The sequence below is a fragment of the Schistocerca piceifrons genome, chromosome 8 (assembly GCF_021461385.2).
Source record: "Schistocerca piceifrons isolate TAMUIC-IGC-003096 chromosome 8, iqSchPice1.1, whole genome shotgun sequence".
Lineage (NCBI taxonomy): Eukaryota > Metazoa > Arthropoda > Insecta > Orthoptera > Acrididae > Schistocerca > Schistocerca piceifrons.
The window spans coordinates 256274222-256346310 of NC_060145.1; the positions used below are offsets into that span (position 1 = coordinate 256274222).

General features: G+C 43.3%; 1 protein-coding gene across 1 annotated transcript; it reads right to left on the minus strand.

Moving 5' to 3' along the window:
- Window positions 1–47586: 47586 nt before the first annotated feature.
- Window positions 47587–48558, minus strand: LOC124712252 (glycine-rich cell wall structural protein 1.8-like). The gene has a single exon (XM_047242547.1). The coding sequence runs from the start codon at window positions 48556–48558 to the stop codon at window positions 47587–47589; it is 972 nt and encodes a 323-aa protein (XP_047098503.1).
- Window positions 48559–72089: the final 23531 nt, after the last annotated feature.

The window sequence follows — 72089 nt, forward strand, 5'->3', positions numbered from 1 at the left end:
AATCTGACTTTCAAAAATCCCTACAAAAGAATGGCCCTGACTAACATTAACCTATACGTTTCACAAATCACTTACCTCACAAAAATCTTCGTTACTCGAACTACTGCAATACAGTGAGCGCCACTACTGCCAGCTAAATAAAAGATTCAAACTACTGAAGGCACTAACTACTGATAGGCATAGTCAGCAAATGAAAGATTTTGATAGAGAACAAACAATGTATTTACCTTAATAGTGTTCAAAAGTCACAATATATATAGCAATTCATGACATCCATTCTTACAAATGTACTGTTTCTGATGGACACACGTCCAGATCATCCGCTTTCAAAAATCCGCCATCTCACTTCCCCACATCCACCACTGCTGGCGGCTCACCTCCAACTGCGCAACGCTACGCGCTGTTAACATCCAGCTGCCTAACACTACAATGGAAGACAACAATGCAAACTAGCCACAGACTGCACACAGCACAGCCAGTGATTTTCATACAGAGCGCTACGTGGCGTTACCAATAAGAAAACCTAAACAGCCTACTTACAGAACTACGCTGCAAATTTACTGCTCTGCGAAACTTAAAGACGAGATAGATAATGTAACGTTACTCATTAACAATTCGGTAGGTTTGAAAGTAAGTATGGGAGCATATTGTGGGACGTCTACCAGTCATGGTCAGATAACTGGACGTCACACTACGTGAGGTCAGCGTGACTGTAACGCCAAATAGGACTGGCTCCACAGTAGAAGGCAGTTTGCTGGAATGGAAAAAGGCGGCGTGTATCAATCAGCGAGGAGTTTGTCGTGGTTATTCTTCATTACAACGAGGTCCAGAGTCAACAGGATGACTTCACCTGGGCAAGAATCATCGACAAACTGGAAAAAGGACGAAGTGTGAACAGTGTAGCCCAGGATTTTGGTATTGCTCACAGCATTGTTCCACGTGCATGGGGAGTGTTTCGAACCACAGATAGTGCTGCCATAAAGGAGAGGAGGTGGCCGACTATCATGAACTGCAGCAGCAGATGGCTGCTGTATTGTGCGACAGCCAAGAGGGGACCAACATCAAACAAAGAGAGGAATTACATTCGCGTTTAACATGACTACAAGGCCCGCAAGCTCACGCTCCACAGCAACTGCAAGGAGGTGCTGTTTTTGCCGGGTGACCAGTACGTTGTGTTCCGTTGACACACACATAGCGCCATTGTTCGTGATGGTGCCAAGGGCATAGGGACTGGAGCAACAAGAAGTGTGGTCACGCGCTCTTCTCGGATGAGAGGCAGGAACACATAATGAACCGAGGAACATTGCGGAACAGTATCTTTATGGAAGTCAAATTTTCCGGTGTGGAGAGGCATTTTGTTGCATCGGCGTACACTCACTGGTCAGCGTTGTCGTGACATTTTACCCCTCCACAACGGTAATTCTGCCTTGACATGGTTTATATGAACGACAATGCGTATCGGACAGAGCAGGTAGAGGAGCTCTTGAATCGAGAGTATATTCGGGGCATGGACTGGCCTGTCCGTTCCTCCAACTTAAATCTAATTGGGCACATACGGGATGAGTTGGAGAGACGTATTGCAGCACGTCCAGATGTATCAACGACAATCCAGCAACCATCAACCGCTCTTGTGGAGGAATGGAACGTTCCAGTACAAGAACTCCTTACCTACATTGTGGCCAGCAAGAGGGGAGTTGCAGAGCATCCATTGCTGTCCGTAGTGGTCACATACCGGATTAGGAACCCTGTCTGGCCTTTTCTAATGCGCAGGGGACCACCATAAATAGTGATGACTTCAGTGTTTATTGCCTCTCAATGAAACTGTCATTTCTATTCGTCCCATTGCTCATTCCTTTCAATCAGCTTCTGCACTACACTGCAGCAGTTTTTTCTATATTCGCTTCTAGTTTCATCGAGCTACGTTACTTGGCAGTCATAAATCATGGTAGAGTTACTTTGGTCCTAAAGTTCGCACACAAGTGTACATCACCGCCAAATACGTGTTGAAGCTTTTCCACTTCTTACATAAAGTGCATCTGCAGGTGATTAATCAAGGGGGCGCAGTCGAGCTCCCTGAAGTACGATCTTTACTGCAGAACCTACAGTAATTTACAACTCAAATATGCAAAAGAATTTTATCAGATTCATGTTTAACATTGGTGCTGTAAAAATGCTATGACACCAAAAATTTTCTGGAATACAACATTATAGAATCATTTCGAGGGCGTCAACAGGACTAAATGGTTCAAATGGCTCTGAGCACTGTGGGACTTAACATCTGAGGTCATCAGTCCCCTAGAACTTAGAACTACTTAAACCTAACTAACCTCAGGAAATCACACACATCCATGCCCGAGGCAGGATTCGAATCTGCGACCGTAACGGGCGCGCGGTTCCAGACTGAAGCACCTAGAACCGCTCGGCCACAACGGCCGGCCGTTACATTAACAGACAGGCTCTTGTTTCTAAGCGCAAGCCCAATGGACTGAAGTCTGTCCTGGACAATGCACTGAACAATTTAATTTTATTAAGACCTGCACTACAAATTCTCCACATCTCTACAATGCTTTGTAACGAAATGCAAAGCATTGATAAGTATTTATTGTCTCACACTGATGTGAAGTGGCAATATGGAGGTGGAACTATTTCTAGACTATATGAGCTTAAAGACGAACTTGGTTTTTCTCACCAGCCATGCCTTTCACAGAGGAAAGTGCGTGGAAGGTGAAACTGGCTTCAGACTTTAGCTTATTTGCATGACATTTTCTCAAAAATTAACAGTTTGAACTTACCTCTGCAGGGATCAAATATAAACGTTTGTAATGCGCAAGACCGTATCGAATGATTGATTAAAAAACTTAATTTTTGGGAAACGTGTTTCAACAGGAATCAAACCGAGTGCTCCGATACCCTTCAGGACTACTTGGTGGCAAACCATCTTTCTTTGGATGAAAATTACAAGAGCATGGTTAAAGAACATTTCAAGGGAATTAGAAAAACCAGAGAATATTTCTCTAGAGCATACGTTCAGCAATAAAATTGGATTCGCACTGTCTTCAAAGAGTCAACTACTTCAGAATTCACATTAATCGTAAATGAAAAGGAGCTGCTTCTTGAAATTTCCACTGATTTTCAGCTACAGAAAAATTATAATTCCTTCTCATTAGTTGGTTTTTGGCTAAGTTTAAAGGAGTTCTCATTATTAACGAAGAAAGCCATAACGGCTTTATTACCCTCTTCATCCACATATTTGTGCTAAAAGTCTTTCTTCATATGCCTGTTTAAAAAATAATTACAGAAATAGGTTTTGTGCTCTAAGTGATTTGAGATTTCATTTAAATTCTGTGATTCTTACTTCAAAGCTGTGTGCGATGGGAAACAGGCGCTATCTTCTCACTGCATTCCATGCAGTGTCCAGCGTTCCAAATGTCACAAGGAGCAGAATCCGGGCCCGATGGAACGAAAATCTCCATCGTACTTAAGAAATTAAATGGAAGTACTGAGCCGCAGTTGAAACTATCGTGTCTTTGCTACCAAAAACTGCAGACGCAGCTCAGAAGGGAAAAATGAAAGATTTTTTAATTATTCCTGTATTTGTAAGGTAGAATGCAGTAAATGAATAAGTATGATTTCTGTTATCAACTCTCCCTTCATACCGTATTAAGAAATGTATTTTTATTTTCTTAGGTGTTTGACCTGATCACTGACAGGTTCAATAAATAAAACTTACAACTGAGGCCGAGAAAATTACTGTTTTCCCTCTTTGTACAACGAATTGATTTTCGTTGTGAAAAGAGGCGAAGCAGTAATTTTCTCGGCATCTTGCACATGTTATAAACGCCACAGTTTTACAATTACGTGATAGTTTTAACGTTTCGACAGAAAAACAAATGCGACTGACATTCATAAAGGGTGACAATTCCTGAACAATATGAAATAAAATCGTCTTAGCTTCTGAACGGTTTGAGTTAGGACGTTCAAACTGCACGGTTGCTCACGGGGCGTTATGGAAAATAGTATGGGCATGCGTACGCAGCTTTTTGTCGGCCCAATTCGTTTGGATGGGTTTGTCAATCAACAAAACTGGCGCATTTGGGGGACTGGGAACCCGCATTTCGCGATGGAGCAGTCTTTTCACCCTCAACGGGTGACCATGTGGTTTGCAATGTCCAGTCATGGAATAATCGGTGCTATATTCCTTAATCGTACGGTGACTAACGAACGGTACGTCAAGTACTTGAAAATGATTTCAGCCCCGTTATCCAAAGTGAGCCTGATTTCGATGTGGTTGATGAAAGACTGAGCTCGACCCCATCGACGCAAGAGAGTGTTTAAAGTCCTGGAGGAGCACTTGGGAGAACGCATTCTGCTATTGGGGCACCCAGAGGCCACTGGCGTGGGCCTCAATTGACCGTCGTATTCTCCGGTTCTGAACACATTAGACTCATTTTAAAGAAAAGTTCTACAGCTGAAAACAGCCATTCAGGAGGTCATCGACAGCATCGGCGTTCCGACACTTCATCGGGTCATGCAGAATTCCGCTATTCGTCTGCGCCACATCATTGCCAAAGATGGCAGGCATAGCGAACATATTATAACCAGATCCGAATATCTGTAGTGACGTTTACATTTGGAATAAATCGTGTCCACACCGTATTTTGTAACTAATTTACGTTTGTTTCCATGTAGTTCAAAAATTGTCACCCTGCAAAAGGTTCTCCCTCAGGCGTCAGTTTGGCAACAAACCACGGTACAAATTATCAATTCGAAAATAATACGAAACATCTAATAACACGAAAGCATCTAATTTTAATGTTCGCGGTTGCAGTGCAAGACATAAAATTCCTTCTTGGAAATTTATATGCAATCCCAAATTTTGCTACAGTTTTCCTTTTCACGTCTTTCAAGAAAATACTAATAAATACGATATATTGAGCAGTATTTCGGTTTATCTGCAGTGTGACAATATGAGAATTTTTTTTAAAAATGTTTCTGCATAACTATCGGTCCCACAACGTGACGTTCACCGTTTTATGCTCTTTCGGCTGCACCAACCGCCGCCTCGAAAGCAGCTAACATAAATGGCTCATGTCTCGCCTGACCCAACCCTAAAATGCTATTTTTTCTGAACGCTTGACCAGATGGAGATTTCTCACTTCTCACTTTCGTTACTGCCCCAGCTGTTCGTCATCATAATCTCTTTGCAAGAATTAAGTGTTGTAATTATCTGTTCCGGTCTCTACCGTTCATCCATTCCTCAAGAGGTCTACAGAGTTCCCTCCTTCCAGTCGGCTGATAATTCATTATCTTTTTTGGCTATCTGTTTTCTGACATTCTATCAACATTATCTTTTTATTACATTCTATTCTCTTGTATTTTGTTGTTAACTGAGAAGATTTTTAAATCTGATCTTATTGTTTCAATTTTAATGCAGGTTCTTACATACCTTATTAATTTCGTCACTGCTGCTTGTATACGCGATTTTTTTTTCTTTTTTTGTTACTGTCCGCGATTTGGAACCATGTAGAGTGGGTACGGCCATAGCTTCAGAGAATCTCGTTTATATCTCTTTCCTTGTTTTTCCTTCCAAAGTTCTTCCAATTTTTCCTCAGATTGCAAGATAATTTGTCAATCTTCTTCCCAATGTCTTCGTCATAGTTAAAACTAGTATCATATCCTAGATAACTGAGGTGGAATACTTATTCTAAACTGTTTTCATTTGTTATTATTTCCTGTCTGACTGGAGTCTTTTCTTTGAAAGCCATTATATTTATCTGACTTGCATATATAGCTAAGCTGTAATATACCGCGTTTTGGCTAGATCTATATACTGCTCTCTATAAATTATCTTCTATTTCCTGTCTAATCATACGATCATCAGCATGTAACAGAGTATTGAGTGGAACACTGGCTTTTATTTGAATTCGTAATTGTATTTCATCTTTCCATTTCGTAACTAAGTCGTCAATACATAAATTAAATAAAATTGGTGATAGATTGCACCCTTGTCGAATACAATGATTTACTGAAATTTCATCTGACATTTTCGAACCTGAATTTGTAACTATACCTGTATTTACATACAGACAATTGATTGTTACCAAGATGTTAAGAAAAACGTTTTATTTCCAATATTTTCCTTGTCGAAGGATTTCTCAAAATCAATAAATGCTCAATGGGTTTCTAAGCCAAATTTCCGATGTTTTTCAATAATACGCATTATTGTAAATATACACTACTGGGCATTAAAATTGCTACACCACGAAGATGACGTGCCATAGACACGAAATTTAACCGACAGGAAGAAGATGCTGTGATATGCAAATCATTAGCTTTTCAGAGCATTCACACGAAGTTGGCGCTGGTGGCGACACCTACAACGTGCTGAAATGAGGAAAGTTTCCAACCGATTTCTCATACACAAACAGCAGTTGACCGGCGTTGCCTGGTGAAACGTTGTTGTGATGCCTCGTGTAAGGAGGAGAAATGCATACCATCACGTTTCCGACTTTGATAAAGGTCGGATTGTAGCCTATCGTGATTGCGGTTTATCGTATCGCGACATAGCTCCTCGCGTTGCTCGATATCCAATGACTGTTAGCAGAATATGGAATCGGTGGGTTCAGGACGGTAATACGGAACGCCGTGCTGGATCACAAAAGCCTCGTATCACTAGCAGCCCAGATGACACGCATCTTATCCGCATGGCTGTAACGGATCGTGCAGCCACGTCTCGATCCCTGAGTCAACAGATGGGGACGTTTGCAAGACAACAACCATCTGCACGATCAGTTCGACGACGTTTGCAGCAGCATGGACTATCAGCTCAGAGACCATGGCTGCGGTTACCCTTGACGCTGCATCACAGACAGGAGCGCGTGCGATGGTGTACTCAACGACGAAGCTGGGTGCACGAATGGCAAAACGTCATTTTTTAGGATGAATACAGGTTCTGCTTACATCATCATGATGGTCGCATCCGTGTTTGGCGACATCGCCGTGAACCCACACTGGAAGTGTGTATTCGTCTTCGCCATACTGGCGTATCACCCGGCGTGATGGTATGGAGTGCCATTGGTTACACGTCTCTGTCACCTCTTGTTCGCATTGACGGCACTTTGAACAGTGGACGTTACATTTCAGATGTGTTACGACCCGTGGCTCTACCCTTGATTCGATCCCTGCGAAATCCTTCATTTGAGCAGGATAACGCACGACCGCATGTTGCAGGTCCTGTACGGGCATTTCTGCATACAGAGACTGTTCGACTGCTGCCCTGGCCAGCACATTCTCCAGATCTCTCACTAATTGAAAACGTCTGGTCAATGGTGGCCGAGCAACTGGCTGGTCACGGTACGCCAGTCACTACTCTTGATGAACTGTGGTACCGTGTTGAAGCAGCATGGGCAGCTGTACCTGTACATGCCATCCAAGCTCTGTTTGGTTCAATGCCCAGGCGTATCAAGGCCGTTATTACGGCCAGAGGTGGTTGTTCTGGGGACTGATTTAACAGGATCTAAGCACCCAAATCGCGTGAAAATGTAATCACATGTCAGTTGTAGTATAATATATTTGTCCGATGAATACCCGTTTATCATCTGCCTTTCTTCTTGCTGTAGGAATTTTAATGGCCAGTAGTGTATTATCATTACATGAACTTCCTTTCCCTAAATCTGATTCATCTTAGTTTGTTGTCTTTGATTATGAATTTTCCCATAAATTTTATATCCCACATTTAGTAAACTTACTTCTCTAAAAGTTCCTGTGTCTTTCCTATTGCCTTCTTCAAACATAGAAGTTAATTAAGCTGTGTTCTATTCTTTAGGTACAGAACAATTCTTACGACACATTTAAAAAATGGACGAAGCGAAATCCTAAAATGGTTCCTCCATACTTGATTATTTCAACGTTAAGGTCATCTAGGCCTGCAGCTTTTCTGCTTTTTGAAACATTTAAAAAAATGGTTCAAATGGCTCTGAGCACTATGGGACTCAACTGCTGTGGTCATAAGTCCCCTAGAACTTAGAACTACTTAAACCTAACTAACCTAAGGACATCACACACATCCATGCCCGAGGCAGGATTCGAACCTGCGACCGTAGCGGTCGTGCGGTTCCAGACTGTAGCGCCTTTAACCGCTCGGCCACTCCGGCCGGCAGAAACATTTAAGTCTGCTTTGAATTCCTTTGTCTGTTTGATCCACAGAGTTATTATTTTTATACCACAATTTTGAGCGAAATGGTTGATGACTAGTGGGAGCGGTCCCCTTGTGAGTTAATTGTTGGCCACATTACCACGTATATAGTTACTTCACTCCCGTAAATATAAGACGATATTGTTCGCTCGTAAAAAGCGAAGCGTTTCCCTCGACACTCGAAGGAATAAAAGGACACGCATTCTCACGACCTGCCTTGCAGAACGCTGGCAATGGAACGCCCGACGCCGTCGGAGTCCGGCGTGTAGGCGCGGACTGTGGTCTCCCTTCCGGGACTTTGCCCCTCTCCCTCCCTCCCTCCCCGTGTGTGTGTGTGTGTGTGTGTGTGTGTGTGTGTGTGTGTGTGTGTTGGGAGCGACGGCGGGCTGGGAGAGGCGGCCGTATCGATTGGCATCGCGGGGCGTCACGCGGGAATCGGCAGGAAAAACAGGGGCGCCTGGAGGCCTGAGTGCGCGGAGGGCGTGTGCGTGCGTGTGTGCGTGTACGTGCGTGTGCGTGTCTCAGGGTGCGTGGGTGGGGTCTGTAGGCGGCCTCCGGGAGGCGGGGTGCAGGCAGAGCACCACAGCTGGCAAAAGCGGCCGGTGCGCTGTTCCGGCGCCACCGACCACGACAGCGGTAGCGAGGTTGTCGTCTCAGGCATAGAGGTTACGGCGAGGCAATTGCGACAGACATCACTGAACCTCTATATACACTATCTCCTCGAAAAATCCGGACACAACTATCTAATGCGGATTTGAACAGTAGGTGTCACGGCGGAGCTCCCGCCAGAATAAAAGAGGTGGATGGAGTATGGCGTTTTCACTAGAGAAGCACTAACAGCAGGATAGACCGGTCTAACGTGGACTAGTCATTGGATGATACCTGAATCACAAAACGAGCAACGCTTTTTTTGCTCACCTTAAGCTGGTAAAGTCAACTGTTGGTGATATGATTGTGAAGTTGACATGCGGAAGGTGGTTGTAAAAAATCGTAGTAAATCACCGGAAGAAATCATTCGTCAGTTACGAAGTACTACGAACAGTCCAGGTAGGATGACTGCGTGCGGGAGTTAAAATGAGCCGAGAACAATGGTCGAGCAGCTTGTCTTACCTCCCACATTTCTGCAGTCAGTGGTAAGCGACTCTTGAGGTGGTGCAAAGAGCGATGACATTGGTCTGTGAATGAACTGTAAAGTATTGATAGAGAGTGACGAACCGCGCTATAACCTACTGCAGTCCGATGGAGGAGTTTGGGTTTGGCGAATGGAGAAGAATGGTACCTCTCATCGCGTGTGGTGTCAACAGCGAAGCGTAGAGAAGGTGTGGTTACCGCAAGGGTTTTTCGTGGTTAGGGCGTGGCCCCCTTATTACGCTTAAGAAGACGCTAATTCAGGCGGATATGAACATAATTTGCGGTATTGCATACTCCCTAAAACAGAGTAGCGTTTTGATTATATCAACATAACAGTATACTCTGTCATACAGCAGCTGGATTGTAGACAGCAACATTCCGGAAGTACATTGAACTGCCCATGGTCCTGATACGAACCCAGTGTAACGTCTTGGGGAAGAGTTTCACTGAAGCGCCAAAAAAACTAGTATAAACATGCGTATTCAAATACGAGATACGTAAATAGGCAGAATACGGCACTGCGGTCGGCAACCCCTACGTAAAATAACAAGTGTCTGGAGCAGTTGTTAGATCTGTTACTGCTGCTACAATGGCAGGTTATCAACATTTAAGCGAGTTTGAACGTCGTGGTAAAGTCGGAGCATGAACGATGGGACACAGCATCTCCGAGGTAGCGATGAAGTACGGATTTTCCCGTACGACCATTTCACGAGTGTACCGTTGCGAGGTGCCGGGGCTAGCAGTGTATTTAACTCTAAATTCTTCTCGAATCTTCATATGGAAATGATGCTCTAAGCCCCCCCCCCCCTTTTCTGACTCCTACTTTTGCTGTTGCACATGGATTAAGAAGAAACGCGAACTGACTGTAATCGACCCTGCAAGTGGAGTAGAAAAGAGTTTGGCACCTGCAATAATTTAATTTGATAGACATTAATTAAATAAAGGAAAGTTCCAGTAACGTAGTGAGAAATGAAAGGGTTGCTCTACCGATTAACAGAATGAAAGTTCTGTCCAAAATAACAATTTGATTTATTATGACTAAACTCAAAATCATAAACAAAACACATGAAACATTTACAATACATCAAAATGGATCAAATTGGATACTCAAATAAATGCTGTGAAGGTGAAGTTGTCCATAAACTAGAGTGTGACATTTATGACGAAGTGGTATGTGGAGCCAATTCCTTGCAACTCAAATCTTAAGAGAAACACCCAGCCAACTCCACATTAATTGCTGCTACGGTAGTGAGAACTCAGACAATGAACACCCAAGACAGAACCACGTAACAAAAGACGGGAACAGGCGAACTCTGCTGAGCTCTGATTATCTCGTAGCAAAATTACCTAATCTGCCAGTGCTGCGGACATACATTACCAAGCTGTCTTCTTAACTGCAAGGACACGATCTGGCATACCGGAAGCGATGGCTGGTTGCTTCGACGTACCGTCGCGGTGATGATAATGCCGTGAGTATAGCCCGAAACAAATTGTCCTGGTCTGATTGTTCCAGACTAAAGACTTCCTATCAATACAAATGCGCCTCTGAGGGAGACGAAGAAGGCTCGCCAAACAATCACTGACGGTACAGTGATTGATTTTAACAAGCGAAGTCACACAGTAACTCCGATACAGTCAACTTCAGCCAAAACTGCCCAAGACAGACAACACAGGCCGCTTGTACGCAGAACGCTCAATTGCCAACTGTACTCGGAAAGTTACGTTGAAGTCGAAACTTCAGCAACATCGTTAAACAGTTTCAATCAAATAAATGTATATTAGACAGCCAACGGAAGACAGGCTGTCCAGAGCAGCGAGAGCTCAGTCTTGTAACTTACTCCGACCGAAAGGCGAGAGCCGACTACCACAAGAGCACCCATACAAACCGAACACTGAACATTCCCGCCCCCACGACAGTGGCCGTGGTTAAATGTTCCAATCAGCAACTCGAAAACTGGTGGAAAATTCCACTCTATTGCCGAACCACTACCATTCGACCAATGGAGATTCTTGGCGCCAATTTCTGCGCCGATTTTGCTATGTCACTGAGCTATGCCATGAACAAGCCAATCACAGTTACCATTTTGCATAAAACGCGGCAATTTGCCCGCCAAGACTGCCTGGGTACACAAGTCATTCCCACGCCTCGCTTGTAGCGCGCCAGAAAGTGTTTTCGCTAAGTTTCTGCGAAGTAACGGAATCTCTAGCCCAGCCGCTCCTTGAGGCCCCTGCGGGCGTGTCTCCGCCGCTATTATGACAATGTCGGTGTCTGGAAAGCATTCACTCGACTCCCTCACACCCGTCGGCTTAACCCTTTCAAGATCACCCGGGTAACGAGAGACGCTGCATGGGAAGTCCACGTGTGAAGGAATAGCAACTTTTCACCACATGCAATTAGAGAGGATAATCGAATTACTCAGAGTAAGATAGAAATATGAGAGGGGGGCTTCTGCCACCTCTCACCGTGAATATCAGGAATCTGGTAAAACATCAAATCTCCGACTTCGTCGCGGCCGGCAAACGATCCTGAAAGAACAGGACCAATGACGACTGAAGAGAACGTGACGGAAGTGCCACCCTTCCATAATTTGCTGTAGATATCAATGCTGAGCCATCACGAAGTCTCAGCGTGGGAACCATTCAACGAAACATCATCGATACGCGTTTTCGGAGCTGAACCCCGTCTCGTGTACGGTTGATGACTGTACGACATAGAGCTTTACGCCTTGCCTGGGCACGTCAACACCGACATTCAACTATTGATGGCGGGAAACATGTTGCCTGGTCGGACGAGTCTCGTTTCGAATTCCATCGAGTGGATGGGTGTGTACGGGTATGGAAACATCCTCATGAATCCACGGAATGCTCATGCTGGTGGAGGCTCTGTAACACTATGAGGCGCATGCAGTCCGAGCGACATGGGACCCATGATACGTCTAGATACGACTCTGACAGGTGACACGTACGTAAGAATCGTGTCTAATAACCTGCATCCATTCACGTCCATTGTACATTCCGATAGTGGGCAATTCCAACAGGACAGTGCGACACCCCACACGTCTAGAATTGCTACAAAGTGGCTCCAGGAACGCTCTTCTGAGTTTAAACGCTTCCGCTGGCCACCAAATTCCCCAGACATAACAATGTTGAGCATATCTGGGGTGCCTAGCAACGTGCTGTTCGGAAGAGATCTCCACCTCCTCGTGATCTTAAGGATTTATGGACAGCCCTACAGGATTCATGGTGTCAATTCCGTCCAGCACTACTTCAGACATTATACAAGTCCATGACACATAATGTTGCGGCACTTCTGCGCGCTCGTGGGGGCCCTACAAGATATTAGGCAGGTGTAGCAGTTTCTTTGGCTCTTTAGTGTATAATGCTGTCCCACTCCAGACGCTTGCATCCAACATGGCTAGCTCCTGCACCTTCGGCTCTTGAGGAAGAATGGGCTGCCATTCCTCCACTGACATTCAGACGCGTCATTGACGCGTCAGCGAAGTTCAAGCCATCGCAAAGGCGAAAGGTGAACACAGCCCGTATTAATATCCGCTTATAGGTGACCGGATCAGAAAGTTCAACTGTCCTATGTTTATGTTTCTGCTATGTGGTGTAGAAGTACGAGTACATTCACAGTCCCAGAGCCACCGTACGGTGATAGGTGATGCGTGTCACTCTTACAACTATTTTCTCCACCCCCATCCTCTCCCTTTTCTCTGTTCCATTCACGACTGGCGCGTGGGAAAAATTGCTGTCTGTAAACTTCGATATGGTCTCTAACTTATCTGTTTCTTTCGTCGTCGTCATTAGGGGAAACGAGGGAGGGAGTAACATTGAATGTACGCTTCCTAGAATTCAACGTAAAATTCTTCGCGATATACAACGCTTCTCTTGTAAAGACCTCTCACTGGAGTTAGTTGAGCATGTCCATAACCACTAGCGCTTAGTAAACGATCCTGAGACGAAACGCGCCGCCCATTTATTGGATCTGGTCTCTCTTCTGTTAATTCTTCTTGGTAAGGGTTTCAGAATGATGAACTCAAGAATCGGTCGAAATGTTTTGTACTGCTTTAGAGGCTGAGTTACATTTCCTTAACATCCTTCCAATTAATCTCAGCCTCGCTCTTCCTTTCCCTACAGTTAACTTTGATTTCACTTCAGGTCGCTACGGACCATTACTTTTAGGTAATGTACCACTGTTACTATTTCAGTGGCTTCTCACCAGTAGCATAGTTTAAAATTAATGGATATCTTCACTTATTTACGCGCACTACGCTACATTTATTTGCGTTTTTAGTGAACTGCTGATTCTACACCGATCATAGATCGTCTGCAGGTCACTTTGGATTTCGCTATAGTCTTCTGGGGTTGCAACCTTCCTATAAAAAACATCATTACCTGCAAAGTGACTCATCCTCTAGATGATTTAAACAAGCTGGGCTAGAAGTCACGAAGGTTTTATAACGGTACATAACTCTTGTATCTTCCTTTCCTTTGGTTTCAAATACTGGCAGAGGAAGGACGGAGAATCTCTAATTCTTAGTATGTAACTATGTGAAATATCAGTGTAAACTAATGATAAATAAAAAGTTATCCATTGTTTTAGCTCCTTCGTGAGTTCTCGCTCATCTTGTATATGACCACGAAATTCTACAGGATGGTCAGAAAATGTCTGAAACGCTTGTCGTGATGATGTAGGGCAGATTGTACTGAGACATAAATGTTAAGAAAAAATGCGATACGTTGCGTCGTTTCCGAGTTATTTAGCATAGAATTTAGCCAATCGGGTCGTCGCGCGCTCACATTCAAGCGGCCTGCCAGGGGCGGTGTTGCCCAACGAGTGCTTTGTCTCGTTAGCTGAAACTTGAATTTACGCGCGTGACGATCTGATTGGCTAACTTCAATGCTAAATAACTCGGAAACGGCGCAACGTATCGAATTTTTTTCTTAACATTTATGTCTCAGTACAACTTTCCCTACAGCATTACGACAAGCGTTTCAGACACTTTCTGACCACCCTGTATGTTGGGGTACCCCATAAATGACTTTCACATTCATTGATTTCAATCGTTAGTTATGATGTATTGGATTCTCTGTCTTAGGAATTCAAGAATCCAATTACATATCTTGTCGGGAACTAAACACACATTTTTTACTAAAAGACTATGACAGAATCTATCGCGTGCATTCCAGAAGCGGTTCATGTTCTTAATCGTGACTGTGTGCGCTTCTTATAATAGTAGTGGTGCTCGTTACAATTATGATAGTCCCTCATCTATTAGACATTTATCGGGGCATCAGAGTGCATAGTGAGGTTATTTAGTTAGACACATATCCAAGTTCAAAGTACCACACACGCCTACAGTTTGAATAGCGACAGTAAAACGTGTCAATTGTTGCAGTCTAATGATAGGAAATTAACTACAGTAAAATATATTCAATGTTTTTTTATCATCATACAAACCATTTAGGATCATATAACAACTTTATTTCCCATTCTTCCCTTGTTGATTCCTATTTTCCAGTTGTCCATATTTTTTTCCATATTACATTTTCAATTAATGTTCACTTGGTGCTTCCTGTTTCCTATTTCGTTCCCCTTGAAATCCTTCTAAAATTAATATTTTGTTCTTAAAAATTTTCTTTCTCTTATTTCCAATTCTTGGATGTTATTTTTTTCTTCTTCTCGTATTCCTGCAATTCATGGTTTTTTCGATTTTTTGAAGAAATACAGGAATATTTGTTTCGTTAGCCAGTTTTCGTTCATTTGGTTAAGGCGTCCAAGAAAGATTAACCTCCGTACGCCGTCCAATCTGCAATCTCCCGCCTATTTTGCGTTACCGAGTGGGAAAGCCTCTGACCTTCACGTTTTGTGATGAGGTGCAGACTTGCACCGCCTTGCCGGCTGCTTCCGCGTTCACTGTCCTTCAACCACTTCCCACAGATGCTCATGATAGCACCACGCGAACGGACACCTAACCTCGCCGTTTCCGAAATGCTCGTCCCCAGGCGACGATCCATAACAATCTGCTCTTTATCTCAGCCTACCTCGTCATCTACATCTACTTATACAATCCGTAAGGTGCGTGACGGAGAGTACCCTGTACCACTACTAGTCATTTCCTTTCGTGTTTCACTCGCAAATAGAGCGATGGAACGACGATTGTCTATATGCCTCTGTATGAGCCCTAATTTCTCGTATCTTCTTTGTCTTTACACGAAATGTATGTTGGTGGCAGCAGGATCGTTTTGGAATTCGTTTCAAATACCGATTCTCTAAATTTTCTTAATATTGTTCGTCGAAAACAACTCGCCCTCCCTCCAGGGATTCGCATTTGAGTTCCCAAAGTATCTCCGTGACTCTTGGGTGTTGTTCGAACCTACCAGTAACAAATATAGCAGCCCGCCTCTGAATTGCTTCGATGTCTTAATTTAATGCGACCTGGTGCGGATCCCAAACACCCGTGCAGCACTCAAGAAGAGGTTGCAATATCGTACTATATGCGGCCTTCTTTACAGATCAACCACACTTTCCTAAAGTCGTCCCGATAAACTGAAGTCAACCATTCCCCTTCCGCACCACAGTTCTCAAATGCTCGTTCCATTTCATATCGGTAAAAATTTGGAAATTTATGGCAAGGACTTAGGGGGGAAATCTGCTGATGTCATCGGTCCCTAAGCTTACGCACTACTTACTAACTTACGCTAAGGACAACACATACACCCACGCCCGAGCGAGGACTCGAACCTCCAACGGAGGAGCCGCCCAGACCGGGACAAGACACCCCCCTGCCCACGCGGCCCTTTCATATCGCTTTGCAAAGTTACGCCCAGATGTTTAAATGCCATGAATATGCAAACAGGACACTTATATCTGAACATTACTTGTTTGTTTTTCCTACTCATCCGCATGAACTTATGTTTTACTACTTTTTGAACTAGCTGCCTTTCATAACACAAAGACCGAGAGAGGTGGCGCAGTGGTTAGCACACTGGAATCGCATTCGGAAGCATGACGGTTCAAACCCCAGTCTGGCTATCCTGATTTAGGTTTTCCGTGATTTCCTAAATCGCTTCATGCAAATATCGGGATGGTTTCTTTGAAGGGGCACGGCCGACTTCCTTCCGTAATCCGATGGGACCGATGACCTCGGTGTTTGGTCCCCTCCCCCAAAAAAACCAGCCAACCAGCCAACCAACCAACCAACCAACCAACCAACCAACCATAACACCAAGTTGAAATTTTGTCTAAGTCAAACTTTGCCATCCTACAGCCACTCATCTTCGACACCTTATAGGCTGTTATGTCATTGGGTTTCCCTATGGCGGTGGATTACTGTACAACTTCTATCATGGTATTTAGCTAGAGTATGCCTCTCATTCCTATGGTCGTCAAAACCATTACGTGCGAGCTAATTTTGTCATACAATGAAAACCGATGTTCCGTGGCAAGTCCACTAACGAATTATAAAGGAAATCTAGTGACGTTTCTTAAGAGTGGCGTGAGGCACCGTCTATCAGCAGTAATTTGTCCGAGCGAGATTTGCATGGCGATAGCTGCTGTGACTAAGTACAAGAAGGCGCAACTAGGCTAGTGCATGAATCATATCGCGGCAGAAAGCCAGCGCAGCACAAGATACTGCGGCCGATTCGGAGCACGCCACGGTTCTGTTGCACAAATGCGGGAGTGGATGCACGAGTATAAATAGAGAGCACTGGAACTACGAACAACTTCAGTTGAACGTAACAGAAAGAAAAATGATACTGGTCCACAGCTGTTAAATGATTCGGAGAAGACATCCTAAAATGTCCAAGAGCTATTGGGTTGAAGGTTTTTATGATTGTCGTTAATCTAAAATTTAAATCGTCATCAGGTCGACAAAAACTACCGAGAAATCTGATTAATCACGATAGCGGGTACCGGTTCGACAACTTTCACTATTTGCACCTAAACGAGCGGCAACCCTGAGAACAGCAGAGTTGCGCAATTCATTAAACTAGAAGGCTGCCCGCAGGTCTGATCAGTGTATCACTAAAATGTTAAAGCATATGCAGAGTCTTCACACAGAAATGATTAATTGTGGAATGGTGGAAGTCTTCGTCGGTCTTCCATGGCTCACTGTAGTGAACCAGCAGATGCCTAGTCCAAATATTGTGAAATACCGTAAACGACAGCTGGCTGCAACCCCTAAACTTCTCTGAACAAATGTTATCGACATAACACGGTAGAATGGATCGCTGTCATCAAAAGTAAATGAACTTCAATCGTTGAGAGTACTTTTCTTCTGGAGTTGCAACTACGAAAATGAATGGTTTTTTCACCAGACGCGTTTCGCTTTATTGAGTGAAGCATCGTCAGTGTGCGTAATTAAGTTGCTTACATTTTGATTTGCTTTAAGACCGAAAACAATTCGTTAGCAAAATGTTGGTTTGTATTTGGGGTGTATTTCGCTTGATTTCTCGCTTACATCGGGAAATGTCTGCTGTCACATCGTTCATGTTTTTCTGCTTTAGACACTGATCGTTGTGGTCCAATTCTTAGTTCCTCTGCAGAACTATTTATTTCTGCTGTTGAAAACGTAATAAATGCAAAGTGCTGCAGAACAACTAAAAATTAGACCACAACTATCATTGTCTAAAGCAGAAAAACATGAACGATGTGCCAGCAGACGACATTTCCCGATGTAAGCGAGAAATCAAGAGAAAAACACCGTAAGTGCAAAGCAACATTTTGCTACCGAACTGTTTTCGAATTTCAGCAAGTCAAAATGTAATAACTTAATTAAGGACCACTGATGGTGCTTTACCTCAATAAGGCAAACTCGTCTGGTGAAAAAGCACGCATTTTTGTAATTGCAACGAAAGAACAAAAATACCATCAAGATTTGTAAAGCAACTGCGGACAATATGGCCACACGGATGAAGGACTTCAATGATGATGATGGGCAAATAATCTGGAAACGAATAAAGCCAAAATAATTAGGATTTTGCGTCTTCAGCCATAAAAGTTTTACGTACATGAAGTCAGACACTTGACACATTAACTCGTTTGTAAAGTAATCAGACGTCTGATGCTACTTTATACAATGAAGATGGATCCTTAAGAGAGGACTTTACGAAAAACACTCGCTGTTTTAAAGATGCACCAAACCCACAATTTCGAAGATACAGTAATGAAATTCTGTACCATGTTTTACATGAAATCAACACATTTACTGCTCAGTTCCTGGGTTATATATGGAATTCAGAAATTTTTTTTCAAAAAATAATGTATGTACCTTTTTCTCAGAAACTGCGCAAGAGATGCGGATTTTGACTTTCTCGCGTTATTAGCCAAATCAAGGCGTCGTTCTGTGGCAACGTTTCAACAAGTTTCCTACTTGTCATGTTCAGGCGATGTGTTTGGTTCATGTCCTATCTGGTTCTGCCTTCTCTGCCTCAGCAGCGCCCATCGCGAGCCTCCGGCAGAGGTATCGCGCCCATTGTGGTGGCGTCGCGTCATGGTGGGGCCGGCCCATTCCATCCTCTGCCTCCGCTGGTTTCGCATCGGAGCGTTCCCGTCGTAATTTGCTTACTGCTGCATCCAATGCGGTGCGAAGTTGGAAACCATGATCTCGGTCTTCAATGTTATCATCCACACATACCTCCACCGCCTGCAGTGTGAGAGGGTTCTAGGATTCGATCTTAAAAGAGGCTGTGGGGATACGAGTCCATGATAACCTTGTCAGATAAGATAGCGGATGCCAACGCAGCACCGAATGTGATGCAGCAATAACAAAATGAAGGCAGGAATGCTCCGATGCGAAACCAGCGAACGCAGAGGATAGAATGGACGGGCCCCACCAGAATGCGACGCCTGCACCCACCAGCACGCATGCAGCCCCCACCATTACTGGCCGCAACTGCTCCCCACCGCGGGGAGCGACACCCCTTCCAGAGGAGCATGATTGGCGCTTCCAATGCAGATGAGGCAGTGGAGCCTGCCGTCCGGAGACTATAAAGAACCGGACAGCACATGAGCCAAACACTCCGCATGAAGATAAGTAGGAAACTTGTTGAAACGTTGTCGGAGAACGACGCCCTGATTCTGCTAATTACGTGAGAAGACTTCATCACTTATGCAAGAGATTTCTACAGACTTTGCTTTGTTTCATCTCTTTACATATGGTAAGCTTCTCTCGTGAGGGTTTTTGAATACATCGAATAGGAGCATTTCAATAATTTCAAAATAGTGACTCTGTAACAACAATATAAAGTACGTGTAAAGTTCAAAGCCCTTTGCCACGTATCTCCGCCTACATTCAGAATATAAAAATTTATTCTTCAGATAAAATTTACTGGTTTTATGGAAATAAGTGCACAAAATTTCTTAATTCTAGCCTTCATAGATTCTAAGAAAAAGGAACATAAACTTTCAAAAAATTATTTTCGGGAAATGCAATTGTAAGTCCAACGTAAAGTTCTTTCTTCTGTCATCTTTTAAGAAGGCCCTAGATTTGTACTCAGGATCATCTTTCCCTTAAAGACTTCTCGTCGGACTTCTTGTTTTCCGTCTTCGTTCCTTCGCCAGCTACAAAGAAGCGCTGTAAATCTATTTTTCTTAAGCTGTCTTGAGAGAAATTTCCTACCTTAAAGCCCATTCTCTCTAATGTCCTCATCCTCCACACGTTCCCATCATTAAAGCATCTTGAGTTGTAATTCTCCCAACTGTACCAGATGTAAGTATGGTTACAGGCCGGTTCCATATGAATGAATTTAGAGACCATTTGGATTCTAGGTTTCGCTATGAGCATACTTTCTTAGAAATTCAGGTGTGTCCATAAACCTGTAAGTTGGCTTGACAGCTTCCAGGACGCAATTTGGAAACCTCTCCTGGTAAATGTAGGGGTTGTTATTGCTCTGAACCTCCAGATACTGACACCAGCTACCGTGGCACAGATGATGAATGAGACGTTCATCTGTTGACACTACGTGGAAATATTTAGACCGCACTACACTTTTCATGTCACTTACGCTGGATAGGTTCTTTCTAATAGCCTTGCCCTCTCTGTCAACAGCAAAAGGCAAAACAAGAATTACTTTTCGATAAACGAATCAGATAGTTTGTTATTGTATCTTGACACGTTCTTCAGCATAACGGTTACCGTGAGATTGATCAGTGGAACACTTAACTAACTCTAAGATACGTGACACACTCACAAACAATCTGTTAAGGGGGGTAGGACGTCAAACGGGCCGGCGGTAGAGGCACCACAGGACATTTTAATTTCTACTGTCTATAATTTCACAAAATTCGTCGAAGAATCTCTCTTACTTAGGAAGAAAAGTGCACCTATAGCAACAAATGCAGCCGGTAGTAAGTGAAAAAATGATGAAATTTCACAAGTAAAAAAAATGTTTTTTGTTACGTTTTTGAGCTTCCACTACTATTCGTATGAATCCTGAATCCTTCCTGATCATGCTTTCAAAGTTTTATGAATTTATTTGTAAAAGTGTAGACAGTGGAAATTAAAATGTCCTGTGGTGCCTCTCCTGCTCCAAGTCGGCCCGTTTGACGTCCTACCCCCCTTTAAACCAAACAGTACAAATCCCAGACCTCTAGATGCATCCCGTGCAAATCTGCTGGAAAGTACTACACAGAATCATTGTTCACCGAGCTACTATTGAAGTGTTGCTTCAAAAAGTTGGCATGACACTGAGGTCCCGTGACATCTTTAATTACTTTTCATGCATAAAACTTTGAACATAGCTGCTAAGGTTCAGTGACAGTGTCAGAAATATATTAGAACAAATAAGCCCTCGGTCACAAATATTAAGTCAAAATTAATATTTGTGACCGAGGGTTTATTTGTTCTAATACTTTTCAGGCATTCCGGATGCGATTCCATCATTCAAACTTAGTGGCCTTATTGTTCTCGAGTTCTGCTAATAAACAAAGAATAAATTGAAAATCGATATTTTCGGCGAGTTGCACGAACGTCTCCCCGTAAACAACCTCGGGTGGGGCGGTTTAACTACTTAAAATTGTCTGAGAAAGGTAGTAGCGCCGATAACTGATCCGGGTCGACGGCCTATCCTTCTTGCTGATCAGCGGCACACTACGTTTCTGATTATGTCTGATGCGCCTTACTTCGCAAGCAGCGCGAGAGTTCTGGTCACAGATTCGCATGACGATTGGGGAGGAATTGAGGAGTTTTTCAAAAGGAATGTTGTGCTTCCGCCATCGTAGTCTCGTACACCCCTACACAGAACCTTGACTGTAACGCCGAATGCTGTATCCGCTACTCTGCTGTAATTTCGACCTCGAACATATTCCCCTGTAATTCTCACTTCGCCATCACATTTTACCAGGGGTATGTCGCGCATATGTAACTTCTGAACCGGAGTCTAGTAACTCCTTTCCGTCAAGACTTCCGCAGTTTTACACGTGAACTGAACCGTTTTGTCCTCGTCCCTGACACACTCGACATTTGTCTGCGTTTCGATACATCCATCAGAGCAGCGCAGTTCCTCAGCGGTCTGTCGGTGCTGACGATATCACTCGCGTTTGGTATCCTCTGTCAGCACAGCACATAACTGTGGCATTTGCTACATGTTATTGGATGTCTAAGGGTAATGGTGCACGGGTTGGGAAAAATAAGAAAACACAGCGAGAAATGCATTCTTGAACATAAATGCAGATGCTAGCCCAGCCTACAGGTTGTGCTGTTGAACTAGACCACGAACGATATACGTAGGGTAGTTGTGAGTGCATTACGTCGGAGCTAAGTGAGTGCAAATGTGGGCGTATTGTTTGTGCTCGTACTGTGGGTGCTTCCGTAAACAAGGTAGCCGACGAGTTTGGTATTTAAGGACGCTGTATATCGAAGATTCGTATGGTGTACAGAGAAAGCGGAAAAGCATCATCTTTCATGTCACAAAGTTGTCGAAACAGTGTGTTGAAAGATCGTGACGAACTGTAATCGAAGTAAATAAGAAAACGACATCCGCAAAAGCCGCTGTAGAGCTGAATGTCGCACTATAGAACACTGTCAGTGCAAAAACAACACGAAGGGAGCTCCATAAACAGAAAATCTGAGGGCTAGCTGGCATTCAAAAATCAAAAACCACTCATCAGTGATTAAAATGCTCGTAACAGGGAAACGCGGCTCTGAAGCCATGATATTTGCGCTGTGGAGCGACTGAAGAGGATCCTATTGTCGGACGAGTCTTATTCCACACTGTTTCCCAAGTTCTGCCCGAGCTTACGTCTTCAGAGTGAAACATGGCAAGGGTTAGTCGATGATTTGGGCAACCATATCGTGGTATTTCATGGGCTCCATAGTTTCTCATTTAGGTCACATTACTGCCAAGGACTTTGTGACCCCCCCTCTTGGCCCCGTTTGGACTTCGACGGGGCTTGGTGGTTCACCCTCGCCCACTGCCTTCCTACTCATTTCTTTATGGGGTCTCTTTTATCTCTAGTGTCTATCTTGTCTACCTGTGCCTCTTCTTTTATGCCCCTATCATTAGTCACTTTCTTTCCCTCCTCTCTTCTTCCGCCCTTCTCTGTCAATAATTTGTAATTTTATGGCCACTGTAGTTCACTCTTATAGTGTGATGTTTTATCGGTTATAGTTATTCCAAGGTCGGAGGGACTGATGACCGCGTAGTTTGGTCCCTACTCCAATCCAGTCAACCAGCCAACCAACCAATTGTGTGATCCTTCGACTCAACAGGTCCGTACCATGATACAGTGTTTGTTCCCCAGTGGTGATGGTTTGTTCTAAGACGACAGTGCCCCCTACTCACGCAGCTTGCATCGTCCAGGAGTGCTTTTGTGAACATAAGGATAACTTGTGTCATCTTCCCTGGCGACTATAGTCACCATATTTCAATATTATTGATGATTTGTGGTCTAGTTTGGAGAGAATGGCGCCTGGTCGCTTTACATCTCCATCGCCGTTACCTCAACTTGCCACTGTTTCGATGGAAGACTGGCATAAGATTCCCTTGAAAGCCATACAGGGCCTGTCTTTATACATTCTGAGGCGACTGGGAGCTGTTTTGAGTATCAAGGTTTTTCTTACAACGCGTCAGGAATGGTAATGTGTTAAGTTTTTGGTGCTTCCACATTTTTGTCAATGCTCTATATGTAATCGAATTAAATCAGGCGTTACGGAGGACTTACATTAGGAAACTATGTACTGAAAAGCTAAACAGGTTCTGATATTTCGGCAGAATAAACCTGACGATGGCTAAAGGGAAGAGGATATAAAATGAAACCTGATATGAGCGTAAGCAGCTTTTCTGAAAGAGAGAAATTTGTAAATCTCTAATACAAATTGAAATGTTAGGAAGTATACTCTGAAAGAATTTATCTACATTGTAGCCTTCTGTCGGAGTAAAATGTGAACAAAAGGCGTACAGACAGAATGGAAAAGAAGCCTGTTAAATGCGGTACTAGAAAAGAATATTGAATACACGCTAGCTAGACCGAGCAAGTAATGAAGAGGTATTGAATAGACCCTGCGAGAGAAGACCTTTATGACACAACTTTACTAAAAGAATGGATAGATTGGTAGGGCACGCACTGACGTATCAAGTAGCAGTTTATTTGATAATGAAGGGAAGTGTCGAGGGTAAAAATTCCGGAGGGAGACCAAGGCAGCGACAATCATTTCAAGTGAATGTAATTTGCAGTCGTTCTCCTTAAATACGGAGAACTGCAAAGAGTAGACTATCGTGGACAGATCCACCAAATCGGTTTTCAGACTGGAGCCGGGATCGGTACAATAATACTCTCTTGGTAAAAAACAATTCCATTGCGGGAATGGTGCTCACGTAGGCCGTCACGGCATGTCTAAGATATTTAACAATCTATTGCGATGTTGCTAAAAACAGACTGCTGTTACAGGAAGCCAGGAATAGGTAAGGATTTAGGTGGGCACTCTTGAAACGTTCCTTCCGTCTATTCCCCGGAGCTTCGGTGGCGTCTCGCGAAATCGCGACCTCAGCGAAAATTCATGCCATCTTGGCGATGTGAAGCGCGCCGGACAAATTAAGCGACGTACTACTCCGCAGGTCAAATCGGAAAAGTTTATTCGCGGACGTGGAATAATTATGTGCACCGCTCCACATGTATAATCACTCTCAATAAGGGTACCTCATTTACGACGCTAGGTGGAGTTAAATTTCTCACTACCCATACGTTAATAATTATGAAAGCCATATAGCTATGCAGTTACCTTCAAATGATTCCGGGGTCCTACCACTGGAATGGATTATGTCGCCACTAACAGTGCCTACAACTTAGGCCTATAATCTTGGCAACAAAAAAACAAAACTACTACCCGACCACGATGTTATTGCCGTTATCAGAAACACGCTATGACGGTAACGTGACAGTAAACAAGAACAGTGGTAACTAAGAAAAGAGCATCACGCTGTCAATGCTTCCAGGTTAGTTATGTATATCTGTCAAGTTGTTCAGCTTGCCGTCATGAAATCTCATTAGTAGTGCAGTGCGGTGTTATCGACAATCATGAATACCCCTGAGATTGGAAAAGAGAGGAATATGGCGCGAAAGTAAAAACATTCAGGTAAAAAGAGTTTGTATTCAGAGTTGTACAATTTTGCCCTGAAAAAAAGAAACAGAATCAGGTAATGATACCACTACGTAAATCGATCTTGCAGAAGGGAAAAGTAGTAGGGAGCCCAGAAAGAACAGTAAAATAGACTTTGAAAGACTTCAAGAAAGTGCAAGAAACGGGTGAAAATTTTAAAAATAATAGAAAATAAAAGCGTTCTACAAAAGTTTCCCTAGATGACTCTGATACTACACTTACTGAAAGAATTTTTTTTTCAGTATTATGAGCAGAAGGATATCCCAACGCTGAGAAAGCTGCTTATATTTTCAAAAACTGAGGTAAATTTTCATGGAGGAATGGAAACTCTTCGGAATGTTTTGAAAGAGATAGGATTTCGGCTCAAAAGAGTAAGTATAACTCCCCAACATTGTTACAAAACGTGCGGAATACGTGAGAGTAATCAGAAATAATAAAAACTGGCCAAATAAACTAATGGTATTCAAGGACGAAAAGCGTTATCCCACGAAAAAATGCTGGCAGCATGAAGTAGTACGGCGTGTGATGACAAATAGCAGTGCAAACCAAAGACGCATTGTTGTCTAAGCTCGAGGAGCAATGGGTTTCATGGAGGGAACGGAACTAATTTATGAATCGAAACCTAATTCCCAAGAATATCACTGTGACATGAATGGTGGTAATTACAATATTCCTGACTTCCCAGTTGGTAGTATTGTTGCTCTTGATAACACACTGAATCGTACTGTTCAGTCAGTCACCGCTACTGCTACCCTCAAAAGAGGGCATAACTGAGTGGCTTCTACAGAACAAAATCAGTTTCTAAATGAGCTCACGAAAAAAGCATTTACAAATTGTGCTCTGTAATAAACCAGAGCCGTTTTTAAAGCAGGTGAATTTAAAGCGTAAGGGATATTCTGTCCTGAGAGTTATACCGTATAGTTGTGATTTGAAAGCTATAGAGCTAATATGGAATAAAATGAAACAAAGCATTAAAAAATTCTTCCATTAATTTAACCATCCTAAAGCAAATAAAAGGTTTTTATCTAAGGCTGCCCTATATGAAACGATTAAAAGGTTGTGAACCTGTAAAAAAATTGAAAATGATTACTGGGGTCAGTGGAAGGATTAGAGAACATAATAATCATTGTTGATCTGGAGAGTGAAGACGCAGTACCTGACGTCGAAAGTGATATAGAGACAGACACGGCGGATGAAATTGGAACGGATTCCACTGAGACATATACGGCAGTTGAAGGACTTGACGTCTACCCCTTGTGTGATGGACCACCCACCTCACGCTTCTAATCACCAGTGTTAGTGCATAACTGTAGTTGTACCATCCTTCCTTCCTTCCTTCCTTCCCTCCGCAATCTTGACTATGTGCTGATTCCCCGCCCCCCCCCCCCAACAAAAAAAAAAAAAAAACGCTCTGCCCTGCAGTATGTGCTACAGACTCGTGACTGCACATCAGTTTCACCAATCAGGCCCTCTCAAGCAGTGGCTATCCTCGCATCACAGGCCCTGGGGAAACTAATAATACTGTGCTCCAGGCTACGGCCAACTCCGCAGTGTTTTCTGAACTTCTAGTATATCAGAGCCACCTTATCCTGTTCTCCTTTTTTTTCGCTCCCGGGAAGCCAAGAGTTGTTCATCATCTGAAAACTCTTTTCTTAAAAAGTTGTAAACGCTTGCTTACCTCGTGCCAGCTGAGTTTCGTTGTCTGAACAAATGCTTTCAACTCAACCATGCAAATCAGACACGTGCAATAAACAGAACGATAAACCAGGCGCCGGGATGACCGCCAAGGCGACTTTCCCAATGCAAGATGAAGGCAGCTATACCTGTCACTCACCCATTTACAGTTCTGCAAGAACCGTTTTCCCTCGTCTCATGTGGGGCAGCTTTTGCCAAGCCATCTGCAACTCCTCTTTCATACCCATAGCACTCTTCAATTCTAAAATTTGTCCAGCAAAACAATGATACAGCCAGAGTCATGTTAGATTAAATAATAATGTTCAGGTTAAATCAAATACTGCTAAGCAAGAGGTAATGGAGTAATTGTATTCACTGTAATCACATTAATCCGTCTAAAATTTCTATTAACAGAGTCTAACTCAAATCCCATCCAGTCGAATTATACATCATGAGTGAATGAAAAGTGACGAGCCTAACGGGTTGCCGCTTTCTGTTCTCCCTCGACTTCTGAAGTACTGAATATAATCATCACTTCTGCCTCAGAGGAGCATAAGACTTCTACTCCCTACGTCCACTGCCAGCTGACCTTCTGTGTCACAAGCTCCTAAAACGAAAGGAGGAGAGGAAGGAAGGTAAGAGTCTGATGTCCCATTGACGTCAGCGTCATTAGAGATCGAGTAAAAGCTTACAATTTTTCTAGGTTGGAAATCGACAATGCTCTTTCAAAGCCATTTGCATGGTGCAGTTTAGGGAAATCACTGAAAAACTTAATCTAAATTGTCATCAGTGGGTTTGAACCGGCAGCCATGTGATTGCGAGCTCAGTCTGCTAACCACTACACCACTTTGTTTGGTGTACCCAAAACACTCCATGACATTACATAACAATCAGACCTTTTGAAGATCAGATTCAGTAGCCGCAGGTATGCAGTTTCATAGGCCGTTCCCGTCTTATTCTAATCTATCCACTTCCTGTTGCAAGGGCTTTTCATATGCTTATTTCGCAGCACATGCATTGAAACAAATGTCATTCTGGGATAATGACTCACCCATGAGCTAACCACTAGGGCTCCCCCACAATCCATTTAGGAGCAATATCGTTCCATATCTCTGACCTGGGAAGACATCCTTTAACTGCATTCTGGCTCTGGGTACACAGCAGTCATAGGAAGAACATACAGGCATGGGCCGGAAGTGAAATTAACTGACTGACCGGAAAAGTGAAGCTCCAAGACGACTTGGTCAAAAAGTCAACGTAAGATCGTGCTTGCACATGTCATGTGACAGGCAGAACGACCACTAGAGTACATTAGTACTGTTCATGTTTTGTTGTTAGCAGGCGTGGTAAGGCATATAACGTCCATCTAGACTGTCAGATGCTGAGTAATCGATAGGACGGTATTGATGATGGCAATTACTCGCATTGGACAGCGGATCTGCCGGAGTTTGAAAGGGACCTCGTCCTAGGATTCCATTTGACCCATTGATCGAAATGTGCACTATTCAGATTTGTGGAAGCATTTTGATGCCACAATGGGCTGATGTTGGACTGCATGGAAACGTCAGGGGAGATGTTGTCATTGTCGAGGTACCAGTTGGCTAGGCCTGACCAACACAACGGAGGATTGCCTTTATGTGCACCAAGCTCATTGTAGTTTCTTCACATCTACTTCTGCCATCCAAAGACAAGTAATGGACTCCCCGTAACATTCTGTGTCATCCCACACCAGTGGTCAGGTGGCAGCAGGAACCAGGCTTGCAAAATGCTGTCCCAAATGTAAGTTGTCCTTAACACCACATGTGGAATTGGTGTCGTGACCGCACAACATGGACTGCTGATGAATGGCGTCGCATTTGTACTCAGTGATGAAATGCGGTTCTGCACTACCCCAGGTGACCATTGTTGGTGAATATGATGGCGCTCAAGGGAGAGGTGCTGTTCTTCCAATGTTGGGGAGAGAGACAGCAGTGTGTTAATATTGGCATCATAATGTGGAGAGCCATCGGGTATCACTTCAGGTCACGACTGCTAGTGAGTATGAGAACTCAAAATGTCTCTGAGCACTATGAGACTTAACTGCTGAGGTCATCAGTCCCCTAGATGTTAGAACTACTTAAACCTAACTAACCTAACTAAGAACATCAGCTACATCCATGCCCGAGGCAGGATTCGAACCTGCGACCGTAACGGTCGCGCGGTTCCAGACTGTAGTGCCTAGAACCGCTCGGCCACAAGTATGAGAACTCTGATGACACAACGGCACTACACGGGCATCTTGCGTCGTCATGCGTTACCTTTCAAGCTACAATATCCTCGTGCCATTTTTCAATAAGAAAAAGCTCGTTCACACATATTATGTATTTCCATGTGCTGTCTACGTTATGTTGATATATTACTGTGGTCAAGAAGATACCAAAATGTGTTCCTAATACAACATAGGTCGGACCAGCTCGTACCAGCTCGGACAATTCCTTCCCAGTAGCTGTATCCAGGATATCCAGGACCAATTGCCAAAGCTGTGGGACAGCCTGCATCAGAAGTGGGTATTACGGATTTTGGACAACACCCTTCCCAACCGAATCAGTGCGTAAAACCAGACCAGAGGGGGTGCTTCATTATACTGATAAGTGAGCTCATACTGCCAGTTATTTGCAAATTTGATTCTACTTTGTACTCACTGAAATAATGTCAAATAGCTTTTCAACCCGTGAAGTTTCATTTATTTCCTCCTCCTCCCCTGGATGTTTCACTGTCTTGTCACGCAGTGTGTGTTAAGCACTCTTTAGTCGCAATGGCGCACTGAGTAATTCTACTCTACCCTGTCAGCACTGCTGAAATGGCGTTTTACGTCATGTTTGTAGAGTTGTACCCTTTCTATTAGGCTTTCGTATTTCAATTGATGAAAACCGAACCGTTATAGGATGACTCAGTTCGCTGTGTCTGTCTGTCTGTATGTCCGTCTGTCAGTCCAGCTGTCAAGACCCCTTTTGCTCACGAACGAGTAGATGTATCAAGTCAGAATTTGGGTCACATACCAAGGTCTTTGGTTACTTGACGGTATTGTAAATATAAGCTTTTAAGTCAATACAGCCAAAAGATACGGTCATTTGTCAGATGTTGCGATTCTCACAGTCTCACTCATCAAAACATTCTGGGTACTTCCCATTAGTGTATAGTCATGAAATTTCCCAAGAAGCAGGGTTTCATGGTAAAAGTAAGGGAAAAATAAACAAAATTGTTAATCTGTAACTGTACTAGGTAGGTTCCAGAAGTTTCCGGCCCGACCTTGAATTATCCGTCCAGGCCTGTCCTTGTACACAAGCGCGAAGGTTGAAATTCCTTGGACGGGAGCTAGCGACATCTCTCAGCAGATGCGCACACGAATTGCAGTCTGCTACTAGCCGCAGTGAAATGCTGACGCTCCTTTGATTAGGACGTTTTCGTGCCGCGCACCGTGAATAAAATCGAGCAACCTTCAGCGATGAAGCCCCTGACAAAAGAATGGCTTGCACCATCTAAAATCAAAGTTGGCTTGGATGGTGTTCGTAATGATGCTTCCCCTTCATTCTCCACAGTGAAGGAATGGTCTAAACAGTTACATTTAGGCGGAGAGAGCATTGCTCATGATACACGTGTTGGTCGACCTGTTGAGGTGCTGACTGAGGAAACCACTGCTATTGTTGAAAATGAAGTTCGGAGTGAAAGGTAGTTAAAACCCGAGGAAACTGTAGCAAGATAAGGTTTATCTAAAACAACCGTTTTGCGCATTATGCATGATCATTCGGGCATGAAAAAGGCCAGAGCATAATGGGTGCCCAGACCTCTCTCTGCAGTGTACAAAGAGCACCATATGACTTGTTGCACCAAGTTCTTGGAGCTGTGCCATGGCAACCAGAAAGAAGTATTGGAATCCACTGAAACATGGGATGAAACTATGGTTCTGTGTAGCGATCATCTGTCCCAAGAAAGAATTTCTTGAATGGCGTAAAACTGGTGAAGCTCCACCAAGAAAGGCAAAGGTCACTGGGTCCACAAAGGAGGGCACAGCAGCAGTCTTCTGGGATGCCAGAGGACTTCCCTTCACTTCGGCACAAATTTTGCGGCCCTATCAAACTAAAGAGGCGAGGAAGGTTGTCACATGGTGTTAGTCTCCTCCACGACAATGCGCCAGTGCACACGGTGGCAATTTAAAAGTCACCAGTAAAGGAATGTGGCTCCCAGATTGACCGCCCACCCTATAGTCCAGATGTGACCCCCCATGTGACTGCTCTCTCTTCTCCAAACTGAAGAAAGACCATCCAGGAAGTAAAACTGATGATGACGAAATGAAAGTTGCTGTAATAGAACATTTTGCCGATAAAGGAACAGATTCTTTTTTATCATCATCATCATTTAACACTGATTATGCCTTTCAGCGTTCAGTCTGGAGCGTAGTCCCCCTTATAAAATTCCTCCATGATCCCCTATTCAGTGCTAACATTGGTGCCTCTTCTAATGTTAAGCCTATTACTTCCAACTCATTCTTAACCGAATCCAGGTACCTTCTCCTTGGTCTACCCCGACTCCTCCTACCCTCTACTGCTGAACCTATGAGTCTCTTGGGTAACCTTTCTTCTCCCATGCGTGTAACATGACCCCACCATCTAAGCCTGTTCGCCCTGACTGCTACATCTATAGAGTTCATTCCCAGTTTTTCTTTGATTTCCTCGTTGTGGACACCCTCCTGCCATTGTTCCCATCTACTAGTACCTGCAATCATCCTAACTACTTTCATATCAATAACCTCAACCTTATTGATAAGGTAACCTGAATCCACCCAGCTTTCGCTCCCATACAACAAAGTTGGTCGAAAGATCGAACGGTGCACAGATAACTTAGTCTTGGTACTGACTTCCTTCTTGCAGAAGAGAGTAGATCGTAGCTGAGCGCTCACTGCATTAGCTTTGCTACACCTCGCTTCCAGTTCTTTCACTATGTTGCCATCCTGTGAGAATATGCATCCTAAGTACTTGAAACCGTCCACCTGTTCTAACTTTGTTCCTCCTATTTGGCACTCAATCCGTTTATCTCTCTTTCCCACTGACATTAATTTCGTTTTAGAGATGCTGATCTTCATACCACAGTCATTACATTCCTGATCTAGCTCTGAAATATTACTTTGCAAACTTTCAATCGAATCTGCCAACACAACTAAGTAATCCGCATATGCGAGACTGCTTATTTTGTGTTCACATATATTAATTTCACCCAGCCAGTTCATTGTTTTCAACATATGATCCATAAATAATATGAACAACAGTGGAGACAGGCTGCAGCCTTGTCTTACCCCTGAAACTATTGGCTTTTTTCATGCCCAAATGTCCGCAGCTCGTGGTCGTGCGGTAGCATTCTCGCTTCCCGGCACGGGTTCCCGGGTTCGATTCCCGGCGGGGTCAGGGATTTTCTCTGCTTCGTGATGACTGGGTGTTGTGTGCTGTCCTTAGGTTAGTTAGGTTTAAGTAGTTCTAAGTTCTAGGGGACTGATGACCATAGATGTTAAGTCCCATAGTGCTCAGAGCCATTTGAACCATGCCCAAATGATCATGCATGATGCGCAAAACGGTTGTTTTAGATAAACCTTACCTTGCTACAGTTTCCTCGTTTTAACTACCTTTCACTCCGAACTTTATTTTCAACCATTTTTTTAGGAAATTGGGGTTTTGTGGTAGGGTCTTACGCGACGAAACTGCTGAGGTCGTTGGTGCCTAAGCTTACACACTACTTAATCTAACTTAAACTAATTTATGCGAAGGACGACACACACATCCATGACCGAGGGAGGACTCAAACCTCCGGCGGCGGGAGCCACGCGGACCGTGACAAGATACACTAGACTGCGCGGCTACCCCGCGTGGCTCTTTCTAAGGCAAAGGGTTGTTAGATCACAGGTGTAAAAAACATAATGAAGTAAAGTGTGATTAAAAGTGTTGTTAGGCTGGAAACTTACGCATCTCCCCCCCCCTTTCTGCCTTGTTATTGCGTTATGCGACGCTCGCACTCCTTCACTTCTCCCCCCCCCCCCTCCCACCCCCACACCGACACCAACCCACCCACCTTGACTGTCTCGTGAACCACGCGCGTGCGCTCCCGGCTCTAAACCTTTTCCGATACGCGACTCGGCCACACGCGATAAGCCGTTTACAAGCTCTGCCGCCGCACGGCACGCCCTCGCAGAGTTTTTGCCGCCACAGGTCATTACGACCGGCACCTCGCCCGACCGCCTCTTACACCTAAAGCGCTCGTTCGCCGCTTTATCTGGCTGACCACGACACATCGATCTGTCGCCCCGCAAACTATAAAGTACGAGGGACCCACCCATTTCCAGACACGGCCCGTACACTATGACATTTGCCAGTGTTAACATCTGCAAGCGCTCGTGGTTGCCACGTAGTTCTTGTCACCAAGTATCTGCGATTAAAGCCCTGGCCACGTAAAAGAAGATACGCGAGGGATGGAAACCAACTTGCCATGACGGCGTTATACAGAGTGCCTCAAGTAACAGCCTGCTTAAGTATAAAAAAAAATCCAGTGAAATTACAATGAAAAATGCATTTTTGGAAGATGTTGAAAGTGACCCCATACAACATCAATATACAGCTGTGCATATCTAAGAATATTCAGATACATTCGGCGTGAAGTTCGGATATGAATGGTGGCAAATTCACGGCTGATGTTGTTTTTCAGTTCGTGTATCGTGTGTGTATATATATATATATATATATATATATATATATATATATATATATATATATATAATGTGTGTGTGTGTGTGTGTGTATTTGTATTTGTCGCATAGACCTTGCCCTTCAAGTGTGCACTCAGGAAAAGGTCACATATTATTAGATCTGGCGAACGTTGTGGCCATAAACGTTTGCTGACATTTCGTCCCTCAGTGAAGACGTCATCGACTCGTTCCATGGATACCTTAGACATGTGACATATTGCCCCATCTTGCTAGAAGTAGTGCTATTGTCTTTCATATTCAGTGAGTTGAGCACAAAATGTATCAAAAATTATCGTATACACAACTGCAGTGCCAAAAAAATATGGGTCCAATGATGTGCGTTCTTGTTACAGTGCGCCAAACGCCAAATTTTTCATCACTGAGTGCTTGATGGCGCACAATGTTAGGGTTCTCCGTTGCCGTGTACCATGTGCTCCTCTGCTCCTCCTGGTTACATTCCCCCGTTGGGCGAATTTACGAGTAGAATTTTTTGAACTCAGAATAATTCTCTGTCGAAGATGTACAATAACTTGGGGCGTGCGAACTGTAAGAATTTTTCCTCGTCTTATATATTGCACAGATCCGTATCTGCGCCAATTTTTATACAGACTCAGTATTGATCTATGGGCTGGTAGTCGTTCATCCGGATCCTTAACCCATAAACTTTCCCCCGTTTCCTTCATCGAACCTGTCTTCGCATGTGATTCCACAATTTCTTCTTCTAGCAAGAATGTCACTTTCCACATTGCAAAGAGCAACGTCTAACTCCACTGATGAAATTAGCGGAAATTCTGACTGAAGAATGCTAGTAATAGATTATTGCATAAAACTGCCCATTGTTATAGTGGTATAGTTTTTCAGAAGTAGGTAAATTGCATTTGCTTTCAAAGAGGAGGCGGGCTACTTTTAACTGCGTCACCCTGTAGTTCAACAAATATTATTCCAGGCTTCATAAAACTGCCCATTGTTATAGTGGTATAGTTTTTCAGAAGTAGGTAAATTGCATTTGCTTTCAAAGAGGAGGCGGGCTACTTTTAACTGCGTCACCCTGTAGTTCAACAAATATTATTCCAGGCTTCTAGACGTGTGCTTGAAAAATAATGGTAATGTTGTAATTTCAGTTTGCCCGATCTTTTCGTTATGTTAATTCTGTTAGCCACATCAGATACATGATCAGTATCCGGACGCCTATTAGCATAGGTTAATATCGGCTGTTTCCTTCCTTCACCCTTATGGCGCTGCACCTATGGAGGGGACCGTTCAGTGATATTTCTGAATGTCTGTGGAGGAATACCAGCTCATCGTTTATCCAGAACCAAAACCAGAGAAATGATGATGGACACAAGGGTCCGCACGAAGTCGACGTTCTAGCTCATCCCATTGGTGTTCCATAGCGTTGCGGTCACAAATTTTGGTAAGCTAATCTATTTCACGAACCATTGCCTCAGACATCCTCCTTTGTAGCAGGGTGAATTGTCATGTCAATAGAAACAGTCGTCTCGGAACGGTTCTTCTACTGTACACGGAACACACTCCTGTAAAATGTTTTCATATCATTCTGAGTTTAAAATTTCCTTAAGCGCAATATGGGGATCGACCCCTAAGCACAAAAAATACCCCACCCTCCCCCCACACCGCAACAAGACCTCCTTCATACTTAACAGTAGGCTCTACACATGACGGCAGGTAACGTTCCCCAGGCATTCGCAAAACCCAAACACTTCCATCGGATTGCTGCAGAGTACAGCGTCATTCCTCACTCCAGATCATTTGCTTCCAGTCATCAATTGCTCAGTGACGTCCCTCTTATTACCACCTCAAGCACTGCTTAATGTCGTTGCATAAACAAAACGTTTTACTTTTGACTTCAGTTACACCTTACTTCGTGAACCTCTGCTTGCAGTTACTGACTGTAACGAAAACAATTATTTGGATGTTTCAGAGTATAAATTTTTTTACGACGCTGTGCAGGCATTTTGTTTCAAAGGCTGTCACAGATAGCATGGCCGTACACAACAGATTTTACCTGAATATGTCCGCCTCGATAGCTGAGTGGTCATCGTGACGAATTGCTGTCCTATGGGCTCGGGTTCGATTCCCGGCTGAGTCAGAGATTTTCTCCGCTCAGGGACTGGGTGTTGTGTTGTCTTCATCATTTCATCCTCATCTGGCGCGCATGTCGCCCAAGGTGGCGTCGGATGTAATAAGACCTGCACCAAGGCGACCGGACTTGCCCCACTAGGGGCCTCCCGGCCAATGACGCCAAACGCTCATTTCATTTCCATACCTGAAGATTTATAACAAGAATGTTACGGTCGATGCAGCGGTGTTGTTCATTGTTGGTGCAATAATAGTAGTACGTTTGATCCGAAGAATGGTAGTTCACCTACCGAAAGTAGTCATCACTTCGTAAGCAATTTTTAATGTTAAATGCGACTGTGACAGCACATAAAAGATTACTGAAAATTTTAAGAAGTTTGATAGAAAATTTCTAAAATTTTTATAATTTTATATTTGGTAATGAGATGTTCCAAATTCTTCAGTCATCCATGCATCATACAGCTTCGTCACAGTATGACGGTGTACATGACAGTGGTTTCTCCAGGAGGACAGCACCTGCGTGTACGTGTGTGAACTCAGAAGCATGTACCGGCTCGATGTACAGCCTCCTAGTTCAGTAGCTGTACGGTCTGAGTAACTTTTTTTTCTGGTGGGTTATCCTCTACACTGGCTGAGAAATTTTCGCTGTGCCACATAAACTGTAGTTCAGAGCTCCCACTCAGCCCAGACAGTATCTTGTAGTTCACGCTGATAACGCGAAAAGTTGAGGGTGAGGCGTGGGGGCCTGGAGCAGAAAGACTTGTGTGCGTGTTGTGTGTCTGCCAGTGCTTGCCACATATTGACGCTTCACACACACCCCTGGGGTGGCTGACGTAGCTGTGTCTTATTGGTAGCTCCCTATACAAAAGGCAGAGTCAGCTCTCACTTCATCACGAACGTAGCGATTTTATAGTAAAAGTGTTGCTAAATTCTGCGGACTGTTCCATCGACAAATCGACAGCCTTTTGATAAGGGAGGGATACCAATCGAATTTTTGCGCTTGAAATAAAAGTTGCTTTCTACAGTACCAGTTAGGCCTACATAAAAATAGAACAGAGCTCCAGGACGTGACGGTATCTCCGTCACGTCTTACACAAAATTTGCGGCTGAATTGATCTACTGTACAAAAAACCGTGTTCAATAGTTGAAAGAAAGCACAGGTAACACTCGTCAATATGAAGGATAGGAGAAGTAATCTACAAAGCTACCGTCCAGTATCCTTGACACCAAATTGTTGTAGAATCTTAAAACATATTCCCGACTCAAAGGTAATACCTTGAACAGAATGACCTCCTGCATGCCGCCCAGCAAGGATTCCGAAAATATCGTTCATGTAAAGCCCTGAAAGGTCAAGGTAGCCAGCTACATACGGAATTCTTTGATTTCTGAAAATTGACCCAGTGCCACACCTACAATTACACGGAAAATGCGATCACATTGAGTATCAAAGGAATTTTCTAGTGGTATTAAGGACTTCTTGACGGGGAGGATGCAGTGTTTTATCTTTGGTGCATAGTCATCGACAGATGCTGAAAGAACTTCAAGCGTACATCCTGGAAATGTGTTGGGACGCTTATTGCTCATATTGACTTTGCAGACATTCGCAGATGAGGCAGTTGTCTGTAATGAAATAAGTTTTGAAAAAAGCTGCTCACATACACAATTAGATCTCGGTAAGCTTCAAAAGTGGTGGAAAGATGTCAACGTGCGTTAAATTCTCAGAAGTGTAAAATGGTGCACTTCGGCATACTAAGAAACGTAGTATCCTGTGACTACAAGAGAAAGGAGTGAATGATATCGATCAATTCAGAGATATACCTGCGTGTAACGATTTATAGCAATACGAAGTGGAATGATCACATCGGCCTAGTGATACGAACTGCAGGAGGCAGACAACTGGTGGGATACCAGGGAAATGTAGTCCACAAAGGGAACTGCTTACAAAGAACCCATGTAACACACCCCGGAATATTGCTCAATTGTGTAGCATTTGTACCAAACATGTAGGATTAACACGGGATATTGGATACTTGCAGAAGGCAACACGAATGGTCACAGGTGGGAGTGCGTCAGAGGCAGGTGTTTGCAGATGCCTGCGAACCATCCCGAGAAAGCTCACTTGCAAAGATTCATAACCAACTTTAAATGATGACTACAGGTCCCGGTGCACCACTCCCATAGAAATCACAAGGACAAAATGAGAGTAATTACAGCGTACACTGAGACAATAAGACAGTAATAATTCTTCCCGCGCTCTGTACGTGAATGGAACAGGAAGAAGCCCTAATAACCCGTAGAATGGAAAGAACACTCTGCCACGTACTTCACATTGATTTGCGAAATATGCTAGCAGATGTGACATAGACACAGTGCTGGCCATTAAAATTGCTACACCACGAAGATGACTTGCTACAGACGCAAAATTTATCCGACAGGAATAAGATGCTGTGATACGCAATGATCAGCTTTTCAGAGCATTCACACAAGGTTGGCGCCGGTCGTGACACCTACAACGTGCTGACATGAGGAAAGTTTCCAACCGATTTCTCACACACAAACAGCAGTTGAACGGCGTTGCATGGTGAAACCTTGTTGTGATGCCTCGTGTAAGGAGGAGAAATGCTTACCATCACGTTTCCGACTTTGATAAAGGTCGGATTGTAGCCTACGCGATTGCGGTTTATCGTATCGCGAAATAGCTGCTCGCGTTGATCGATATCCAATGACTGTTAGCAGAATATGGAATCGGTGGGTTCAGGAGGGTAATACGGAACGCCGTGCTGGATCCCAACGGCCTGTATCACTAGCAGTGGAGACGACAGGCATCTTATCTGCATGGCTGTAACGGATCGTGCAGCCACGTCTAGATCGATCAGGCAACAGATGGGGACGTTTGCAAGACAACGACCATCTACCCGAACAGTTCGACGGCCTTTGCAGCAGCATGGATTATCAGCTGGGAGACCATGGCTGCGGTTACCCTTGACACTGCATCACAGAGAGGAGCGCCTGCGATGGTGTACTCAACGACGACCCTGGGTGCACGAAGGCAAAACGTCATTTTTTCGGATGAATCCAGGTTGTGTTTACAGCATCATGATGGTCGCATTCGTGTTTGGCGACATCGCGGTGAACGCACATTGGAAGCGTGTATTCGTCATCGCCATACTGGCGTATCACCCGGCGTGATAGTATGGGGTGCCATTGGTTACACGTCTCGGTCACCTCTTGTTCACATTGACGGCACTTTGAACAGTGGACGTTACATTTCAGATGTGTTACGACTCGTGACTCTACCCTTCATTTGATCCGTGCGAAACCCTGCGTTTCAGCAGGATAATGCACGACCGCGTGTTGCAGGTCCTGTATGGGCCTTTCTGGATACAGAAAATGTTCGACTGCAGCCCTAGCCAGCACATTCTCCAGATCTCTCACCAATTGAAAACGTCTGGGCAGTGGTGGCCGAGCAACTGGCTCGTCACAAGACGCCAGTGACTACTTGTGATGAACTGTGGTATCGTGTTGAATCTGCATGGGCAGCTATACCTGGACACGCCATCCAAAGTCTGTTTGACTCAATGACCAGGCGTATCAAGGCCGTTATTACGGCCAGAGTTGGTTGTTCTGGGTACTGATTTCTCAGGATCTATGCAGCCAAATTGTTTGATAATGTAATCACATGTCAGTTCTAGTATAATATATTTGTCCAATGAATACCCGTTTATCATCTTCATTTCTTCTTGGTGTAGCAATTTTAATGGCCAGTAGTTTATTTTTTAGATAATTCAATAGTCATCTTAAAATATATGAATGAAATTATAATCGTCCACGAATGGAAAAAATTACAAAAATAAATGCGAAAATCGCTTATAAGACTAAAGTAAATTTAAATCAACATTATATTCCCTGCATTTTCAATGCTGCCGTATGCCGTCGACGACCGGCCTGGTGGTATAGCGGTTCCGGTTCGGTAGCTCAGTGTGTGCAGCTACGAGATGGGGCACTCTCCTGTGATGAAGAAACCAGTGTGAAAGTCTCCATAACTGCATATAAAATATATCATGCGACATGCACAGAGAAGCAAAGAGGAAGAACATAAAAAAATGCGGGAATTGAACTTCAAGGACCTCAACGGTACACTTTAACCAGTTAAGAAAGGAAGTTTGAATTTGTCAGATAGTCACTTGAGCAACGCGCGACTACACGCGCGCGCATACACACACACACACACACACACACACACACACACACACACACACGTGCGCGCGCGCGAGCGCAACTGGAGACGAAGTTCTCTTCAACATTCTTATCCAACAAGTTAGTCAACAAACCACATCAAGAAAAATGTTCCCTTACGTTCTAGTTTCAACAAATTTTTAAATAGTATTTAGTGCCTCCCGAAGAGATGCTGGCCTTCAACTGCAGCTTCCTGGTGAGTAGAGAAGAGATCCTTGCGGGTGAACCGCTGCCTACTTACGTGGTCTCATTATTCTGTCTCCTCTGTGAGAACGAGTCAGAGGAGTCATAGTAATGTCGTCATGAGGCAGGAAATTACGCAGTTTGCATGTCGCTGTCAGATGGCTTAGTTAGTGCTGCTTCTGCTGCTTTTCCGCAAAGGTAACTTACCTAATACAGTGCCCAGTGAGATACAGTGCCCAATTTGATATTCAGACACCGTTACGCTTCTTTAAAATTGGTAAACTAAGGAGCAGTAAGAACTAAGCTTCCATCAAATGTCCAACGGAAAACTTACAACGTGTGTATTAAGTTTTGTTTCATAGCATTAAGGTAGGACTTTTTATTGTGAAATTCGTTCAAAATCAAACAACTGTTATGGAACAAATTGCCGTCTAAGACGAGTTTGGGGAAACACAATGGAGGTGGTAGAATACGTACCCAGGTTCGTGACTGACAGATACACCAAAGATTTTGTAGGATTCCGAGGGACTGAGAACCAAATATAAGGTGGGCAAGTGCCATTACAAAACATACAAGGACGAATATGAAGCGTATAGCGGTAGACTATGTTGCTTGGAGGAGCCTGGAGGAGTCTATTGTCCTGTAGAAGACGTTGAGTAATTGAAGATGACCACAGAAAATACATAATGACCTGATGGAGGTATGTTTTACTTTCGACCACTACCAACATGACTGCGAACTTGAGATGTGACCACTAGACACAAAACCGAAAGGAAAAAAAGATTATAGCAGGACAAAGTCTTGTTTATTTATCAGCCTACCTGCATTGTTGTAAGTATAAAGTCAAGAGACTTTATACTTACGATGATTATGAGGCACAACTGGTGTTTCCATACATTAATGCCTTCACTTAAGCGAGTAGAAGAAAATATCTGCTTTCTATTCAACCATAACCGTATCTGTATCTTATTTTTATCAATGTCAGTATTTCAAAATACCTGACCTAAACTACACCTTACCGTTTAAAATGAGCTGAATCTATATCGATGGCTCGAGCGCCTGTTGCCCGGTCTGCTTTGCGAGTAACATAACGTGTGCCTGTAATTTCGTCCCATGTAGTCCAGTATCGGTTAACGACCAGTTACAGTATGCCATTACATGGCCTCCCGCATCCGAATGGCAGAAGCAGTGACGTCTTCGGTCTTTTGCTGTGTCGTCCTCTGCGGTTTCCGTGATTTTTGCACAGCTGATGCAAGACGTCTCAGGTCGCTTTGTTTGGATCCAGTGAGTATCTGAGTAACTTATCCCCGTAGGCATTGTAGATACATCCATTAGTGTAGGTAAATCAATCAACTAGGCACTCAGATGCCTAGAACAACTTTTTTGTGGGCTAAGTACATTGACCCCAACGGTTACATGCTCATGATGAGGTGTAAGGTTTGTCCTTAAGATTTCGTCATAATTTTTGTCGTTACATCAGTAAGACAGGTGCATCCGATTCAGAAGTACCGTGGGTTTCATAGGCGTTATGATTATTTTCATGTAATATCTGTAATGAATGGATTGACGGTCGTATAGCCGGCCGGTGTGGCCGTGCGGTTCTATACGCTTCAGTTTGGAACCGCGTGACCGCTACAGTCGCAGGTTCGAATCTTGCCTCGGGCATGGATGTGTGTGATGTCCTTAGGTTAGTTAGGTTTAAGTAGATCTAAGTTCTAGGGGACTGATGACCACAGATGTTAAGTCCCATAGTGCTCAGAGCCATTTGAAACATTTGACGGTCGTATAGGAAATAGACCAGTTGGTTGGGTAGAAGTTGGATCAACTGGACAATTTCATATATGACGGCCAACCTGCGAAGTAATCGTCTACAAATTGGCTTGATCACGGTGACGTTTTCAGCTATGTACTGTTATTGTTTTGGTACTTAAGAATGCGTGTTGTTGCATGACTCTACTCCGTTCATCATAAGAATGAAGCTGATGCAAACAAACACAAACACGATGATTGGTCAGAAGCCGTAGCACAGGTGTTGTTACGCTCTTGGAAGTACGTTCTACTTATGTATGAGATATATTATTACTAATTTATGTTACATGAAACTTTGATATTCAAATGCATTAACAGCCATCGACGTATGTCTTAATCACGCTTTAGCTATTTAGTTTTTATTTCAAAAATCGTGTACAGTCACAATCTCTGCACTGTTGTGCTCTGATTCTCGCGCTGTTAATACGCAGTATGAAAATGTCTGGGGTTGCTTACTGTTCCGTAGTGAAACACGCGTGTGGAACACGGTTAAAAAGTACCGAGAAATAGGTTGTTCTTAATGTTTTCAAAATTTTAAAGAGGTGATTTGATTCGAGAGACTGTATTAGACACAGTTGAGAGACAACTTCATTTTATATGTATGGCGGTATCGGTAGCGTAGTAGCTTGATATTTTACTGCAGTTCATAGTTGGCTAGTTCAAGTCTTGCCTAAGTCACATTTCATTCTCGTTCAATTTGGAATACCTACATCTTGTAGATGTAAAAATTCATCATTTTTATGAGTGATGGACGTCTTCTTGTTTCTAATTACACATTGCACGCGAAGCCCCAGTTTCCATTTCATATATAGATTCTAAACTATCGATATTTTATGAAAGACTTTTAATAAAGGTTGCTTAGATTAAGAAAACATAAATTAATTTTTAAGGCAAAAATGAAAAACCAAATACTCTTTATTTGGACTATGTGCATCGTTTCATACCACGTCGTAGAAACATGGAAAACAATCATTTTCACAACATCGAGCACACCTTACTAATGCTGCACTTTTACATTTGCCACTGTACCATTACAATATTAATCCAACAGAACTGATCTGGAACCAAGTTACGGGATTTGTCCAGAGAAGTAACATGACTGTTTAGCTGCAGACATACTGGAAGTAACGCACACAGCTTTTTCACACGTCACTGCCGAGCGTTCGCCTGATATAGAACGGCAAGTCATAAGAGAAGGGAGAAGGTGCGGTGCCTGGATGGCTACGTGGATTGTGTTGTTGATTACCTCGTTACCAACGTAGCAAATAGTGCCAGAACTGAAATGTATTTCTCGGATTCCGGATAAAGAAGAAGCTAAGAGATTGCCTGACAATTGACTGTAATTAATACCTTCGTTGGCTTCAGTATTAAATAGTACGGTAAAATCCCTGCAGCACGCTTTTGAGTCACACATAACTGGCTCAGAAAAATTACTCTGTGGTAAGTTAGGAATTTTCGTCACACTTGTTTGTAATCAGAATACTATGTAAGGTGAGAATGAGAGCATTTTATGCTTTCCGTCTGGTCACCTAAGAAGGAGTCTCGCCGAATATTACTTCATTCTTTTTAAAAATGAAATGACATTCCAAGCTATATTGCATCTTTGCTCGTCACTTTTTACGTCTGAATTGCTCGTTACTTGTCCCGCGTTATTGCTCAGTGTATGTGCGTGTAACACAGCATAAAACGTATCCTTATGATCGCACTTGACTGTACTGATCACAGCTTGGCTTGCGCGCCACGCGAAAAGAAATTCAATGAGATTCAAGCAAGCGCGGAAGAATACATGGCGTAATGTTTACATCAGGGTTTATTCTTACGATGAACAGGGGATAAAGCTAACGATACTTTCCATTGCTTATTCGCCACCTTTTCATATTTTGAGTGATATGAAGATGGTTGCAGATAGCAACCGAAACTAGTTACCGAACTTCGTGATAGGTAAAGTTCACTTTAACCCATTAGAAAAAACGCAAACGCACACTGGGTGGGTGTGGGGGTTGGGGGTGGGGGTTGGGGGTGGGGGAGGGGGGGGAGAGAGAGAGAGAGCGAGAGAGAGAGAGAGAGAGAGAGAGAGAGAGAGAGAGAGAGAGAGAGAGAGAGAGAGAGAGACTGACTGCTCTCATCAACATTCTTAACTAACAAGTTACTTAACAAACCACATGGAGAATAAAGTTCCCATACGTTTTATTTTCAATAATTTTTAGTGACTCTGTGAGTGATGCTGGCCCTCAACTGCAGTCTTCTGGTAAGTAGAGAAGAAATCAGCATGGATGAGCCGCTGCCTGCTTACGTGGTGTCATTATTCTGTCTCCTCTGTGAGGACGACTCAGAGGAGTCAAAATAATGACGGAACGTGGCGGGCAAACTTCACAGCTGGCATGCCGCATTCAGATGGCTTAGTTAGCACTCTTCCTGCTGCTTTTCGACGAAGGTACCTTGGCTGTAAATCTTCTTGGGATGCAGTTCAAAATTCTATATTCGGCCACTCGTCTAAATTAGTTAAAATTGGTAAATTACGAAGTAGTCAGAATTAAGCTTCCAATTAGTGTTCAACAGGAAGTTTACAACTGGAGTATTAAGTTTTCTTTAACAGCACTAAGTTACGAGCTTTTAATGTGAAATTTATTCGAAGACAAAGGAGCAGTTTATGGAACAAACTGCAGTCTCAGATGTATTTATGAAACCACTGTGGAGGGGGATATGGTATGTACCCAGGTTTATGATTGCTAGATTTAACAATAAGTTCCTTTATGAGATTCCAGGCTACTAACACCGCAGCCAAAGGTGAGTAAATGGCATTGGAAAACATTAAGGACCAACATTATGTGTATAAACGAAGCCTTTGTTGCATCGAGAACTCTGGAGTAGTCCATTAGGTGTAGAAGACATTGAGTAACTGAAGATAGCGGCGAAAAATACATAAAAAGGCGTGACAGCAACAGATACTGTCACATCTTCGTATAAAACAATTGTATAACTATTGGAATTCACGATAGCCAATGATTTATGGCGCCATACGACAAGTTCGTTCATTTGGATAACAGGGTATGGGGTCTGAAGATGGAAAAATTAAATGCCGAAAGTGATTGCTTTCAGAATGATATAAAATATCTTAAAGTATACAGCTGTAAGTGAAGTTTATTGAGATTGAAAATTAATTACCAGCCGACGTCTCCTGGCTATGATGGACCAACAGAGATAATCAAATCTTTCTCTTAATTTGCTAAGTGTCAGGATTTCAAAACAGCCACTAGTACACGTCAAACATCCGTTATTTTCGTTTAAAATGCGTAAAATTACCTGATTGTTTCGTGTTTATCGACGGATCGAGCGACTGTTGCCTGGTTTGAACAACCAGTAACATAACGCGTACCACTAATTTCATCCGACGTAATCTGGTATATGCTAAAAACCAGTGATCAGGTGTCGTGACAGTGGCTGCCTGATTCAAATGCCAGAAGTGGCTGAATCTTAGGTCTTTGGCTGCGCCGCCCTCTGTGGCTACAATGATTTTCGTACAAACGCTACGGGATGTGCCGGCTAGGTGTGTTCGTATCCTAGGTCTCAGTTATCTGTCCCTTGTGCGGACTGTAGGGGGTACATCCGCAGAGTAAGAATTCAGTTGCGCAGACCGACAATATTTTCGACATGACAAAATGAAATGAAATGAAAGTTCTGTTGAATGGAATGAAAACTCTGATGAGTACAAAAGTACAAAAGTATAGACAGTAAAAGGAAGAGTCACGAATGTAACGAAAAATAGCAAGAAACCTATCATCAAAATTGTTGATCACAAAGTACACGTCGTCAAGGATTTCTGCTACCTTGGAAGCAAAAAAACTCTTGATGCAGGGTGCAAGAATTACATAGAAAACAGACAGGCACATGCAGAAACTGCACCCCTACCCAATACAAGTCTGTTAGCATCAACTACTGGTCTTAATTTTGGGAAGAAATGTCTTAGAATCTACGTTTGGAGCACAGCCCAATATGATTTAAAAGTGGTACGAAGACGCAACTTGCATTTAATTTTCGAAACTGTAAATTAGCGAACTTCAGAAAACGTAGTATCCTATGACTACCATGTTAACGAGCCATAAATGGAATTGAGTCAATACGAAAACACATGTGTAACGCTATAGTAATATGAAAAGGAATGATCCCATAGGCTCAACTGCAAGTAATGCAGGATGTGCACTTCGGTGTATTGGTAGAATACTAGGGAAATGCACTCTACAAAAAAGATAGCTCTCATGTGACCCACCTGAGAATACTGTTAAAGTGTTTGGGAACTGTCCCAAATACTTAGGATTAATAGGGCATATTGGACATAAGACGAGAAAGACAACTCGAGTGTTCATTGGTGGGAGATTGTCAGATGCTGGTAGATGTTTGCAGATACCTGCAAACTATCCACAGGCCTGCTTACAGAGTTTCATGAACCAGCTTTAAATAACGAATCTGGGAATGTACTGCAGCTACCTACACATCCCTGCCAAAGGCATCAAGAGGCCAAGCTTAGATTAATAACAGCGTTCGCTCATAAGTTTAATGAGTAATTGTTCCTATGCTCCTTATGTGAATGGAGGGGCAGAGGCCCTAATTGGCAGAATGGCAAGTTGGTCCTGCCATGTCCTTCATAGTTGTTTGCATTCTATAGCTGTAGATATCTTTCGATCATTCACTGATTCTCTTCAAATACATAAATGAAAATATAATCATATAATTACCCACTAATGGAACAACTTAAAGAACAAAGTCAAAATATATGCGAAAATCGCTTATGATAGGACTGAAATAATGTATAGAGAACACATTAGTAGAGTGTACAAGCCATATAACCCATTGAATTTTTAAGTTGATGGTAGTTGGAGACAGCAAACTGTAGCGTGACAGCAGGTTTGTGCCTGAGGTACCTTTATTTTCAAATTCACCCACAAACATCTCTTCAGCCGTCCTTCACATCTATCATCTATGGCCCATGGTGCACTGTAGTTGCCTCGTCACCAATTTTGGATATGGACATTTTGCCATGCTCAGTATACTTCTACTACGGCAGCACATGAACAGTTCACGAACTTAACCATTTCGGGAAAGCTTCCAGTCTTGCCTCGAAAGCTAATGATCATGACTTTTTGGACATCAGATAAATCGCTATGTTTCCACACTTTTGCACAGCACGGCAACTACTGCACTGTTTTCGATGTCGCAACCGTCCTCCCTCCCACGTCCACCCCTCCACCGCGCCCTCCCCGTCCACCCCTCCACCGCCCCCCTCCCCGACCACCCCTCCACCGCCCCCTCCTCGTCAACCCCTCCACCGCCCCCTCCCCGTCATCCCCTCCACCGCCCCCTCCCCGTCCACCCCTCCGCCGCCCCCCCCGTCCGCCCCTCCGCCGCCCCCTCCCCGTCCGCCCCTCCACCGCCCCCTCCCCATCCGCCACTCCACCGCCCCTCCCCGTCCACCCCTCCTCCGCCCCCCTCCCCGTCCGCCCCTCCTCCGCCCCCTCCCCGTCCGCCCCTCCGCCGCCCCCTCCCCGTCCGCCCCTCCGCCGCCCCCTCCCTGTCCGCCCCTCCACCGCCCCTCCCCGTCCGCCCCTCCACCGCCCCTCCCCGTCCGCCCCTCCTCCGCCCCCTCCCCGTCCGCCCCTCCGCCGCCCCCTCCCCATCCGCCCCTCCACCGCCCCCTCCCCGTCCGCCCCTCCACCACCCCCTCCCCGTCCGCCCCACCACCGCCCCCTCCCCGTCCGCCCCTCCACCGCCCCCTCCCCGTCCGCCCCTCCACCGCCCCCTCCCCGTCCGCCCCTCCACCGCCCCCTCCCCTTCCGCCCCTCCACTGCCCCCTCTCTGTCCGCCCCTCCACCACCCCTCCCCTTCTGCCCCTCCTACGCCCCCTCCCCTTCCGCCCCTCCTACGCTCCCTCCCCTTCCGCCCCTCCTCCGCCCCCACCACTTCTGCCCCTCCTCCGCCCCCACCCCTTCCGCCCCTCCTCCGCCCCCACCACTTCTGCCCCTCCTCCGCCCCCACCCCTTCCGCCCCTCCTCCGTCCCCTCCCCTTCCGCCCCTCCTCCGCCCCCTCCCCTTCCGCCCCTCCTCCACCCCCTCACCGTCCACCCCTCCGCCGCCCCTTCCCCGTCCACCCCTCCGCCGCCCCTTCCCCGTCCACCCCTCCGCCGCCCCTTCCCCGTCCACCCCTCCGCCGCCCCTTCCCCGTCCACCCCTCCGCCGCCCCTTCCCCGTCCACCCCTCCGCCGCTCCTTCCCCGTCCACCCCTCCGCCGCCCCTTCCCCGTCCACCCCTCCGCCGCCCCTTCCCCGTCCACCCCTCCGCCGCCCCTTCCCCGTCCACCTGTCCGCCGCCCCTTCCCCGTCCACCCGTCCGCCGCCCCTTCCCCGTCCACCCGTCCGCCGCCCCTTCCCCGTCCACCCGTCCGCCGCCCCTTCCCCGTCCACCCGTCCGCCGCCCCTTTCCCGTCCACCCGTCCGCCGCCCCTTCCCAGTCCACCCGTCCGCCGCCCCTTCCCCGTCCACCCGTCCGCCGCCCACTTCGCCGTCCACCCCTCCTCCGCCCACTTCGCCGTCCACCCCTCCTCCGCCCACTTCGCCGTCCACCCCTCCTCCGCCCACTTCGCCGTCCACCCCTCCGCCGCCCACTTCGCCGTCCACCCCTCCGCCGCCCACTTCGCCGTCCACCCCTCCGCCGCCCACTTCGCCGTCCACCCCTCCGCCGCCCACTTCGCCGTCCACCCCTCCGCCGCCCACTCCGCCGTCCACCCCTCCGCCGCCCACTTCGCCGTCCACCCCTCCGCCGCCCACTTCGCCGCCCATTCCTCCGCCGCCCCCTCCTCCGCCGCCCATGACCCCTATCACTTCCCCCACCTTACCCACCTGCCGACTCCCAAGCTCCTACCTTCCCATTCTCCCCTCCCCCACCCCCATTCCCACCCCCACATCTACCTCCCCCATTCCCCTTTCCCCCATTCCACCTCCCACCAAAACGCATTGTATTCCCTTCACTGCTAGTGCTGACACATGCTGTCTGTGGGTGGTTACTGCACGTTGTCGTTGAACATTGACACTGCTCACATGAATGTTAATGGAAAGTGCAATAGCATGTTCAGGAAAATATTTCTGCAGCAGTCATGGTCGCGTTGTTGCTTCCCGACCACAGAGTCTCGGGTTCGATTCCCGCCGTGGTCAGGGGTTTTCACCTGCCTATAGATGACTGGGAGTTCGTGTTGTCCTCAACATGTCACCATCATTCATGAAAGTGACGAGACTGAACTTAGCAAAGCTTGGGAATGTGTAAGGGCGCTGATAATCGCGCAGTTGAGCGTCCCACAAACCAAACATCATCACCTGATATAGCGAGGGGAAAAAAATACCTGGGTGAAGTTCCCACCAACTGAATATAAAAGATTTCATGAAACATCCGCACAGAGTCACTGACAAAGGAACAGATCGCGGTAAGGCGTGTGCTTGGAAACTGAATGGGCATGGGATCAAACTGATACAGTGTACTTCAACTTCGACCAGTTCAGGAAGATAGAGATGCTGCTCTCTTCAACATTCGTAACGAACAAATTAGTTAACAAATTGCATTTAGATTAAAGTTCTCATACTTTTTATTTTCATTTATTTTCATTAATGTTCAGCGAGTCTGCGAGTTACCGTGGCCCTCAGCTGCAGTCTTCTGGTAAGTAGAGAAGAAACCAGTGCGGATGAGCCCCTGCCTGCTTACGTGGTGTCATTATTCTGTCTCCTCTGTGAGGACGACTCAGAGGAGTCACAATAATGACGGCACGTGGCGGGCAAACTTCACAGCTGGCATGCCGCACTCACATGGCTTAGTTAGCACGCTTCCTGCTGCTTGTCGGCGAAGGTACCTTGGCTGTAAATCATCTTGAGATAGAGTGCCCAATTTTATATTTGGCTAATCTGCTAAATTCCTTATTATTGGTAAATTATGAAGTAGTCAGAACTAAACTTTCAGTGAGTGTTCAACAGGAAGCTTACAACGAGAGTATTAAGTTTTGTTTAAGAACACTAAGTTACGAGCATTTATGAAACCACTGTGGAGGTGGGTATGGTATGTATCCAGGTTTATGATTGATAGATGTATCAATAAATTCCTTCGAGATGTTCGAGGCAATACCGCAGTCGAAGGCGGGTCAATGACATTACAATACATCAAGTACCAACATTATGTGTATAAAGGAAGCTTCTGTTGCATGGAGAAGTCTGGAGTAGTCCATTTCGTGTAGAAGTAGTTGATTAACCGAAGATAGCGGCAGAAAATGCATAAGAAGACGTGACAGCAACAGTTATTGTCAAGTTTCGTATGAAGCCATTGTATAACGATTGGAATTCACGATATCCAATTATTTATGGCGCCATGCGACAAGTTCGTTTATATGGATAAAAGCGTATGCGACTTTTTGATGGAAAAAAAACCTTAAAGTATACGGCAGTTAGTGAAGTTTATTGATATTGAAAATTAATTACCAGTCGATGTCTTCTGATCATTATGGACCAACAGAGATAATCAGATCTGTCTCTTAATTTGCTAAGTGTCAGGATTTCAAAACAGCCACGAGTAGACCATAAATATCTGGTTTTTATTCGTTTAAAATGGGTAAAATTACCTGATTTTTTTGTGTTTGTTTTATCGACGGCTCGAGCGACTGTTGTCTGGTTTCAACAGCCAGTAACATAACGTGTGCCACTAATTTAATCACACGTAATCTGGTGTCTGGTAAAAACTAGTGATAGTGTGTAATGACAGTGGCTGCCGGACTGAAATGCCGGAAGTGGCAGAATCTTAGGTCTTTCGCTGCGCCGCCCTCTCTGGGCTACATTGATTTTCGTACAAATGCTGCGGGATGTGTTGGCTAGCTGTGTTTGTGTCCTATGTCTCAGTTATCTGTCCCTTGTACAAACTGTAGAGTAAGCATTCAGTTGCGCAGAACGACATTATATTCGATTGCATCTATTGACTCCAACGGTCAGGCGACCACAGCGAGGCGTGAGTTTATCTGCAAGCTTTCTTCATTTTCTTTGTGTCATTACTTCGTTAATACAGGTATATCCCACTGAAAAATACCAAGGATTTATTTACACATGTTTCATAGGCGTTATCATGGTTTTCATATAAGCTCTGTAATGAACTTAAAGCATTGAAGGGACAAGTGAAAGGCTATTTCTCTCGTTTACGACGAGACGTCGCAAATGTTTTCTCATAGACTAGAAGTTTCAGCTGTCACTATATTTTATGTTGTGTACTGCACCTTATTCCACTGCCAAGTCAGTATTTTAATAAATTACGAGACAGTGGCATGACAAAATGAAGTGAACTGAAAGAATGAACAGTCTGATGAGTACAAAATGTGTATAGGCAGTAAACGGAAGAATCACGAATGTATCGAGAAATAGCAAGAAACCAAACATCTAAATTGTTGATTACAAAGTACACGACGTCAAGATTCCTGCTACCTTGGAAGCAGAAATCGGTGAAAGAATTACATAGAAAGCAAACAGGTACAGATAGAAACTGCACTCCTAGCCAATACAAGTCTGTTAGCATCAATTACTGGTCTTAATTTTAGGAGCAAGTGTCTGAGAATCTACGTTTTGAGCACAGCACTATAATGATTATAAGTGGTACAAAGACGGCAACTTGAATTTAATTTTCGAAACTGTAAACTAGTGCACTTCAAAAAACGTAGTATCCTATGACTACAGTGTTAACGAGTCATAAATTTAATTGATAAGTTGACACAAAAACCCATGTATGATCCCATAGGCTAAATTGCAGATAATGCAGGATGTGCGCTTCGGTTTATTGATAGCATATTAGGGAAATGCACTCTACAAAGAAGATAGTTAGCAAAACTCTCAAGTGACGCACCTCATAATACTGTTAAAGTGAGTGGGTCCTGTCCCAAATACGTAGATTAATAGGGAATATTTGACATAAGAGGAGAAAGACAACTCGAATGCTCAATGGTGGGAAATTGTAACATGCTGGTAGGTGTTTGCAGATAACTGCAAACTATCCAGAGAAGGCCAGCTCACAAAGTTTCATGAAAGAGTTTTAAGTAACGAATCTGGGAATGTACTGCAGCTACGTACACATCCCTCCCAACGGCATCATGAGGCCAAGATTAGATTAACTACAGCGTTCACTCATAAGTTCAAACACTAATTGTTCCTATGCTCCATACGTGAATGGAGGGGAAGAGCCCCTAATAACTGGCAGAATGGAAAGTTGGTCCTGCCATGTCCTTCATAGTTGTTTGGATTGTACAGCTGTAGGTATCTTTCGATCATTCACTGAGTCTCTTCAAATACATAAATGAAAATATAATCATCCAATAATGGAACAACGTACAGAACAAAATGAAAATATATGCAAAAATCGCTTATGATAGGACTGAAATAATGTACAGAGAACACATAAGTAAGTAGACTGTACAAGTCATATAACCCGTTGAATAGCCGGCCGGTGTGGCCGTGCGGTTCTAGGCGCTTCAGCCTGGAACCGCGTGACCGCTACGGTCACAGGTCCGAATCCTGCCTCGGGCATGGATGTGTGTGATGTCCTTAGGTTAGTTAGGTTTAATTAGTTCTAAGTTCTAGGTGACTGATTACCTCAGAAGTTAAGTCGCATAGTGCTCAGAGCCATTTGAACCCGTTGAATTTTTGAATTGATGGTAGTTGGAGACAGCAGGTTTGTGCCTGAGCTACCTTTATGGTCAAATTCGCCCACAAACATCTCTACAGCCAACTTTCGCATATGTCATCTCTGACCCATGGTGCACCGTAGTTGCTTCGTCACCAATTTTGGATATCGCCATTTTACCGTGCTCGGTATAGTTCAGCTACGGCAGCATATGAACAGCTCACGAACTTAACCGTTTCGGGAATGCTTCCAACGTTTCCCCGCAAGCTAATGACCATGACGTTTTGGAAGTCAGTTAAATCGTTATGTTTCCGCACGTTTCCACAGTAAGGCAACTACTGTACCGTTTCCGATGTCCCTCCCCTCCCCATCTAACATGCATTCCATTCTCTTCACAACTAGTGTTGACATGTGCTGTCTATAGGTGGTTATCATACGTTGACGTCGAACATTGACGATGTTGAGGAAAATCTTTCTACAGCAGTTGTTGTCAAGTATGGCAGTCTATTGGTGCTGGGTAGGTAACATAGCGTGCTCGGTCATGGCGCTGGCCACCTGATATAGTGAGAAAAAAAAACACCAGGGTGAAGTTTTCCACCAACTGAATATAAAAGACTCCACTCAGCATCCGCACAGAATCCGTAAGGAACAGATCGCGGTAAGCCGTCTGCGTGGAAACTGAAAGGGCGAGTGATGAAACCATTACAGTGTACTTTAACTTCGACCTGTTCAGGAAGACAGAGATGCTGCTCTCTTCAACATTCGTTACGAACAAGTTAGTTAACAAACTGTATCGAGAATGTTCTCATACTTCTTATTTTCATTAATGTTTATCGTCTCTGTGAGTGATCTTGGCCCTCAGCTGCAGTCCTCTGGTAAGTAGAGAAGAAATCACCGTGGATGAACCGCTGCCTGCGTACGTGGTGTCATTATTCTGTCTCCTCTGTGAGAACGACTCAGAGGAGTCAAAATAATGATGGCATGTGGCAGGAAACTACACAGCTGGCACGCCACAGTCTGATGGCTTAATCAGTACTCTTCCTGCTGCTTCTCGGCGAACGTAACTTCAGTGTAAATCTGCTTAAGGTAAAGTGTCCCAATTTGATACTCTGCCACCGTGTTACGTCACAGCTACCGTAAAATTGGTTTGCTTTGTATCAATGAGTTACGAACTTTTAATGTGAAATTCATTCAAATCAAACTGTTGATGGTACAAACTTGCAGTCTGGGACGTGTTCATGAAAGCAGCGGAGGTGAGTAGGAGATGTACACAGATGACTGACTGATCAAGGTACCAAGAAATGTCTTTGTTAGATTTCGGGGTGCATATGCCTCAATCGAAGGTGGGTAAATGACATGAGAAAACATACGGGACCACCATGAATGCGTATATTCGAAGACTGTTGCATGAAGAAGTCTGGATGAATCCCTTAACCTGCAGAGGACGTTGAGTAACTAAGGATAACGACAGGAAAAAAAAAAAAACAAATTGCCTGATGAACGTATATATATATATGTGTGTGTGTGTGTGTGTGTGTGTGGTGTTTGTTTTAACTTGAAACAGCTATCTCAAAAAAAAAAAAATTGTGAATAGTTAATATTTCATGCAACTATGCAGCAAGAGGAATTTTAAACAATAACTCTTCAACAAATTACGGGAAAAATCCTTGTCTAACCAATGACGTTGGCCCGCCAATGGCAACCACTAACCCCTTTCTTCGGCCTTAGCGTGGGAAAACTTCTCTTAGTATACAAGGACGTTGGCCCACCAATGGTAGCCAAAGATTTTTACCCAATAATCAAACTTGTCCAGCACAAGCGCGGGAAAACTCCCCTTCATGAGAGGAGGTGAACTGGCCGCTGACAGTGCTGAATCTACAATGGACACAAGATCCTAACGAAGATCCCGGCAGAGGAGTCGAAACGTCGATTGTTTCAAGTAATATGACGTGCCATAACAAGCGAGAAGTTTTTCAACGGAGAAATGTGTCTTTGCTAAAATTATCCAACCTCTAATATTTGCCCCCCTTTTCACAAGTAGGCGTCAGTTTCTTTATTTTCTAATGGGGATCCCCCCCCCCCAGTTTTTATTGCAGAATCGGATTCTACGCTAAGGAATACCAATGATTTACACACAACATTTTTTGCCATTCGTGGTAGGTGACTCTGTAATCGAAAAACTTAAATTATGCAGTTATAGTTTATTGTTTAAGCTTCAGTTTCACAAAAGGTGCCATAAAATATTTTAACATTTCACCTTACAAATTCATACATCTTAGCTCCCAGACACTGCACTTTAGAATTGACTCATCTGATTGTACTTTCCATTTGCTATAAAATAAAGACTTTTTTTTTTGTTCAAAAAGGTCTCGTAAACTGACATACGGCAGAGAGATAGTTGTGCTGACTACATGTCCCTCCATCTCCGCAACTATAGATGCTCATGAGCTGAAGATGACATGGCGGCCGGTCGTTACTACTGGGCCTTCATGGCCTGTTAGCGCGGAGTTTCTTTCACTTTTTTTGTTCGAATCAGCTGATACTGTCGTTAACGATATATTTTAGTTTTGCAAATTTAATTGTAAAGTAAAATTTTTACAGTTTAGGCGTTTAAAAGTCTGTAAATAGCAAGCAACTTTTAACTTGACATAGTTTTCTGTTCCCTTTGAGGATGATTTTGGTGAATGCCCAGGCTATCAGAATGCTTGATTTTGATGTCCTCTCGAATGTCACCTTTTTCCGTCCAACTGACATAACTCTCGAGCCAGCCAGTACTAGGGTTGGGAAAAAACCGGTAGGTTAAAGCCAATACCGGTAATTTAAATCTGAATAACCGCCTTTTTACGGTATTTGTTAGATCTCGGCTGCAGCTACTGATAATCGGGTAAAATTCTGCGTATCAGTTTATCTCAGCAGTAGTGTTACAATTTTTGGTATTTTACTTACAACTTAAGTATTATTTAAACTTAGAAAACTAAGTAACGTTTATTCGTTAATTATCTACTGCTTGAAAATATTGGATTATTATAGAAATTGAGAAAAGCGATCAGCGCTATTTGTATAACAATGTCTACAGTTGGTAACTAGCAATAAACATGTGACGTAAGAATTGGTACAGTACTGCAGAGAGAATAATGTACCTGTTGCCATGTGGAGTGGCCTGTTAGACGATATGCTTGTACGTGCGGTGTGCAGAATTTGTCCCCACCTGGTCTATCGTAGTTTTTCGCTGTCGTCCTCGGACATCAGTGATAATGCAGAATGATCAGTAGCAGAGAATTACAATGCTCCATTTGTCCTAAAAGATTAAAAATGGAGGAAGGCACAACGAACTTGCGATACCATATAAAAGAAAATATCCACAATGATTCGAGGAGGTCAAATTGATTAATTTACCTATAACATTAGTGATGTACTATAAATTTGGTATAATAACAGAACCATCAATTTTGTGGTTGCTTGACAGCATCCAAAACGGACGATGCAGGGAAGTCATCAACTTGAAACCATTCCATCCCGCTGCACTGTCGTCACACCGGACTCCTTTACCTTCTCAATCTTTGCAGGACACAATGAGACCGATTTCTCAAGCAAATTCAAGTCCTTGTCGATCGTAAACCACTAGTCGTCCATCTTCATTCGAATTTTTACCGATTGTTTGAAGTCTTTGTTTATTACTGAAAGCGGTTATTTCAGAATTTCTGAGCGGTTTTAATATTCAGATAAACTGAGGACGAGAAGAACACATGTAACCAAAAACCGGTTGTTCCAGCAGTAACTGCCATTCCTGGCCAACATACGGGTAGAGGCACCACAAGATACCACGGCTTTTGCACAGAAGCACTTTTTCATCTAAAGCACTAGGCGAGTCCATTCCTTTGTTCTGAAGGGATGGTCGTATTTGTTGCGTACGGCCGGCTGAGCGGTGCGGTCCGTCTGTCAGCGGTAGCCGTCCCAAATGTCTGTGGTCTGTCAGCTGCCGACCCATGTACTATGGGCGTACTCTTTGCTTTCACAGCATGACGTCGCAGTCTTCACGCCCTGTAGGGGCACGGGAGGTGATGCGCAATATCATACAATTTATGATGGGAGAAGCAGACGAGGGAATAAAACTCCCATTAAAAAGTGTGCTAGAGAGGGTGGCAGCAGCCACTAGCGCTTCCTGTCACACAAAAAAGAAAATAAAAAATGAGGGAATAAAAGTAGCTACAGGTAGCTCTGCTACCCGAGGCCTGTCTGCTAAAGGAAAGACACAAAATGACAAGAAAATACAGAGTGAGTCACTAGCTATTGCCACCAAGGATAACTCCGAAAGTACGAGGATAGTAGCTGAAAAATTTGTGGGACAAAAGTAGCATGGAATGACGGGGGCAATAATATGACATTGGTTTTTTGTTGCTAGGTGGGGTCGCTTCAGAGATATGAAGGTCAACTTTGTTTTTTTAAATGGGATGCTTTAGTTTGGTACTTATTTTGTTAGCAGCTATCGACACGAATCCAGTGATGTGTAACAGTAACCTCTCTGAAGGTCAACGACGGTCAGAAAGGTGACATGAACGTCCATTTACAGAAGGTGTTCGAAGTGATGACCATTTGTATCAATGCAGTGCTGCAGTCTTCTTATCATGGATTAAGTGGTATTCCTTATCATTTCAGCACTTATCGAAGCACATGCTCTGGCAATTCTCTCTCTTATATCGTACACATAGTAAATATGCGCCCAATACGGCGTATCCATCAAACTTGCCATTGACATGTAAATACCATTCGACGGTTTCGCAATACAACACTAATACGAACGGTAAGACTAGTATCGTCGAATCAAGCGAATGTGAATGATATATTCCTTCCAAGAACAAGTCGATATACTTTTCATTTTAGGAGAACGCCAACGAAATTCAGTGAGACCTAGAGACATAACGCTGAAAAATGTCCTCAACGCACTCACTCTACACGTCGTACATTTAAATATGTGTATGATAAAATGAGAACAACTGGATCTTTAACGCATCGGAAGCATATCTAGCAAAGGAATGTTACTCAAGAGGGAGCGAGCTTCAGTGACCGAGCGGTTCTAGGTGCTTCAGTCCGGAAACGCGCGACCGCTACGGTCGCAGGTTCGAATCCTGCCTCGGGCATGGATGTGTGTGATGTCCTTAGGTTAGTTAGTAGGTTTAAGTAGTTCTAAGTCTAGGGGACACAGCCCACACCTTTATGGAGCCACCACCAGCTTGCACAGTGCCTTGTTAGCAACTTGGGTCCATGGCTTCGTTGGGTCTGTGCCACACTCGAATCACATTAGCTCTTATCAGTTGATATCGGGACTTACCTGACCAGGCCACGGTTTTCCATTTGTGTGGCGTCCAACTGATACGGTCACGGGCCCAGGAGAGGCGTTGCAGGCGATGCGCTGTTCGCAAAGACGCTCTCGTCGGTCGTCTGCTGCCGTAGCCCATCAACGCCACATTTTTCCACCTTGTGGGGCGGCGGTTAGAAAATTTACTGTTGGGTAAATGTTATGTTTGAATGTAGAAACATTGCATTTCCCGGCCGATGCACCATATGTGGGGCGGCGGTTAGAAATTAATTGTTATATAAGTGTCCCTATTATTTATGCTGTTGTTTTGACGTTCTCAACACTGGCTCTCTAACTACAATATTGGCAACCAGAAAGTGATTAGCAAAACGTGAAGCCTGTAGTTAGAATTCCTGGTGCCCACTTCATCTGAGAAACACACTTACAGCTGTAGTTTATAGCTCTGAGAAATTAGGAGATTGTCTGAGATTCATAATCAAAAACGATTTTCTAAAAATAGTTCAGTATATTCTGAAAGTCACAGATTAAAAGAAAAAAGAATCCACACAATCTGACTAACAGAGCAGTTCAGAGTCTAATGCGCTGATGCAACTATAACTGTCCAAATTAAATGTTTAAGTGAATGCTCGCCATAATTTGATGATAATGTTCATCAAACGCCACGCTAAATAATGGTAGAATGTCTGTCCCGTGACGGCACGTGAAAATACGAGATACGCACACTGAAGATAGATAATTAAAGTCAACCCAGAATTAACACTTTACTCGAAAATGATTTCGTGGTTACGCGTATCCCGAGTAACTTAATACGGCATCCGAGGCCGTTTATAGCAATGATACCGACGCGGCGCTACTCCCGACACAGGTGGTGTGCTATTCAGCGTCTGGAGAGAACTGGGGCCTTGCTTCCTCGCACAGCGTTCTTATATATAAAGCCGCGGTGCGGACGACTAAGGGAACGCCTGATCAAATCGGCTCTCCCAACTGGCCGCTGGGCTAGTAATGCACCACTTTAAGTTATCGAATAAATCGTCGCTTCCTTTGCTGATGGCCGATGAAGCTCTCAATATAAATGTGCAATCAGCACACAGGTAAGTAATCACAATAAAAGTCTGACGTGGCTGAGTCAAATATTTTGGGCGAGAGAATTAATTTAATTACACTGTACGCAGTAGACGAGCTCTGAACTTGCCCTTTGGAGATACGCTATCGCTATAGTTTTATAGTTATTCAAATGAAACTTCACATCTTTATGGTTATAGCGGATCTCCATTCTTCTTAAATATAAACATTCTAGCCTTATTTATTAGCCTACTTAATCTATCTTGCTTCCTTAATTTTTAAGACAAAAACCAGAAAATTATGAATTTCAACTAAAATCTTAATTTGTGAGATCCAAAGTACTGTTTCTATTAAATTATTATGGAAAAGGAATCTAAATATAAATTTTTAAATCTCCAGCTCTTTTCTGTTGAGCCAATGATTTTTACAGAAAAACATCCAAATTTCGAAAATGGATAAAGTTATCGAACTGATATTCAACACATATTAATTTAGTATTACTCCTGACATGGTAGAACCGTTTCAGGTTATTTGCTTGATTTTTAAAGTATTGTGCAACATTTATGACGTCAGAGCTAGTTACAGCGGACTGGCTGGCACACAATATAAAGACGGATGTGATTTACTACGGCGTGAGTAGGCTGCTTCCCTACAATCTGCCTTAACGGATACGTTCGTATTACGTCCCAAATCAGTTCCTGCGATTATATGAGGCAGTGTTGCCTCTCTCTTGGCACTGACAACTCTATGCAAACGCCATTGCTCTCGGTCCTTAAATGAAGGCCTTCGGCCACTGCGTTGGCGGAGGTGAGAGATAATTCCTGAGATTCGGCATTTTGGGCGCGCTATTGACACTGTGGATGTCGGAGTATTGAATGTTCCATACATCTAGCTGCAGCTGCCATTCCCCATTGTCTGTCTGTTCATTCCTGTCGCGCGGGCATAACCACGTCGGAAAATTTTTCACATAAAGCACCTGATAAAAATGACGGCTCCCTCAATGCACTGCCATTTTATAACTCGTGTACGCGACACCACCGCGATGTGCATGTGTGCACATCGCTATCCCATGACTTCTGGTACCTCAGTGTATAGTTGCGCAGAATATAAGAAATATAATCGTATCTTGGAAGTAAGTAAATAATTGCTTCACAGGAGAAAAAGCTAGTTCTGTTCCAAATGCTTTTTTAATGTTCAAGTTAGAGTGTAACACAGATTAACAAGACGACATGATTACTGTAAATTATTCATGGTAATTACTAGAACTATCATTAAAAGTGCGTGCTTAAAGCAGTCCTGCAGATCGACTGAATTACTGTTCGTTTTACATGAGGTGATTGGATTAGAAATAAGTTCCTAGGTTTCTCAACAGCAGCAATATTGTGTTTAACTTCATCCATGTTATATGGATGCTGTTTGAGATCTGCGGCTGTATTATATGTTTATCTGGAATAATTTATACTGCTGCAGCAACTTTTTGGTAACATTTTATTAGCACAATGCATTTCAGCAGCATGCGGCCATCATAAAGTGCATTAGACAGTTACTTATACATCAGCTGATAGGTTATGTACATTAGCTGTGTATGCCAGTGGGGTTAAGAATCGAAAAATAAACCTGTGTGGAAGGATATATCTGTTACAGTGTGTACATTATGTGAATAGCATGATTAGGTAATATATTATCACGTTTACTTACATTTCTGTTGGCGATTTCAATTTCTGGCGCACAGAGAACAGTAACAGGTAAATCACAACTTAATATTTTCACAAACATCCGTGTACATCTTTCCAAAGAATTTTAAAATCTAAGATAAACTACTTACAATTTGAAGACTGTTAACATCTTTCCATAGAGTTACAGAATCCAAGCTGAACTACTTACAATTTCAAACACAGTAATATATACCGTACAATGGGGTGAAGTGGGGCAGATCTTCAGGTTTTTAGTAAATTTACCTACGAATTCATTTTCCAAACTTTATGAAACTTTATATATATAATCTTCTAGCCACGTTTTACACTATTTTTGGGTTCATGTTTTTTAAATATATTGCATAGAGGGACTGTTTAAGTGCTGAAATGAGTGTCCAACTTCACCTCATCTGGGGGAAGTGAGACAGACATTTATTTGTGTTCAAAATAACCTCAAGTTCGCCATGGCGGTGAAGCAGGATAGGGAAATAACACAAATTAGTACGGTAAGCAGAAATTCTTCTTGTTATATGCTACTGTAAAAAAAAAAAGTTTTGTAGAGAAAACCTTTTATTTTAAATTCAGGAACTTTTTCTGAAAATAAGGTTATTTTAATGCACTATAACACGATGATAATAGCCTTACAAATCTATACGCAGCTTTGCTATACTGTTCATAGCTAATTTTCACTCATTGGACTTTTGCAATGTCAACAATCTTGGACATTGTTGGGAACAGAAATATTCCTATTCTGATGTCTTGATACACGTCAATTTTCCAAACAATATCACTGTAGAGAACATAATGGATGTCATTCACTTGAGGGAAATTGAACATTGTCACTTTTTCCTTAGAAATTTTATTTCAATTGTCTTATCCTTTGGTACGCCAGTGATTTCTCCCAAGCAGAATTTTGTTTGGTGGTCTTGCTCTGTGATGAATTACACAACAATGAAATCGCTGGGTTGTTCTCTTGTTGACAGTGCAAATTTAGGTTTCATTTCCCTCATCTGTTCTTACCTCTAGGAATTAGAAAATCTTTCTCGGTGCCAATGGACAGCTGGTGCTTGCACACACTACTAGGTTGCCAGAAGTTGTGGAAACATTAATGACAAAATCTGCAGGAGAAATGCTCATTCCTGGATGAACATTTAGTTTTCTACCTCTGCTTCTTGTGGAATCACTATATCTGGCTATGACAAACTTTTCATTGAGAACATCTGTCCAAACTTACTCATACTCGGAATTCTGAACTCTCCTTGGAATCTTCTGCAGCACTTTTTCAGGATATAAAGGTATTATACTACATGCTCTAAAGCCAGAGATGATGGTCCTCTGCATATATCAACATTCTTCAGTACTTCCTTCAGTTTTTTTCGAAACTGGACTTTAGGCGGTAAGCCCTCGTACAGTTTCTTCCAGTTCAGCAAAACAGCTCTCCATGTTGCTTCAATTGGATTGAATACTGCAACATCCAAGGGCTGTGTTAGATGTGTAGAATTTGGAGAAAGCGTTTTAAAGGCAGTGTTATGATCATGGCACAATCTTATCACTTCCTGAGAGAGATGACTTGGAAGATTGTCCCATATAACAGCTTTTCTTCCATAAAACATTTTCAGATATGACAGAGCTATTTTGACAAACCATTCTTCAAATAATGGCAACTCAAACCAATCATATTTGCTTACTGCACAACGTGAGGCTACACCACCACCTTCGTCTAAGTTGGGTAAAGATTTGTGCCCAAGGTTTTGTACACAATAAAAGGGGGAGCAATTCTCCATTAGCAGAAACAGTAAACATGACACTGGTTGACTGTTTTCTATGGTCAATAACTCTTTCTGGATGTCGACATCCTCTTATAACAGTGATCCTGGAAGATCCAGGATCATCTGTAAAATTTGTTTCGCCATAGTTTAGAATCCTTTCTGGAGGAATGTCTTTCAAATTAGCTTCCAAGTTTTTGAAATATCCAGTAAACCAGTCTTAATTAACAGCAGCTCTCGATCTTTTCACATTTTCTGAAAGATTAAATGAGAGGTTAGGATGTCGACGAAAGAGATTCTGAATCCAATCCTTCCCAGGTCTATTGTCTTTGAATTTTGTCACATGATACCAAAGTCGATTAAGAAAAGTTTTTACTGTATCCTTAACATCATCACTTTAAAGAGGAAACCCCCCACTCTGCACATGCTGAAATTCCTGCCACTATTAAATTTTCCTGTTCTTCACTCAAAATTTGTTAACCTCCATGTTTCTTCTTAAATTTTTCATTTTCCCTATATGCCAGCGTAGTTATTGGAACACCATATTCCTCAGCTATGATCCTTAACCTTCTGCTACTTCTCCTGTAACTTTCAACAGCATTTTACATCGCATTTTCATCATATTCAGAGAGTCCGCCACTCCCTGCAGCTTTTTATAGTGTTGCACCATGTCTCACTTCACCCCTAAAAATGGCAATTATTTAAACTAATTAGTTTTATGAGTACATTAACGACAATAACATCATGACAATTTGTATGCAACATAACCTCAATACTAATTGTGAGACTATAGGTTAAGGTGAGCATTACATTAATATTCTTCGGAGCACTTGAAGAGGTTTGTAAGGATATTTCATAATTTAATCTTTTTGGCATGACAGAAAGAAAGTCTGTCAAGCACTTACGAGCAAAATAAGCTAAAAACACTATGTATCTGTTTTGTTAAACTTTGATGAACGAAATTAAGTAGAGAGATCACTTTCAGAGAGAGCCACTCGATGTCAGTACCAACAAAATACCAAAGATAATATAACATCCCACTTCACCCCGCATGTCTCATTCTACGGTACCTGTAGTGAATACGAGGCCTTTTATCTAGATGTATTGGCAATATGGAGAATGTTACATGGATACTTAATGAAAACTAGTCTGTCAATGAAATAAACATTTAAAGTTTGAGACGGTTTTGAAGAACTTAACATTATTACTTTAAAGCATATCATTTATTAATACAACCTCATCTGCTCTCCCATGTGTGAAGATTTATAGTTCTTCATGTAAGTCCATTTGGTGTCCCGTATTCTTTTTACATAATACACTCCTGGAAATGGAAAAAAGAACACATTGACACCGGTGTGTCAGACCCACCATACTTGGTCCGGACACTGCGAGAGGGCTGTACAAGCAATGATCACACGCACGGCACAGCGGACACACCAGGAACCGCGGTGTTGGCCGTCGAATGGCGCTAGCTGCGCAGCATTTGTGCACCGCCGCCGTCACTGTCAGCCAGTTTGCCGTGGCATACGGAGCTCCATCGCAGTCTTTAACACTGGTAGCATGCCGCGACAGCGTGGACGTGAACCGTATGTGCAGTTGACGGACTTTGAGCGAGGGCGTATAGTGGGCATGCGGGAGGCCGGGTGGACGTACCGCCGAATTGCTCAACACGTGGGGCTGAGGTCTCCACAGTACATCGATGTTGTCGCCAGTGGTCGGCGGAAGGTGCACGTGCCCGTCGACCTGGGACCGGACCGCAGCGACGCACGGAAGCACGCCATGACCGTAGGATCCTACGCAGTGCCGTAGGGGACTGCACCGCCACTTCCCAGCAAATTAGGGACACTGTTGCTCCTGGGGTATCGGCGAGGACCATTCCCAACATCGTGCAGCCCGCCTCCAGTGGTGTCGCGACAGGCGTGAATGGAGGGACGAATGGAGACGTGTCGTCTTCAGCGATGAGAGTCGCTTCTGCCTTGGTGCCAATGATGATCGTATGCGTGTTTGGCGCCGTGCAGGTGAGCGCCACAATCAGGACTGCATACGACCGAGGCACACAGGGCCAACACCCGGCATCATGGTGTGGGGAGCGATCTCCTACACTGGCCGTACACCACTGGTGATCGTCGAGGGGACACTGAATAGTGCACGGTACATCCAAACCGTCATCGAACTCATCGTTCTACCATTCCTAAACCGGCAAGAGAACTTGCTGTTCCAACAGCACAATGCACGTCTGCAGGTATCCCGTGCCACCCAACGTGCTCTAGAAGGTGTAAGTCAACTACCCTGGCCAGCAAGATCTCCGGATCTGTCCCCCATTGAGCATGTTTGGGACTGGATGAAGCGTCGTCTCACGCGGTCTGCACGTCCAGGACGAACGCTGGTCCAACTGAGGCGCCAGGTGGAAATGGCATGGCAAGCCGTTCCACAGGACTACATCCAGCATCTCTACGATCGTCTCCATGGGAGAATAGCAGCCTGCATTGCTGCGAAAGGTGGATATACACTGTACTAGTGCCGACATTGTGCATGCTCTGTTGCCTGTGTCTATGTGCCTGTGGTTCAGTCAGTGTGATCATGTGATGTATCTGACCCCAGGAATGTGTCAATAAAGTTTCCCCTTCCTGGGACAATGAATTCACGGTGTTCTTATTTCAATTTCCAGGAGTGTATGTGAAAACCATTCGCAATATCATGGAATGGGTGGCCTGTGTCTTTTATGTGAGTGGCTATTGCTGATCTGTTGTAATTGTTAGTGTGGTAAGCATTTACGTGTTTATTATATCTTGCTTGGAAGTCTCTCCCAGTTTGCCCTGTATAGAGGGAGCTGCAGGTAGTACATACTGTTTTGTAGATCCCTGATCGTGAGTGTATATCTGTCTGTGTGTATATATTGTCACAGTATGCGTTGCAGTTTGTTGTGTCCTGTAAAGGAAATATTGATGTCTTGTGGTATGAGAATTTTCGCTACTCTGTATGAGACTTTGTCTGTGAAAGGTATGCAAGCCATGGGTTTCTTTTTCATTTCATGCGTGGAAGGTGGTTTATTGTTTTTCCTTTTTTTTTGTAGGGTTATCAACTAATACTTTATCGTAGCCATTTGCTGAAACTATTTGTTTTATGATGCTAAGTTCACCAAGATGTGCATGTTTATCCATTGGTATATTATTGGCTCTGTTAACTAGTGCTCTGTATGTTTGAGTGTTGTGTGGTGACAGAATGAGCTGTGTATGGTGGTACCTGTTGTTGTTACCTTCCTGTAAACTATGAAGTCGTGTGAGTTGTTTTCTTCACTGATGTTTGGATCAAGGAAATTGATGCTACCATTGGTCTCATATTCCACTGTGAATTTTATATTTCTATCTTATTTATTGTGTCAAGTATGTTGTTAATATCATTTGCGTCACCATCTACCACGAGTAATGTATCATCAACCATAACGTTTATAGTAAATGATTTTATACATGGAGCTTGACATTTTTGCAACAGTTTTTTGCTCTAGGTGGTTAATATGTATGTTGGCAATTGCACCAGCTATGCTTGAGCCCATTGCAAGACCTCTATTATTAAATGTAAAATAGTTGAAGTTTAGTAGCAGTTCAAGGAGGTCCATGAATTCAATAATTGTGCGAAATGATAGTTTTTTGATGTTCTATGAGGTTTAACCTGATGATTGTGTTTTCGGGATGGGAATGTTAGTGTATAGGTTTGTAATGTCAGATGATAAAAGTTCGGCTGAATGGGGAATGTTGATTTTTTTTAATTTCGTCTATTAGCTGTTGATTGTTTTTACAGAGTAGTTTTTATTTTATGTGTATATCTTCGTTAGAATCTGGTTAAGTTTGTTCGTAATTTTGTAACCTGAACTGTTTTTTTTTTAGTTGACAACTGGGCAAACTGGACACCATTCTTTATGCATCTTTGGTTGTGATCTTAGCTTTGGAGACTTATGTGTTGTGCTTCTTTCTATATACATGATGTATTGCCTTTATCAACTTTAGTTACTATAGAGTTATTGTTAGTTAGCTTTGTGTTTATATCTGAGTGTTTTTCTGTCCTCTTGGTGAGTTTTATAATTTATTTCTTGTTTGTTTAGTTCATTCAGAAATGATTGCGCAAACTTAAAATAGGACGTGCTTTTATGTCATGTAAATGAATTCTATAAAAAAATTCATAAAGACATTGAAATAGATGATCGTCATTTTTAACACTTGTGATTTACAATGAAGGTGAGAGGCGAGAAGACTCGCCATAATCAAGCGCTCCGATGGTGAGAGGCTGGGTGCTCACCGAAATTAAGCACCCCAGTGCGAACAGAAAACTATTATCTCGATGTCATTGGTCATTAGCCTGACTTTTAAATACAACATTGCAGCGCCTGTGTTATTCTGATTACGATGCAAAGTTCCTTTGGACATGCAAGCATGGTTGACGACATACGGACGTTTGGGTCTGGCCGTGAGTCGGCACGGATAGTCAAATCATTAGGCGACCATAAACGGAAAATCAGGGTTCGAGTCCCGGTAAGGCACAAATTTTTATTGTCATTCCATTATAAAGATGATCGTTGTCCTTATTCGTAATTGCGAATTCATTTGATGGATAGGCTTTTAACTATCCAACTAAAACTTTATCTGTAGTACCAAATTTGCAAATTAAATTAAATTAAAATAAAATAAATGTTAACAGTTCACAACAAGAAAGGTTAACTTACTACCACAAATGTAATTCAGAATCAAATGAGTTGGTTCCTAATGGTAAAAGCCGGAAAAATTTAATTTTGTTGATTATAACGCAGTCTACACGGATGGAAAAAATGTTTCCGGTATACCCAAAGTATTTTCGACGTAAAATCCGAATCTGCCATAGAAAATTTGGAATTCCTATTTGAAACGAAAATTGGATCCCATCTCCACCCCCACCTCTCCCCCGCAAATGGGAGGAGGAGTTGGTGTTAAGAGGTGACCACTTTTACCACAGACATGCTATGTATTTTAAAATATTAACTTTTCATCTGGAACATTTTTGTTGTACGATGTGTGTATTTTGATGCTCCAAGTAAAATAGAAAAAGATAGTAACGGAAGTTTTCCCACTAGATGGCCCTGTGTCATCACATAAATGGGTTTCGCTACAAGTGTAGATGAATCAAATGCGAAGCCTATGGCGTGAGTTGCAATTACACTATCAAAACTGTGCAATGAGGTGACTGCAAAAGTTTGGCATTCAACTGTTGTGGCACTCTTAGTTAGGTATGCCCATCCACCACGCCAAGGTCGTATCATATCAGTTGGGAAAAATTTGTTTTTGATTGCACTGATGGGAAAAAACCACATTAAAAGAAACCATGAAATAGGGTTTTAACGGTTGTGTGACTGGCGGAAGGCATGTTCAGTATGCTGGCCACCGTTTTCTTCCACAATCTGAAATCGAGAAACAACATGTTCTACAATTAATGGTAGTGTCTCACGGGTGACGTTCAAAATGTGTTGCGTAATGCGTGTCTTCAGTTCAGCTAGGTGTGTAATTGGAGCACTGAACAGAACGTCTTTCAAATAACCCCACAGCCAGATAGTCAGCGAGTGATCTGGACGGCCAGGCTGCAAGGAAATGACGACTGATAATTCTAACATTTCCGAAATGTCACTGCAGCAGCCGCTTAGCTGGCTGTGAAATGTGTAGAGGAGCACCGTCTTGTTTAAGGTGATAACATCCACGCTGTTCAGTGATTGGAATGGCGTTGGAATGAACGACTCTCAGTCTTTAGCATTGGCGGTACAGGTAACAAGACCTGCAGGACCTACCCACCAGAAAAAAAAATTCCTACAACAAATGATGCCACAAACATGCACCGATATGGTAGCGGCCTATGAACGAGTGGGTTTTGCGTTGGACATAATCTACAATTCTGTGTATTGACATGTCCATGAAGAAAGAAATGGGTTTCGACTGTCAACAGAATGTTCTATGGCCATTCTATGCCCACTCCCATGCGAGCAAGAAGTTCTAGAGCAAACGTCTTTTTTACCTGCAGATCAGCGTGAGGCAACTCCTGAACATGGGTGATTTTGTATGGACAGCAATACAGTATATTTCGTAGAATTTTATGCATAGTGCTCACAGGCGTTTCCAAAATTCGGGCAATTCCCCGTGCACTGAATGTCTGCACACGACCTCTCGAACCCTCCTCCAGTGCTGTGTCCCCATCTTCTACTGATGTCGGATCAATTGTTGTTCTCCCACTGCAACACTGCATTTCAAAAGAACCTGTGTTTTAGAATTTCGTATAATTTTCCCGAAACCTTTGTCAGACTTGGGACAGACGCCTTTTTTTATATCCTTGATTGTCCGGAACTAATGCAGAGCTAAGGACGCAGAGTTGCCGTTCTTCAAAAAGAGCTTCACCAGTAGCGTGCGGTCCTGCATTGAGACATTTATGCTGAACGTCTCAGATGCAAACTGATGAACAATCGTATACCCCACGTCTTTTATTTTTCTTATTCTGCAGCATACAGAACCATCTATTGGTAATTTTTTCCGTAACGTTTCTTCTTTCTTTGATAACATTCCGTTTAAATTTGATGTCATTATGAACAATGCTCGTGTTTTCTAACAGCGTTTTGGAACTGGAACATACATTGTAGCACCGAAAATGCAGGATTCATGGCACCTGCTACCTATATATAATTTTTTTTAATTGTGTGTAAATATTTGTAATGTAAATGCTTTCTGTTAATAAGTAAGGAAATTGATTCTCTGCATGTGTACATTTAGGTAGAAGTCTGTTGACGTTTCATTGTATTTATGTGTTTTACTGTGAAACTTGTAAGCTCTGGGAAAAAGCAAAAGGAATTCCTATTTGCATCGACTAGCAACGATAATAGCAGTGCTTGTGCGTTGTAAAATCTTTGGGTAGGGGATTGTTGCGCAGAGCGAGCGGAGAGAGCGAGAGACGGGTTCCAGCGCTTGTAGTATGCGGAAGTGTGGTGTTAATGCTCTCGCAGTAGAGAGTACCATTTCGGCGGCATCATGTACGCGCGCAGGCCAGATGACTAGTAGCAGGAGGAAGAGCAGTGAACAGGCGGAAGAGGCTGTATTAATTACGATTGCCCGTTCCTGTAGTTACCCTTGGCCCCACAAGATGCTACCGTCTTCAACAACAGCAGCAGTTGCAGCAACACAGATTCGTCGTCGTCTCAGAGTTTCGTCGCACGCACAGCACTGAAGTAAGACTGTACATTGGTAGAAAGTATTAACGGCTAACCCAGCAGCACAACTGAATGTGATTTGATTAATGAACTTTATGTAAATAATAATCAGTTAAATTCAGGGTGACTGTGTCCTAATTGCCCCCAGATATTGTTGCCAAGCAGGGTCCTTGTTCCCTATTTTCCTTATATTCTAACCGAAGTTTGAGAATCTATCACTGTAAAAAATCCAAATCGAAAGAAAATCCACAAATTAAGAGTGTGAAAGTTTTATTTATTTTACATATAGCGTGTAGCACATGGCTGTTTGGCTTGTTACGTATTGTAGTATTTAATTCTGTTCAAGTCAGTAAAAGAGGCTCAATTGTTCAGACAATAATATGAAATCCAATTTGAAAATTAAGTAACTGCAAAGTAAAAAGTGCTTGCCTTTCTCTAAATTTCTTCGATGACGGTATGTGGACGTCTCTGAAAGTCATTCTTCACGTAATGAAGTTCAGTACTAACATACAGTTTAAGTGGATATTTTCAAATCATTACTCGATTGCCTTTTTCAAAATTTAATGACAAACTTAACGTAAAAGTGACTTCTCAGTTTTCTTTATCATTACACACACACACACACACACACACACACACACACACACACACACACACACAAAATTAGTGTCAAAAAACGTAACAACCTTTCAGTTGTCACGTCAGTGTTTAATAATAAATGTTTTTCTTTCCCATCTTGTGCAGGGTGTAGGATGTAAATCACCCTAGTGGGCTGGCGACCGTAATTATTTCCTTTTCGTTCATTAGTGTAACTTTTGGATTCATGATCAGTGGTACCCCTTTTCTGTCCAGTCTTGTTTGTGAGTGAATTCACAAAATAACTTTCATTTTGCCAAATTGTAGCCCTGCTCGGTTTAATTACTTTTTTTTAGTAGGTGTTTCTATTAGAAAGATCGGTTGTGCACTTTCCCCCTACTTAACGGTATTAATTCTTCGGGAAAGATAGACTTTCCAATCAGAAAAATTCCATTAGGTACACACGCGATCCACGATCGTATTTATAATCGCAAGCAGGATAGGCCAGTTAGTAAGGGGGGAGGTCACAACTCTTGTTCTTTATAGGAATCATCATAACCTTTACCAACGTGTGGAGTTTTCTTCACTCAAATTTTCACCAGTCCATAACGAGCGGTGAGCTCGATACTGCGCGAAAATGAAATAAAGATAACGGATTCCATTGCTGTAAATTGATCGGATTAATTTTATTGCAGGCACTTTATGACAACTGTGTTTACAGCCCATTATTGGCGTTTGCTTATAACTCTCACCGTGGAAGTCATAATGACGGATTACACAGTCGTCATTATGAAAGTTCAAGCTCGTATGATAGAGATTCGTTGCAATTACAACTGCCATCACTGTGAACATAAGCAGTTGTTTTTGTGGTTACTCAAATTTTTATTGCGAAAACTCTGAAATCATTCATACGTACATAAATCCTTCAAATTCGTTCAATAGAACCGAAATGCGAGATAATAATAGCGAGGAATATTGCTTCCGCTGCATTAAAAAGCGTTTTCGCATTGTAGAGTATTTCGTTCGAACAGTACCAAACATGAATGTGTTCTGCACTACCGGTGCACTTCCACCATTCTACACAATCAGCAGGCTACCACCTTATCGTCTACATACGGCTCATATGCTGTTTGTTGGGAGCTCAGTCAAGTGATGGAAAACGTTAGATTTGGAAAAAGAAGAAAAAGTACTGCACTGTAGTCAGCACAAAAATCTCCGGCACTCGTACAAAGAAAAAAATTAATTTTTGTCGACACTGTGCGTTTGAAAAAGAAAACCATAGTAGTCTGATTCACATAAATGGAAAAGCCCTTACAAGCGCTCAGGATCTTACATGAAAACATCTTGAAATTTAATTATCTTAAGAATAAAGTAAAGGACAGCAGGTTTATCTCCAAAATATTAAGATAACGCCAGCAAAAATCGTGTAGCGAGGAACGGAAGAGTGTCACTGAAGAAGTACGCTTGTAATTTTTAGCTAATGTCACATGTCAAAGAAAAAAATTTTGTGCTATCAACAAGATTAAAATTACAGTAATTTCAACAAACAATAGTAATCGTGAATATCATACTATCCATTCATAACGAACTGTTGTGACAAGAAGTATCTTAGCAAACATTGTCACTATTTTCGCCGCCACGTGTCGTGAAGAGTAGAAACTATTAGCGAGAATTCTCAGCGGTTTCTTCATATCTCCTACAAATGCATTGTTTACGTTGAGATGAAGTGCAGGAACACATTCTACGTATGAAATGAAGCTTCTAATGATATAACTGTTACTTTACAAGATACTCATCCCAATTTGATATCCTGCAATACTACCAAATGTTTTCAAAGTTTTATTAATAAGAATAATTAAAATCAACAAAATTAATTATCCATTAACCACGACAGTGATAAAGCTTAAGGATTTTTAATGTCATATGCAAAATGACATTTAGGTGGATGGAATTTCATGCTCTAACTTACACTTTCCTCTCTGAAAATGTTAAATAATTTATACGACAAGAAGTTAATTAATTATACTGGTAAACAAACGGAATTTGCATACCAAACACACAGCTCTACTTGATGCAGCTCTGC

Excerpts from the sequence above, each read along its gene's own strand:
- LOC124712252 (XM_047242547.1), bottom strand. The coding sequence starts at position 48,558 with ATGGGCGGCGGAGGAGGGGGCGGCGGAGGAATGGGCGGCGAAGTGGGC.